This window comes from Macaca mulatta, chromosome 14, assembly GCF_049350105.2.
Source record: "Macaca mulatta isolate MMU2019108-1 chromosome 14, T2T-MMU8v2.0, whole genome shotgun sequence".
Classification (NCBI taxonomy): Eukaryota; Metazoa; Chordata; class Mammalia; order Primates; family Cercopithecidae; genus Macaca; species Macaca mulatta.
Genome location: NC_133419.1, coordinates 16970910 through 17042998, shown reverse-complemented (window position 1 = coordinate 17042998; position 72089 = coordinate 16970910). Strand labels below are relative to the sequence as shown.

At 36.0% G+C, this 72089-nt stretch overlaps 4 protein-coding genes across 4 annotated transcripts; all 4 read left to right on the top strand.

The window, feature by feature from the left end:
* Positions 1–14082: 14082 nt before the first annotated feature.
* OR5D13 (olfactory receptor family 5 subfamily D member 13) lies at positions 14083–15659 on the top strand. Its single transcript, XM_001104427.5, has one exon. It carries the CDS (start codon positions 14422–14424, stop codon positions 15358–15360), a length of 939 nt encoding a protein of 312 aa, XP_001104427.2. The 5' UTR covers positions 14083–14421; the 3' UTR covers positions 15361–15659.
* Positions 15660–19673: 4014 nt separating this feature from the next.
* Positions 19674–26261, top strand: LOC708150 (olfactory receptor 5D13-like). The gene has a single exon (XM_015114457.3). The coding sequence runs from the start codon at positions 23842–23844 to the stop codon at positions 24784–24786; it is 945 nt and encodes a 314-aa protein (XP_014969943.2). The 5' UTR covers positions 19674–23841; the 3' UTR covers positions 24787–26261.
* Positions 26262–32823: 6562 nt separating this feature from the next.
* OR5D14 (olfactory receptor family 5 subfamily D member 14) lies at positions 32824–33768 on the top strand. Its single transcript, XM_001096491.5, has one exon. The coding sequence runs from the start codon at positions 32824–32826 to the stop codon at positions 33766–33768; it is 945 nt and encodes a 314-aa protein (XP_001096491.5).
* A 7389-nt stretch (positions 33769–41157) lies between these two features.
* OR5L1 (olfactory receptor, family 5, subfamily L, member 1) lies at positions 41158–42093 on the top strand. The gene is given in 1 exon segment (NM_001194579.3): positions 41158–42093. A coding segment is annotated over 1 exon segment (936 nt).
* The last annotated feature ends 29996 nt before the right edge of the window (positions 42094–72089 follow it).

The window sequence follows — 72089 nt, the reverse complement described above, 5'->3', positions numbered from 1 at the left end:
AGAATGAGACTCTGTCTCAAAAAAACAAAACAAAACAAAAAAAAGGAAATAATAGACACTTTGTTTTAAATTTCAACTCAAGGGAAGAGTGTTCATTATTTCCACTTCTGTGGAAACGTTGTCCTAGACAATTGAGTAAGACAAGAAAAAAAGAAAAGAATATTAGTGAAGATAGAATAACACTTTCATATTTTAAGATAATACAATTGTATGAACATCCAAATCCAAAAAGATCTATCAAAACCAATTAGAATTAGTAAGGGAGTGTAAAAGATGTCTCAATGTAAGATAATTAACATTTCTTTTTCCTGGATCTGTGTTATCTGTCTACACCCTTCCACACTGTACTAATCCCAGCATGCCTCAGCTTTAGGGATGATAGTTATTTTCTGCAGTAACCACTACTGTGGTATATTAAGGTTTTGTGGGATTTTTGCCTTTTCATCAATTATTTAACAATTGTAAAAATAATTTTCTGTAATAAATGTTATGTTTTGAAATCTCTAGAAAAGATTGTGGTTTTCTCTAATGTACTCAGACTCTTGTTAATAATGCTCTGTGAACTAGACCTTCAAATATGGGTATGTAATCATATCCTTGACTGTGAAGATAGGGCTAAGCATCTTTAAAACAGAAATTGTATTCAGTAATCCATGGTGTATAGTAACATGGCTGACTAAATAATCCTTTGTGCATGATTACAGTGAAGTGCTCACTGAATCAAATGCCTGGAGGACTGAGGTGGCGGTTTCACAAAACTGTCATGGAAGTGGTGGTGATTACAAGAACTGGGATCTTCTGAATGCCTGGGAGAGCTTGCAAAAAGATAATAAAAATTCAGGGCATCCAAATGTTGGCACAATTTACTGTCAGAGAACTACAGATATTTAAGGTAGCCTTAAGACACTGGGCAAGTGTCCTAAATTTCTTAGTGAGAAACTGATGTGTCAGAGATTATGTCTTAAATAAATCCTGTAAAGATACAAATATTCTTAACATCAGAAAATAATTCTCCTGATTTTGTGCTCTGCAGAATGTTGAGATATCCTCTCCAAAGCAATGACAAGTTAGGGCAACTTGTACTGCAATTAAGCGATTTAAAACGTACTGGGTCTTTCAGTTATAGAGGCAACACATATCACATTTGAGTAAGCTGTTGCAAACCATTCAAAAGGTAACCTTCAGCTTGCCTCTCTTGCATAATTCCTTATACCAGACACTCTTATTGTCTCACCTCTATCTTTTGAATTTTACTCCCAGTAATTGTGGTAGTCAGCCACACATGGAACCCCCAATGATCCTATTCTCTGGTATTCACATCATTGTGTAGTCTCCTCCCATACTTTACCTGGCTTGGTCTACGTGATGAATAGCATATGGTAGGAATGAGAATACCTCATACCTGAGGTTCAGTTTTAATAGGCTGTATTCTCTCTCTCTCTTTTTCTCCACCTACATTAGGTCTTTCACTCAGCAGGAAGTGGCCAAATTTAAACAACCCTGTGAAGAGACCTTTGGGATGAAGAACCTGAGCTTCTGGCCAACAGTCATCAAGGAACAAGAGGTACCAGCAACCTCTTGAGTGAGGTTGGCTGCAGAAGTTTGACATTAGTTGAGCCTTGAGATTACTGTAGCTCTGGAAGCCTGGTTGTAACCTCATGGGAGACTCTAAACTCAGAGCTAAGCTGCTCCTGGATATCTGATGCATAGAAACCATGAGGTAATCAGTGCTTATTGTTTCCAACTGCTAAGTTTTGGGGACACATTTTAGCTGTCAATGAACAATTAATGCAGATGTATTAGTCTGTTCTCACACTTCTATCAAGAACTACCTTGAGACTTGGTGATTTATGAAGAAAAGAGGTTTAGTTGACACACAGTTCACAGGCTGTACAGGAGGCAGGTCTAAGGAGGCCTCAGGAAACTTTCAATCCTGGCAGAAAGGTGAAGGGGAAGCAGGAATGTCTTCTCATGGCCGGCAGGAGAGAGAGAGTGAAAGAGGAAGTGCATACACTTTAAACCACCAGATTTTCTGAGAACTCATTTACTGTCAGGAGAACAGCAAGGGGGAAGTCTGCCTCTGTGAATCACCTACCAGGTCCCTCCTCCAACACTGAGGATCACAATCGACTTGAGATTTGGGTGGGGACACAGAGTCAAACTATATCAGCGGATTTTTGGTGCCTGGGAATATATTGTTGCCAAATAAAAACCCTAGATGTTAAGGTGGCTTTGGAAATGGGCAGTCAGTTTTGAACAAAATATCATTGAAATATTAATATGTTTTGGAGATCTTTGATAAGACTACAATTTAGAGATTCCAGGTCAGTGAGAAAAATATTATTGGAAGTTGTAGAAAAGAATATTCTTGTTATGTAGGGCAGGTGTTTAGCAATGCTATTGCCTATAGTAATTTGAAAGGTACAAAATGTGCCTAACATTCTGTGTTATCTAACAAAAGATATTTTCTAAGTGAAATGTTTAAACTTCCACCTGGTTTTGCCTTGAAGATTAGAGTAAGATGAGACAGGCAAGAAACAAACTAAATTATTAATATTGAAAGATCCAGGATTTGATGGCTTTGAAATCTCTTAGCCTCCCATAATGGCAAAAGTTGACAAAATTAAGAAGTGGTTTCCAAGGATGATCAAATCTATGGCATTGCTGTGAATACATGATTTAAAGACGAAGTCTAGGATTTGACTATAAAATCTTAAAAAAAAAATAGAAAAACCTCAGAAAGATCTAAAGTGGTATCTCAGAATATATTCACACAAAAGACTCCCAAAAGAGTTTAAAAGTGCTCTACATCCTCTATCAACAACAAGGCTTTTAGGAATCTTAAGTGTGCCATCTCTGAGCCATCTCATAGAAACCCAAGGTTGGGAAAGACTTATATCTAAAATACTTAAGGATGTGTTTTTATCTCTAATATAGTGGAATTCAATAAGATTCATAGAAGCACCACAAAGTTCATTTATGTATATAAGTGTACATGTATACATACACACAAAGTGCACATACACACATATAGATACACACAAACACACACACACACAGAAAGAGAGAGAGAGAGATCACTATGTTGAACTGAAAGACACAGTGACTGAAAAAAATGGAAAAAATCAAAATTCTATTAGCAGAAAACAAGCTAAGAAACCTGCTAAGCTGCAAATATGTTCCACATTTCATAAGAAGAAAGGATGATTCAGACAGTGGCACCAAAAGTCCAGAGGTCAGAGCCAAGGAACCAAGACTAATTAAGCTAATTATTCCCAGATTTTGCAATTTAACCAAAGAAATTTCTAAATTTCCCCGGGTGGACTTCAGAATTGCAATGGATGAGTAATCCCTTCCCATCTGTGGAACAAGAGTGTTTCTTGCGATATCTCTTACCAGGACAAACGTTGTATGCTAGGTTTGTAGAGTAACCATTGCTTGTCCCCTTAGTTTCATAGGTTGAGAGAAACTGGAATTGAGAATCTCTAATTAAGAAAATACATCCATGGAGCTTCCTTTATATTTGGTCCTGATGGTGATTACATATTGTCAACGTTAACAAAATGCTGTGGTGGAATAAGGCATTTGGGCCCTTGGGAGGATTTGAGTGTTTTTTATGTGGTGAAGGGACAAGAGTCATTGCGGATCAGAAGGTGTCATGTAGCATCCAACCCCCAAAATGGCACCCAGTAATTTCTACTTTCTTGTAATGATTCATTTGTTTGAAAGGTCCCCAAGATCTGTTTTAATCAGGTATGGTAAAATATACAGAAGTTGACATGACTGTGTTAAAAGAAAAATTTTATTATATTTACAAATCCCTAGAAAGAGGAGGCATGACATGTTCCACGGGGCTATACAAGCAAGCACCAGAGTTGAGCTGGTCCAGAGGTGGAGAGAGTGAAGGGAAATATAAGCAGGAATATTTTTTGTTGTTGTTTCTGAGATGCAGTCTTGCTCTGTGCCCAGGTTGGAGTGCAATGGCACGATCTCAGCTCACTGCAACCTCCGCCTCCCAGGTTCAAGCAATTATTCTGCCTCAGCCTCCCTAGTAGCTGGGATTACAGGTGCCTGCCACCACGCCAGGCTAATTTTGTGTATTTTTAGTAGAGTTGGTGTTTCACCATGTTGGCCATGCTGGTCTCAAACTTCTGACTCCAGGTGATCCACCCACCTGGGCCTCCCAAAATGCTGGGATTACAGGCATGAGACATGGCACCCAGTGAAATGTGAGCAGGACTCTTTATTGTGGTTTACATGGAAAGGAAATGATGAACAGACTTGTGATTGGCTAGCTTGAATAATTTCAGCAGGCCCTTGTGTGTAGAGGCTTTCCCTAGGTGTCTAGTACCTGGCCCTAGGGATGATTTAGGAAGGAGGATAATGGCCCAGAGCATGAGCGCCTGATAGAGGAGGTGACCTGAACAGCGGTTCCGGATTGGTTAGTTTGCATTAGCAAGGCACACGCCAGGGTGAGTTGTTTATCGTCTCTAAGAATTGGCTGACTATGGGTGGGCCCATCCCTCTAGGGTTCACAAGGCCCAAGATGTCAAAGCATCAGAATATAGAACATAAAATACATGGCTAGTACCCTTGTGTAGTCCCCTCGTATTTTGTGTAACCAATAGCATACAGCAAAAGTGACAGTGTGTCACTAGGAGATTGGCTCATAAAGGCCTCCAACTTGTGTGTTCTCTTGAATACCTCATCTGGAATAGGCAAACAGCCATGCTTTGATCTGCCCTTTTGAGAAGCACCCATGGGAAGGAACCGAAGTTTCTGATGAATAACCCGTGAGGAACCTACCAATAATCATGGAAGTGAGTATAAAGGTAGAATCTCCAACCCTATGGAGCCGTAAGTTTACTACAGTTCTGAAGAGACCTTCAGCCCGAACCAACCACCTCAGCAGCTTCTGAATTCCTGATCTTCAGAAACTATGGAAGAAAATAAATATTAGTTAAATAACTAAAATACTGTCCAACCTCTTACTGTCCAAATCATCACTGTTTTGCCTAAGGAATTTTTCTGAAACTCAGTAGTTAGATCATCACAAAGGTAAGGCAAGTGAGATGTTTGAGGCAATGAATCCAACCAAACAGATCTCATTCAATGCATGATAAAAGTTGGTGTAAAAGATCCCAGTAAGGGCCCGGTGCCATGGCTCACGCCTGTAATCCCAACACTGGGAGGCCAAGAGGCGGGTGGATCATGAGGTCAGGAGATTGAGATCATCCTTGCTAATATGGTGAAACCCCATCTCTACTAAAATATGAAAAATAGCCTGGCTTGGTGATGTGCACCTGTAATCCCACCTATTTGGAAGGCTGAGGCAGGAGAATCGCTGGAACCCTGGAGGCAGAGGTTGCATGAGCCAAGATTGTGCCACCGCACTCCAGCCTGGGCGACAGAGCAAGACTCCGTCTCAAAAAAAAAAAAAAAAAAAAGATTCCAGATTCCAGTGTGATCTATCCTTGATGGGTGATTATTAGCTATGTTCTGTACTGTTTTCCAGACTATTCTCATGAGACTAAGCTTCGTTGTCCTGCAGTTGCAGCTGACTTCTCAGTGCTTCTTATTTGGTTGTCTTTTCTTTCCTGTTTCACCTACACAGGTACTATTATTAGTTTTACTTATTAAATAAATTACTGTATTAAATAAATTACTTATTAACTAAATTATCTGAGCATGACTGCTTGTATCTAATCTGCTTTGGGGAAAATAAAGAAAAACACACACACACAATTTTAGTTCAAAAGAAATCTTTAGCTTTGGCACGGGCTGCCTGAAATATGTCTCTGATTTGGGCATTTTAAATTGGCAGATTGGATGATACTCACAGTGTTAGATTCCACAACTGGAGGACAGTACAATGAGATTGGTAAACCAGAGCAGAGTAAAGCTCTTCCTCATTGTGTATATCTGTGTTCTTGTTCCTGTAAGTATACGATATTTTTCTCTATGGCAAAACCTGGTTCAAACTTCAATGTTGTTATTCCCCTCAATTCATCATGTTAATCATATGGCTGTACTTCCTTTAATTTGACTGTATATAATAATGTTGGATGGATGTAAAAAACTCTAGATTAGATTATTATTGAGAACATTTTCTTTCTGTCTATTCCATTGGATAGATAAATTTCTCATTTCAACTGGGATTGTTATTATACCTTATATTAGTAATACCTACAATATTCTTGTATGTTTTTGTGTTCCCTCTTGTGTTTCTACCATAACTGTAAGAAGATTATGCCCAGGTGGCCTGCTAGTCTCAGAAGAAAGAGAAACGAGGATCAGGGCTACGCTCAGTAACTCCCCAGCTGCAATGTGTAACATAGCCATGTTAGCTGATCCCCTGTTGTGTGAGCAAGAAATATATGCTCAATGCTTTATGGCATTGGGGTATTATAATTTGTGTATGTAGCAGTAACTTGATGATACAGAACTTGGCACTTTGAAGTGAGATGCTCACCTTTGTGTGTGTGCACACAAACACCAACACACACACAGAACTCTGAGATAGGTAGGCTTTGCTCTAGGCCAATTGGTGAATGGTAAGTGATTGAAAGTAAAGGGGGCTATTCAACATAAACCAATGTTTTTATAATTAAAAGTTATTTAAGCAAGTCGATGGATTGATCTTATGTATGTTGAAAATTGTGTGTGTATTCACTTTTGTCATGTTGGTAATTCAGATGCTATCTGTTTTGCTTTATGGTGTGATAGGGATATGCCGTTACTCCACCTCCATACATTGAGACGCATGTTCTTTCTCCACATATCTGTAGTGTAATACCTGCCATATTGAAGTACCTCTTAATAACTTAGTCTGTTTCTGAACATTTTATTACGTTCTACTGTGTGCTCATCTGTTCCTACAATAATATCACACTGCATTCATTACCATATGGTAAAGCTAGTCTTGATATTCTGTCAAAAAAAGCCTCAGGGATTTTTTCTTTTTTTTTTTACTCTAGAGACTTACTATTCTTGGCCTTTCACATTTTCGGAAAAATTTTAGGATGTTCTTGTCACTCTCCAAAGGAAATGACAATGATGATAATGACAATGCAGATGATGATGACAAAAATGGTAACAGATTGGTATTTTTATTGGACAGAATGAAGTTTATTTTGAGAGAATTATATATTTTTCCAGTCTTTGAACTTGATATAATTATTTTTAGGTCTGCATTAAATCCTCTTAATGTATCTTGGTACACTTATCTTTTATTATTTTGTTGTTGTTGTTGAGACAGAGTCTTGCTTTGTTGCCCAGGCTGGAGTGCAGTGGTGTGACCTTGGTTCACTACAACCTCCACCTCCCAGGCTCAAGCGATTCTCTGCCTCAGTCTTCTGAGTAGCTGGGATTACATGCACACACTATCATGCCCAGCTAATTGTTATATTTTTAGTAGACACGGGGTTTCCCCATGTTGGTCAGGCTGGTCTCGAACTCTTGACCTCACGATCTGCCCTCCTTGACCTCCCAAAATGCTGGGATTACAGGCATGAGCTACCACGCCCTGCCTGGTACACTTATCTTTAGAGTTGCTGACTTACCTGTAGGTATTGAATATTTGATGCCATCATAAGTAGTCTATCCTTAAATATTTCATTGTAGTTTGCTGTTTTCATAAAGACATACAGTTGATTTTTGTATATTCGTTTTGAATTCAGAAACGTTATAAAACTCTCATTCATTTTTCTCTTATCCATGTTATCTCTCCATTACTACGTATTATTATCTGTGTAATGCCATCTTACGAAAATGACCTTTTTAAAATTCTCTTTCTGTTGATCTATCTGTAATTGATGCTTGTTTATATGCATTATTACACAATTGTAGTGGTTAAAAGTTATAGTACAATGATTGACAAAATAAAGAAAGCTGTAAATATTGTTACAATTTAAAAAGTAATATCTTATGTTTTAATATTAAGCCTGTTTGTCCTGTAGTTACTTGAAGCTCCTTTATGAAATTAAGAAACGTACAGTTTTATTTGCTAAGGAAGTTTTTACATGCTTTGATATTAAATTTTAAAAGAAATAATTCCCATGAATGCTTATTTTATCAAATGCCTTTACTATTTTAATATATAAATGTTTGGAGGTATTTGAAGTAACATTATTTTATTATAATTATTATTATTGTCAAGGAAAATTTATCTAAAAGTTTAAGAAAAAGACATTGCTCAGACACTTCTTAGGCCTGAAGTCCCCTGGATTTGTTATTCCAGTTTACTTTGGTATTTTCCCTTTATTTTCTATCAGAGTCCTTTAGGATACTGTCAACCTTTATAGCTTACAAAAATAAAATAATTTCTCCCATTTGAAAAATTTTTTTATTATACTTTAAGTTCTGGGTTACATGTACAGAACGTGCAGTTTTGTTACACAGCCATCTGATATTTGACAAAACTGACACACACAAGCAATGGGGAAAGATTCCCTATTTAATCAATGGTGTTGGGAAAACTGGCTAGCCATATGAGAAAACTGAAACTGGACCCCTTCCTTACACCTTATACAAAAATTAACTAAGGGTGGATCAAAGACTTAAATGTAAGACCTAGGACCATAAACATCCTAGAAGAAAACCTGGGCAAGACCATTCAGGACATAGGCATGGGCAAAAACTTCATGTCTAAAACACCAAAAGCAATGGCAACAAAAGTCAAAATTGACAAATGGGATCTAATTAGACTAAAGAGCTTCTGTACAGCAAAAGAAACTATCATTAGAGTGAACAGGCAACCTACAGAATGGGAGAAAACTTTTGCAATCTCTCCATCTGATAAAGGGCTAATATCCAGAATCTACAAGGAACAGTTTTATGACTGTTTCTTAAATAGCAATTGGATTGAGACTATAGACTTTTTCTTTTTAATATCTCTCTTGCCTGGCCTCTTGGATCTTAACATGTCTTCTGGGAAAAAAAATTACCTACAGTTTAACTAGTTCATTAAAAAAAAAATTTCTCTTACTACACATATTTTGGTAGTAAAAATGACAAATTATATAACCAAATCTATTCTCTCATTGATTACATGATTGAGAAGAGTTTGGCACTTTCTTTTAAATAAATCTTTAACTTTGAACTGGCAGAAATTTATTGAAATACTTTTTTTTTTTAGCCCAAGAAGGTGACATGTCATCCATAATTAAGATCTCTATTTAAACAATTTGTTTATATAAAGCAATTTCTCATCCCTCTGTTGAAATAGCCACAGTCTGGGTTTCTGTTTTTAAAAACATGTTCAGAACTTATGAAAATAATGACTTAAAGCTGTAATGAAACCACATATTGAGGATAAAATATGTTAGTATCATATGCACAGATCATTCCTTAACCAAAACTTGCATGCAACTCTGAACAAATTTTGTAGGATTGGAATTTAGAATTGCAAGATAATAATACACATAATTAATACTTTTAAAGTTAAAACTTGTTGCACAAATGTGCTTGTGACAACATGGGCTTTCATTGTCTTATTCATTTACTTATTTTTAATTTTTATGGCTACATAGTAGTTGTACATACATATGGGGTACATGTGAAATTTTGATACAAGGATGCCATGCCTAATGATTAAATCAGGGTAATTGGGATATTCACCACATCAAGCACTGGTCATTCTTTTAAGAATATTCCAATTTCACTCTTCTAGTTATTTTGAAATATACAGTAGATTATAATTAACTATAGTTGTCCTATTGTGTTATGAACTACTGGATCTTATTCTTTCTATCTAACTGTATTTTGGTACTGATTAATCAACACCTGTTTATACACCACTCTCCCCACTACCCTTTGCAGCTTGTGATAGCTATTATTCTATTTTCTACATCCATGAGATTGACTTTTTGGCTCCTACATATGGGTGAGAGCATGAATATTTGGATTTCTGGGCCTGGCAAATTTCCCTTAACATAATGACCTTCAGTTCCATCTACACTGTTGCATGTGTTAATCCATTTTTGTTTTGCTATAAAGGAAATTCTGATGTTGGGTAATTTATAAAGGAAAGGGGGTTATTTGGCTTAACGTTGTGAAAGCTGTGCAAGAAGCGTGGCATCAGCACCTGCTTCTGGTTAGGGTCTTAGGAAGCTCACAATCATGGTGGAAGGCAAAGGGGGAGCAGATGTGTCATGGCAAGAAAGAGAGCAAGGCAGACAGGAGGGAGGTCCCAGACTCACATGAACCACCAGCTCTCACCTGAACTAGTAGATCAAGGGCACCAAGCCATCCATGAGGAATCCATCCCCATGACCCAAACACTTACCATTAGGCCTCACCTACAACATTGGAAATCACATTTCTACATGGAATTTGGAGAGGACAAAGATCCAAACTATATAACTGCAAATGACAGAATTTCATTCTCTCTATGACTGAATAATATTCCATTAGGTGTTTATACCACATTTTCTTTATCCATTCATTCGTTGATGGATACAGGTCGATTCCATATCTTGGCTATTGTGAATAATTCTACAGTAGACATACAAGTGCAGGTGTACCTTTGATTTACTGATTTCTTTTTCTTTGAATACATACCCGATAGTGGATTGCTGGATTGTGTATTAGATCTATATTTTGCTTGTCTTTACTTTTTTGGTTTTGTCTTATACACTAAGATATCTACAAAATAAAAAAGTAAAAAAAAATCTTCTGTTTCTGAGTGATATGTTTCAAAGTAATCCTTTGCTTAGATTCTAAAATTATTTTCATTGATTTAATCCCTGACTTGACTTCAACTGGAATAGCAGGTAAAGTGTGTTGGTGGTCAGTCGTAGAAGCTTCCAAGCAGATATTTAATTTTTGCTGCCCATGCCCTATTAGAAATAGCTCATAATATAAATATAAACCATAACTAGCTGCTTACATTCAGCCTATCAATTTTCCTAATTTTTTAAATACTAGTTTCACCAGAATTTCCAATCCTTTCGAATAGTTCCAATCCATCTGAATCCCTTTGTCAGATGGATACAATGCAAAAATTTTCTCCCATTCTGTAGGTTCCCTGTTCACTCTGATGATAGTTACTTTTGCTGTGCAGAAGCTCTTTAGTTTAATTAGATCCCATTTGTCAATTTTAGCTTTTGTTGCCATTGCTTTTAGTGTTTTAGTTATGAAGTCTTTGTCCATGCCTATGTTCTGAATAGTATTGCCTAGGTTTTCTTCTAGGGTTTTTATGGTTTTAGATCTAACGTTTAAGTCTTTAATCTATCTTGAGTTAATTTTTGTTTAGGGTGTAAGGAAGGGATCCAGTTTCAGCTTTCTGCATATGGCTAGCCAGTTTTCCCAACACCATTTATAAAATAGGGAATCCTTTCCCCATTTCTTGTTTCTGTCAGGTTTGTCAAACGTCAGATGGTATTCAAAGAGAATAAAATACCTAGGAATACAACTTACACGGGATGTGAACGATCTCTTCAAGGAGAACTACAAACCACTGCTCAAGGAACTAAGAGAGGATACAAGCACATCAAAAAACATTCCATGCTCATTGATAGGAAGAATCAATATTGTGAAAATGGCCATACTGTGCAAAATAATGTATAGATTCAATGCTATCCCCATCAAGTTACCATTGACTTTCTTCACATAATTGGAAAAAACTACTTTACATTTCACATGGAACCAAAATACAGTCAGCATAGCCAAGACAAGTCTAAGCAAAAGAACAAAGCTGGAGGGATCACGCTACCTGACTTCAAACTATACTACAAGGCTACAATAACAAAAACAGCATGGTACTGGTACCAAAACAGAGATATAGACCAATGGAACAGAACAGAGGCCTCAGAAATAACACCGCACATTGACTTTGAGAGTCTTAAGGAGTACTTTCCACATATCTTGTAGAGTACTCCCACAACTGGGTTTTCCTGATGATGTTCTCATATTAAGCTGGGTTTATGGGTTTCAGGGTAAGTAAATGGCAGAGGTAAAGTGTCTCTCTTATAACATCATGTCAGGGGTACATGATATTCACATCATGATACCACTGGTCATGGTAACTTTCACCCTATGCTTAAAGTAGTTTTACATGCCTGGTTTCTTCACTATGAATTTGACTGTGGAATTTGAAATGCAGTTGTATTAATACTAGCTATTCTGAATTGTTCCTTATTTTTTTCTTATTCTCAAACTTTGCTGTTGATGTTTTATTTGGTGAACATGTACAATTTCAATTATTCAAGAGTTAAAGGCAATTAATGGAATAGATGTGGTGATGTGATTATCCCTAATGATTTAGAAGAAAATACATCTATCAAGAGACTGCCAATTAATTGTGTTTGGAGGCCAACCAAGGAAACTCTAATTATTCTCTGTAGTCATGGGGACAGATAAAACCCAGAGTTTAGTAGACATTATATTATAGATTTGGCTTTTTGGGTTTTCCTTGTATTCAGATTTCTTATATACTAGAAATAAAATGCTGTTTTACTAGCACACTCATTGAAATATACTACCACTTTTGAGCCTCAAGCCTGCTGCTATCTTAAAGAATGTTGGACTGTTGAGAAGAAAAATGCCTGTGGTTCATTAATCAGAGAAGAAATTCTCAGAAAATTAATCAAGAGCTTCTGGCTTCAGGTTAGTTAATTTATCTTTTGCTATCTTTCAATTCAGGTGGAAAACATGGGGGTTCAGCTCATGTAGATTACCCTAAAACTTAAATAGGCCTCTTTAACACGGGGGTTCAGCTCATGTAGATTACCCTAAAACTTAAATAGGCCTCTTTTTATGGCTAGAGACATTTTAAATTTACCAAAAGAGCATGAAGTATTTATTAGAATTACATTTTGCATTACAGACACTGCCAGTGGTGTCACTAGGGAACAATGGAGAAAAGTCTCCAAAACCTTATGAGATATCTGTTGATTTTGAACTTCCCTATGCTTGGTTTGCCTTGATTACAAGCCTAATGCCAACCCATTGATGTTTATGAAATGCTTTTGAAATAGCTAACCCTTAAATATCAGGTCTCTTTCTGAGATTCTTTTTTGTTGTTGACCTGTTAACTATGCCGAGTATCCCAAGCAGTGGCAGTAGCCTTTATTACTCTGGTCAAATGTTGAAGGGTGAGCCATTCATTAACATTGTGTGAAGAATAATGAATGCTTAAAGTGTAATCACCCAGGCCTACTTGTTACTGGAAAGAATATGCTCATGATGAATGCTCTGTGTTGGGGGTTGCTTGTAGTACATGTTAAGGAAATGCATAGGACTGGAACTTGACACTCATTCCAGGTAAAGCTGAAAAGATGAAAAAAGAAATATACATGCGTTTCTGCTGCATCATCCTGTCTATATCTTCATTCATGCGTTTTCACTCATAACAAGTTCCATTCATTTTATGACTTTATTGTTTTCACTCTCCTGTCTTCTTAAAGTTTGTCTTTTCATGAAAGATAGATTATTTCTCATTGGCTAAGAAAATGTGTAATTTTTATTATATCATTTTCAGGGTATCATAGGACATATTTTGTATGAAAATATTGTTGACAACTACAGATGTCTCTATTTTTCTAATATATTCTGCATTTGCACATATAGAATACATATTATGTACATACATGCATACATATATATGCATATCTTAGAAGAGATTACCTAAAGCACATTGAGAAACAGATAGTGAAAATTTAATTAATTGACTTTATTTAATAAAATAATAAAAGTTCAGCAAATTGTCAAAATGTCCGTAAAAACACTCTATGAGACAACATACATTGATTAAAATTTTAATGGAAGCTATATAAACATCTTAGAAATGGGCTTCCGCAGCAGACTCTCAAGCATTAGGTGGGAGGCATAGGTTATATACATTTTATGGTTTATTTATATTCTTAAATTCCACAGTCATTTAATTCTGTGTCATGCTTAGCAAAGGTAGAAGATACTAACATTTATGTGCCACTAATGGTGGTGCCAAACCACCTACTTGATTCTCAGTGTAATTCTTAGATCCATGGGAAAGTTTCCTTTGTGTTTCTCAGTTTTTTAAAAATTTATTTTATATCATAATTTATATTTCACTTCTATGTGAATCATACTAAAAATGGCTGACTTTTCAATAATAGAATGATTACTACATATTTTCCACATAAATGGTGGTTTTTGCCCTTTAGGAGGCATCAAAATCACCTGTAGGCTTGGCTAAACCACAAATAGCGGGCCTCATCCCAGAATTTCTGTTCAGATGGTTGATGGAGCTGGAGAATTGGCAATAGTAGGAAATTCCCAGGAGGTGCTGCTACTGCTGGTTTGATGACCACATTCTGAGAATCACTGTTCTATATCACTTATCATAGAAACACATGAAGCCTATTTCCTCTCTCTCTTTCTGTTTCCTATCCAGTTCTGCTTTTCAGGAATAACTTTTTTCTTTTTATTCCAACAGGTATCATGATGGCATCTGATGAAAATCAAAGTGGCACACCCACTTTTATTCTCTTGGGTTTTTCCCAATACCCAGAAATCCAGGTTCCACTCTTTTTGGTTTTCTTGTTCGTCTACACAGTCACTGTAGTGGGGAATCTAGGCATGATAATAATCATCAAACTCAACTCAAAACTCCATACGATCATGTACTTTTTCCTTAGCCACTTGTCCTTGGTAGATTTCTGTTTTTCCACTGTAGTTACACCTAAACTGTTGGAGAACTTGGTTGTGGAAAACAGAACCATCTCTTTCTCTGGTTGCATCATGCAATTTTGTTTTGCTTGCATATTTGGAGTGACAGAAACTTTCATGTTAGCGGCAATGGCTTATGTCCATTTTGTGGCGGTTTGTAAACCCTTACTCTATGCCACTATTATGTCTCAGAAGCTCTGCGCTCTTCTGGTGGCTGGGTCCTACACATGGGGGATAGCGTGCTCCCTGACACTCACATATTTTCTTCTTGAACTGTCGTTTTGTGAATCTACCTTTATAAATAATTTTGTCTGTGACCACTCTGTAATTGTTTCTGCCTCCTACTCAGACCCCTATGTCAGCCAGATGCTATGCTTTATTATTGCCATATTCAATGAGGTGAGCAGCCTAATTATCATTCTGACATCATATATGCTTATTTTCATTACCATTATGAGGATGCCTTCTGCAAGTGGGCGTCAGAAAACCTTCTCCACCTGTGCCTCCCACTTGACGGCCATCACCATCTTCCATGGAACTATCCTTTTCCTTTACTGTGCTCCTAATCCTAAAACTTCTAGCCTGATAGTTAAAGTGGCTTCTATATTTTACACAGTGGCGATTCCAATGCTGAATCCATTGATCTATAGCCTTAGGAACAAAGATGTCAAGAACATGTTTGAAAAATTAGTTGTCACCAAATTGACTTAACACGGAATATAATATTCTTAGATACGTTATTTCTGAAAAAAATGATTTACTATCCTACAGATTACCCATCTCTTATAGTGCAATTGATTATTCAAATTATTTAATCAATAGACTATCAGTTAATATATTCATGCCAGCATAACCTTTTGAAATTAGTGAAATAGCTCTAAATGACATGAAACCAAAAAATCTAAAAACTAAAGCTTTTATATCATCTGTTGCAGTATTTGTAAATTATTTTAAAATACAAAATAGAAGGAAATATTTTAAAACCATATATGTGATAATAGGTTAATATAAAAATATATAAGAAACTCATTCACACCAATAGCAAACAAAACCCAAACACCCTGACTTTTTTAAATGGCCAAAGGACCTAAATAGACATTTTTTTTTTTTTTTTTTTTTTTTTTTTACCAAAGAAGACATGGAAATGATTAACAGGTATATGAAAATATTATCAATATCACTAATCATCCAATAAATGCAAATCAAAATTATACAAGATATCACCTCACACTTGTCACTATGGCTCATGAAGAAGTCAAAGATAACAAATGTTGGCGTGGACATGGAGAAAGGGAAAGCTTGTATACTGTTGGTGGGAATGTAAGTTGGTAATAGTCATGTGGAAAACAGTATGTAGCTTCTTTAAAAAATTAAAAATGGAGTTACCATATGATTCAACATCTTCAATACAGGGTATATTTCTAAAGGAAATGAAATCAGTACGTGAAAGACATACTTTCACTCTCATGTTCATTGCAGTATTACTCACAATATTCACAATATGTTAACAGCCTATGTGTACATCAGCAGATGAATACACAGTGGAATACTACAGTCTTTACAAGGAAGAACACCATGCCCTTTGCAACAGTGTTGAATATCCATGATATTATGCAACATACCTTTTATTTTTTATCTAGTTTACATTTGTAACTACTAAATCAGCATTTAAAAAATTTCTGTTTACATTTGAGATGATCAAAACAGCAGCAATTTGTCTTTTAAAAAGTTATGGAAATGTTTGACTGCAGTGAATCTCTATATCCTACCTGAAGTGAAAAACCATGACTGGCTCTCAAGTAAAGAATGGAAGTGAGAAGAGTGACTGACCTGGTTAAATTAGTGAAGAAAATAATTGCAGAGTTATATTCCTATCACACCAGTTCTCCAGCAATGGTTCCTAATAAAAATAAAAACTCAAAAATAACAGATAAAGAATTCAAAGCATGGATCGCAAGGAGGCTGAGTGAGATACAAGACAAGGTTAAAAATGAAAACAAAGAAAATCCTTAAGCAATCTAAGAAGTGAAGGAAGAGATAAACATCTGAAAATAAAATCAATTAGAACTTCTGAAATGGAAAAACTCACTTAAGAAATTTCAGGCCGGGCGCGGTGGCTCAAGCCTGTAATCCCAGCACTTTGGGAGGCCGAGACGGGCGGATCACGAGGTCAGGAGATCGAAACCATCCTGGCTAACACGGTGAAACCCCGTCTCTACTAAGAAATACAAAAAACTAGCCGGGCGAGGTGGCAGGCGCCTGTAGTCCCAGCTACTCGGGAGGCTGAGGCAGGAGAATGGCGTGAACCCGGGAGGCGGAGGTTGCAGTGAGCTGAGATCCGGCCACTGCACTCCAGCCTGGGCTACAGCGCGAGACCCCGTCTCAAAAAAAAAAAAAAAAAAAAAAAAAGAAATTTCAAAATACAGTTGAAATATTTATCAATAGACTGGACCAAGCAGAAGAAATAACTTTAGGGCTAGAAGGCTGGTCTTTTGAACTAATGCAGTCAGGTAAAAATAAAGAAGAAAGAATTTTAAAAAATGAACAAAGTCCTGAAAAAATATGGGATTATCAAAAGCTACAAAACCTATGAATTACTGGCATGCCTGAGAGAGAAAAAGGTAAAGCAAACAACCTAGAAAACGTGCTTCAGGAAACAAAGAACATTTCCTAATCTTGCTAGAGAGGTAGACATGCCGAATTCTCAGCAGCAACCTTGCAAGCCAGAAGAGTTTGGGAGCCTATTTTCAGCATTTTTAAAGGAGAGAAATTCCAACTAAAAATTTCATGTATCACAAAACTAGGATTCATAAGTGAAGGAGAAATAAAAACTTTTCCAGACTAGCAAGCACTAAGGAAATTTGTTACCTCTAAATTAGCTTATAAGAGATCCTTAAGGCAGTTCTAAACATTGAAATAAAAGAATAATATCTGCTACCACAAAAATATCCTTAAGTACATAGCCCACAAACCCAACAAGGCAACCATAAAATAGAAACTACAAAGCAATCAACTAGCAATTTGATGGTAGGATCCAAACTTCACTTACCAACATTAACCTTGACTGTAAACATTCCACTTATATGCCACTGAGTGACAAATTGGATAAAACAAACAAGACCCATCTGACTATCAAATTGCTGTCCTCAAGAGATCGTTTTCACATGGAACAACATAGATTCAAAGTAAAGGGTTAGAGAAAGATCTGTTATGTAAACAAAAAATAATAGAGAGCAAGGATCACTATTCTTACATAATAGAAAACAGATGTTAAACTTACAACAGTAAAAAAGGATAACGAATAACATTACATAATGATAAAGGATTCAATTCAAAAATAAGACTTAACTATAGTAAATACATATGCACCCAGTATTTGAGCACCCATATGTATAAAACATGCATTTCTAGGCCTACAACCAGCCATGCAATAATAATGGGGGATTTCAACCCCTCATTGACAGTGTTAGACAGATTATCAAGGCAGAAAACTAACAAAGAAATTCTGGATTTGTTTGACACTTGAGCAATTGGACATAATAGACATCTACAAAATACTACACCCATCAACCACAGAACATACATTTTTCTCATCTGTACACAGAACATGTCCAAGACTGGCCACATGCTTGAACATAAAGCAAGTCTCAATACTTTTTTTTAACAATGAAAAGCATGTCAACCATACCTTTGAACCACAGTGGAATAAACATATAAATCAATACCAAGAAGATCTTTCTAAAACACACAATTACATGGAAATTAAACTTGCTTCTAAATGACTTTTGGGTAAACAACTAAATTAAGGCAGAAGTAAAAAAAAAATTTCTTTGAAATAAATGAAAACAGAGACACACACGGCAAAATCTCTAGGATGCAGCAAAAGCTGTGTTAGGAGGAAAGTTTAGTGTGCTAAAGTTAGAAAGATTTCAAATTCATGACCTAACATCATACCCACAGGAACCAGAAAAAGAACAAACTAATCCCAGAGCTGGCAGAAGAAAGGAAATAACTGAAATCAGAGCAGAACTGAATGAAACTGAGACTTAAAAATACATGTAAGGAATCAAAGAAACCAAAATAGAGTTATTTGAAAGAATAAACCAGATAGATAGACTGCAAGCTAGATTAACAAAGAAAAAAGAGAAGATCCAAATAAGCACAATCAGAAACAACAAAATGACAACCAGTTTCACCAATATACAAAAGTTCTTCAAAGACTGTTATCAACACCTTTTTGAAAACAAAATAGACAATCCAGAGAAAATGGGTAGAATCCTGGAAATGCACAACCTCCCAAGATTGAATCAGGAAGAAATTGAAACCCTGAACCAACTAATACCAAGTTCTGAAATTGAACCAGTAACAAAAAACCTACCAACCAAAAAATGTCCCAAACCAGATGTATTCACAGCCAAGTTATACCAGACATACAAAAAAGAGCTGTTACCAAGTCTACTGAAACTATGCAGGAAAATGTCAGAGGGGGGGACTCCTCTTTACCCATTCTATGTAGCTAGCACCACTCTGATACTAGTGAGTGGCAAAGACATATGGAAAAAATAAAATTATAGGCCAATATTCTTGATGAACATAGATGCAAAAATCCTCAGCAAAATATTAGGAAGCCAAATACAGCAGCACATCAAAAATTAATTCAGCACTACGAAGTCGGCTTTTTTCCTGGAATGCAAGTTTGGATCAACATATGCAAATCGAAAGTATGATTCACAACATAAACAGAATTAAAAACAAAACCATATGATCATCTCAATAGATGCAGAAAAAAAATCTTTTGATAAAGTCCAACATCCCTTCGTGATAAAAACACTCAACAAACTATGTATCAAAGGAATGCGTCTTGAAATAAATAACATCCATTGATGAAAAACCCACAGCCAACATCTTACTGCACAGGCAAAAGCTGGAAGAATTGCAAGAAGACAAGACTGCTCACTCTCATCACTCCTATTCAACAGAACACTGAAAGTCCTAGCCTAAGAAAGCAAACGAGGAAAAAAAAAGGTATCAAAATAGGAAAAGAAGTCAAACTATCTCTCTTTGATGATAATATGACTCCATACCTAGAAAACCCCAAAGATTCCACCAATCCACTCCTGGAACTGGTCAACAATTTCAGTAAAGCTTCAGGATAAGAAATCAATGTACACAAATAATTAACATTTCTATATACCAATAACATTCAAATTGGGAGACAAATCCAGGATGTAGTTCAATTTACAATAGCCACAAAAAAGTACCTTGGAATACATCTGACCAAGGAGGTGAAATCTCTCTACAAGAACCACAAAAAAACTGCTGAAAGAAATCATAGATGACAGAAACAAATGGAAAAACATTCCATGTTCATAGATTGGAAGAATCAATGTAATTAAAATGGCTATAAAGCCCAAAGAAATGTACAAATTCAATGCTATTCCTATCAAACTACCAACCTCATTTTTCAGAGAATTAATTGTTCTAAAATTCATGTGGAATGATAAAGGAGCCGAAGTAACTGAAGCAATTATAAGCAAAAAGAACAAATCCAGAGTCCTTACATTATCTGACTTCAAACTATATTACATGGCTACAGTAACCAAAACAGCATGGTACTTATTAAAAAAAGCAGGCATGTAGACCAATAGAACAGAATAGAGAACCCAAAAATAAAGCTCCACACCTACAGCCTTTTGATCTTTGACAAAGTCTACAAAAATAAGCATCAAGCAAAGGACACCCTATTCAATAAATGGTACTGGAATACCTGGCTAGCCAAATGCAGATGCTTATCTTTTACCATATACAAAAATTAACTTGAGATGTGTTAAAGATTTAAATGTAAGACCCCAACCTCTAAGAATCCTGGAAGAAAACCTTCTAGCAGATACCTGGAATTCTGGAATAAAACCAAGCCATCTACAACAAAGTTTCTATGTCCTAGGATAAATAGCTTCTGTTGTGTTAGTGGTCCCAGGTGGAGACTCTGACAAAGTTTAGCCAGGTTTTCATGAGTCCAGAGAGAGCCTAAGTGGATATAATTATGGAATATTTAGGTGTAGTGTAATCAATTGATTGGTTGACCCCCAATCATTTTAGAGAGTTAAATGTGCTTCCAAAATACATATGTTATTTTAAAGAAGGTATGGGCAAAAAAGATATTTCAAGACTTGATTTTATTATTATAAGCTTGGAAAAGTAGCATGCTCATATTTGGAAGAAAGCACAAATTACTTTCCATGAAGTAAATCAATTGTTCCAAGGACAATACTGATTATTTTATGATAGATGAAAAAGCCAGAATGCACATTCTATTGTTCATACATCTCAAAAAACACAAGATATATACACAAAGACATAAAGATAAAATGTTAACAGCAGTTATTAATTGTTGCATTCTCACTGATTTATCATTTCCTTTGTGTTATATTATCGATAGCATGTTTTCTATGTGAATGTGTGTATTTTCCATCATGAAAAGTTCTAAAATAAATTAATGAAATAGGTTTGATGAGAGACATTGTCTTTAGTGGTTTATGAGAAATTACATTATTGCAAAATGCCACACAGCGAGGTATTTAACCTAATTTCTGAGTTTGTGTTTTAAAAATAAGTAGTTCAGTAAAAGTTCTCTAGGGTCTAAACCCCCAAGGTCATGAAGGCCTACATAAACCCTAGCTTTTGTTTCTAGGAAGCCGAATCAACTTCGAAACCTCCTTCTCTCTCTCTCTTTTCTCCTCCTTTCCCTGATTTTTTTCCTGGGTATTAAAAAAGAAATATATTCTCAGAATACTAATTTAAATTTATTGTGGACTCCTGTTATATTTATCAACTTCTTAATAATTTAAATGATACTCGAACTCTGAGTGGAAACTTCCTTGGAGATTAGGATCTTCAGGTGAATTGGCTTCAGGTCAGTGGTATATCTTGTGTTATCTTTCACTAATATGGGGCACCCTGAAATCCTGAAATCTTTGAAGTAGGAAACTCCCCATTAGTCTAAGTGCTAAACAAACTGAGTCTGTCTTCCCAAGGGCTTGGTTTGTTGAGTTCTGATGGTCAGATGAAACTAAAATCATATCTCTTCTTATAGAATTTATACAAACACTTTTTTGTTACTGTGAACATTTTGAAGATGTATTTGTTACTGGCTCAACTGATTTTTAAAATCTTCATTAAATTAAAGAGATTTTTGAGATTATGAACTGCTTATATTTCCAGATGTCTGTGCTTTCTCAAAATAATATTTCCAAATAGAACCAAGATTGCATACTCAAAACAAGATAATCACATATGTACCTTTAAGGTTCAAATGACCCTTATTTTATCAAAAACCTCTCCAATATCTAGAGTGGCAATGTTATTGTCACCAGAAATTTTGAGAGTGAGTATGTAACCATTGGTGATTTTTACCACATTCTCTGACTTGCTCTTAATAACATGAAAAGCTTCGACAAAACACATTTTATGCTACTCTTGAATTCAGAGATTCAATGAGTATTTAATAATATATATGTTAGTAAAGCTGCCAGATTAAAAAATAATAAAAAATTAAAACATAATGAACAAAGGATCTAGATGAATGTTAAGAGCATCTGTAACACTGAGTGATAAAGCACTAGTGAAGGAAAGAAAATAAAAGAGTAAAGGAATGTGTCAAAAATTTACCTTTATCATTTTAATAATGTTGCTACATTATTTTAGAAAACTAATGCAATTATTGTAGCATAAAGATGGGATCAACAGAAAGGTTGAAGATATGCAAAATTATATTTCCTTCAACATCCAAATATACTTTAAAACTAGAAAAATTACCATGGTGACTCATAAAAGGTGTCATTCCTATGATCCTCAGACTGGGCATCTGCCATGTAGCCATGACAATATTGTCTCCTCCAGTGCTTCACCTTTACAGACCCTTTGCCATTTTTAGTGCTAAATTTGTATGAATTGTTAAATTAGTGCTCTTGAGAGACGGGTGAATCCTTTGAGGTCGGGAGTTTGAGACCATCTTGGCCAACATGGTGAAAGCCCTCCTCTACTCAAAATACAAAAATTAGTGAGGCATGGTGGCAGGCACCTGTAGTCCCAGCTACTCAGGAGGCTGAGGCAGGAGAATCGCTTGAACCCAGGAGGCCAAGGTTGCAGTGAACAGAGATCACACCACTGCACTCCATCCTGGGTGACACAGCAAGATTCCATCTCAAAAAAAAAAAAAAAAAGAAAGAAAAAGAAAAGAAATGTGCTATTGAAAAGCACAGACCTTCAGAATGCTGGAACTGTGAAAAACACATTTTTAAGAATACTATAGGAGAGTTTTCTATCTAAGAGAAAACTACAGTAATACCTTCTTATCTGTGTTTCTTCTTTCCATGTTTCAGTTGTGGTCAACTGCCATATGAAAATATTAAATGGAAAATTCTAGAAATAAAAATTCCATAAGCTTTAAATTGTGTGCTCTTCTGAATAGCAGGATTAATTCTTACGCTATTCCATTCCATCCTGCCTGAACATGAATCGTCCCTTTGTCCAGAATTCCTGTGCTGCAGATGCTACCCTCTTTCTTAGGAGCTGTCCATTTCATCCTTTCTAACAAAGAAGAAGAAGAAAAAACGTAGATCAACTGTTGCAGCATCATCACAATGCTTGTGTTCAAATGACCCTCATTTTATTTAATCATGGCTCCAAAATGTGAAAGTAATTATGTTAGCATATTGTGGTAATTATTTTCTTTTATTATAAGTTATTATTGTTAATCTTGTACTGTGTCTAATCTTCCAATTAAACTTTTTCATGGGTATGTATATATAGGGAAGAAGCATAGCATATACGGCAGTCGGTACAATTCGTGGCTTCAGGCACTTACTGGGAGTCTTGAAATATATCCCTTGTGGCTAAGGAGGGATTACTGCACTGTACTGCAACCTCTGCCATTCAGGGTCAGCCTCAAAATCCAGCTCATCACTAACAAGCTGTCTAACCTCAAACAAGCTCCTAATTTATGCATGCTTCAGTTTCCTTCTACATAAAAAATGGGGCTACTTATTTTAAAATTCATTGCATTATTTGAAAATCTAAATTCATATGTTTTAATGTTTCAGCACAAAGTTTGACACATGGGTAAATGTTATATGTGTAAGAGATAATTATTTCTTTTATTATTATCATTTCAGATTTTCTCAGACAACAACCATGTTGTTAGCTGAAGGAAATCAGAGTTCTGGAGCCATGTTTACCCTGTTGGGCTTCTCAGAATATGCAGACCTCCAGGTTCCTCTGTTCCTGGTCTTCCTGACCATCTACACAATCACAGCGTTGGGAAACCTGGGCATGATCATGATCATCAGGATCAACCCTAAACTCCACACCCCCATGTACTTTTTCCTCAGTCACTTGTCCTTTGTCGATTTCTGTTATTCCACCACAGTTACACCCAAACTGCTGGAGAACTTGGTTGTGGAAGACAGAACCATCTCCTTCACAGGATGCATCATGCAATTCTTCCTGGCTTGTATATGTGCAGTGGCAGAAACATTCATGCTGGCAGTGATGGCCTATGATCGATACGTCGCGGTGTGTAACCCTCTGCTCTACACGGCTGTCATGTCCCAGAAGCTCTGTGCATTATTAGTGGCGGGGCCCTACACATGGGCTATAATCTCTTCTTTGACACTCACCTATTTCCTCTTGTCATTATCCTTCTGTGGGCCTAACATCATCAATAATTTTGTCTGTGAGCACTCTGTCATCGTCTCCGTCTCCTGCTCTGACCCCTACATCAGTCAAGTGCTTTGTTTTGTCACTGCAATATTCAATGAGGTGAGCAGCTTGGGAGTCATCCTCACTACCTATGTTTTCATCTTTATTGCTGTCATAAAAATGCCTTCTGCGGTTGGACGCCAAAAAGCTTTCTCTACCTGTGCTTCCCACCTGACCGCCATCACCATTTTCCATGGGACTGTCCTGTTCCTTTATTGTGTGCCCAACTCCAAAAACTCTTGGCTCACAGTCAAAGTAGGTTCTGTGTTTTATACAGTCATCATTCCCATGTTGAACCCTTTGATCTATAGCTTCAGGAACAAAGATGTGAAGGAGAGTGTTCAAAAGTTAATGAATCACTCAATACAATTGTGTTAAAGGCTTATGTTCCCAAAATGAATTCAATGTATTATATTGAGGCTCATTCCATGCTTTTAGTAAAGAATAATTTGGATTAGTTAGTTGATTCACCAGTCAGATTTTTAAATCTATTTTAAGAAGCCAGTTATGTGATCACTTCATTTTTATTCACTTCTGTTTTTAGCAAAATAGTTGTGAACCATATGGGCTATAACAAGTGCTATGGGTTAAATGTTGTCTCCCAAGTTATTTAAGTTCACCCAGAACCCCAGAAGTAATCTATTTTTGGAAATAGGATCATTGTTAATATAATAAGGCTAAGAGGATTACAGTGGGACCTAAATCCAAGAACATCCAACGAGTGTGTTCTTATAACAGACAATAAAGGACAACAGAAAGACATACAGGGAGGAAGGTCATGTGAAGGCAGAGGGAGATGGTGTTTGCTGCCACAAGCCAGGGAGCAAGGAAGGATTCTCCTCCACCGCCTTCAGAGGCGGCAGAGTCCTGCCAGCACCTTGATTCAGACTTTTGGTCTTGAGAACGATGAGAAAATCAATTTTAGTTGTTTTAAGCTGCCAAATTTTGGATAATTTTTTGTGGTAGTCTTAAGAAATTTACATAACAAGTAAATATTAGATCATAAAACCTAAATCTCTTGTTTTATCTTTTGGCATGCTAAATAAATTTTCAAACAACATTCTTCAATTCCAGTTTAGCAATGAGAATGTCAGGTTTACAGAGGAGATCTAAGAAGCTGAATAGGAGTGTGCATTTGTAAGAATAAGTAATGACAAGCTAGGACACGGTCTCTAAGTCCTACTGAATTCTTTGTTCTTTTCTCCCTCACATCCTTCTGTGCTTTTATAGACAGTAATATTAAACATGATGACTCCGAATATCAAGTAAAAATCTTGATTTTATGGGAAGTTCCTGAAAGATTACCAAGAGGGTAAAAATTTTTAATATTGTTAATCTCACAAATTTATGTGTTAAACTTGATTCTTTAAATTCTATTTACCAAGAGTCGATATCATGATAAATTTCAGACATAAGTAATATAATCTCTGTTTTGCTTTTTAAGGCAAAATGTTACCTCTGTTTACCTCTTGCTAATCATGGTTTGTGTTACATAAGTTTCCCCAGGACATGGACTGTGTCAATCTGGTATTGTTCCTTCACCTCACCTTTGAGATTAAATATTAATTGCTAACCCAGAGTTACTGTGTTCACATCAAATAAAGCTTTCAACTTCATCTTATGCTATAAAATATACCACCAAACCTTCTCTTATATATGTGAGTGAATAGACAACTATAAAACGTAAAATAAACCTTTTTTATTTTTAAGTTTTCTTAGCTGTGCACCATGGATCAGAGATAACTTTGCCATAAGTCTGAGCAATTACTAACATATTGTATCACACATTTTCCAGATAATGTGACCCACAGTTTGTTCACCCTGGGAAATAAAATTAAAACTTGCAATTTTAATTTCACCTTGGATTGGGTGGTTTTCTTGGTGTGTGTATATGGCGTTGTGCTATTAAAGGATGCAAAATATTACTATCTCTCTTTCAACACATATATGAGAAATTAAGCCTTATCAATCATTATCCTTCAGAATAAATGTGTTTATTACATACTTGCTGTTATATTGTCTTGTATACGGAGACGGGATAAATTGTCTTTGATCCTGAGTTTCTGAATAGAAGCAGCAAGAAGGCGACAAAGAACAATACAAAAAACTGAGTAAAAACTGAATGTTTATTTATGTTCTTTTAATTCATTAAAACATCTTGCTGCCTCATCAGAATTTCCACCATATCAAGGGGAATCAAAGTTAGCAATTTTCAAACCTTCATACACATGCAAACCACCTGGGAGGGTTGTTTGTAAAATGTCCATTTTGGTACAGAGAATTCTACATTTCTAGCAAACTTTCAAGTGATCCTGTGGTACTGGCCCTTAGGTCCTCTCTGGATATCAAGGATCTAAGCAAACATATATCTATGTCAAATTTTTGGTAATTTTTTGTGGTAACCTTAAGAAATTTATATAATATTCATCATCAAATATATACATTGTTAAACATAAAACATATACGTTGTTAGACATTTATATATATATGTCTAAACAACACTCCTGTCTAATTGTGTGTAGAGTCACTAGAGGCCATTTAAAATAAATTTTTGTTTTCTCCTTTTTTCTATTGGCAATAACATGATTTTAGTGATAAATTTTAATAATTATGAAAACATAACAGGACTTTTTAAAACTGAAACATTTAAATTAGAGAAAAAGTTTTCATGATTCTTGTATGCATCTTAACATACATACTCTCCCTTTTAAATAAGTTCTTTGCATTGTTTAAATCTTTGCAGACAAAGCTTTTCAAGAGCAAGTCAGTGGAAACTAGTACAGCAGGAGTTGAGATAGCCCTGTGCATGATACACTCACCATGTCCCAGAAGCTTTGCTCCATCCATCCAGCAGGATGTTAGACCAGGGCATATAATCTGTTCCCTGTCACCCATTCTCTGAGTGTATTGCTTATTGTGGGCACAATGTAGTTAACATATTTTAAAATAAATATTCTGTTGCCATTTCAGATTGATCAGTTCATCCGGATAGTGGATTTTTTGTTTGTTTTGTTTAGTCAATTTTGATGAATTAAGGAATCTCAGAGTCCTCACTCCTTAGCTGTCATTTTCAACTTGTCTAAAAGACACTTTCTACCAGTACACATCAGCCTTCTCCAACCGTTTCCCACATTTCCACCATCCTTCCTTTCTCTCATGCACCAACTCCAAAAGCTCACAGGTAGTTGAGAAAGCACACTCTACGTTATGCCATGTTAATCCCCAGGCTGAACTCACAGATTTGTAGCACGAGGTACAAAACTGTGAATGAATCTCTGCAGAAGTTAATAGACTTCAAAATATTTTCGCATTGGAAGTAATTTTAGTAACTGTATTTCTATGAAGGTATGTATGTTTCCATTCAAATATCACCATCTCACAGAATCCATCCTTGGCAACCTAATATAATGTGATGGTCACCCCTATCCCCTTAATTTGATTAATGTTCTTTCATAGCTGTAGGTGATATTTTAAATTCATGTAAGAATTTATTTGTTTGGTATTTGTTTCTCCCAGTAGGAGACAAGCTCCAAGATGGCTGAAATTTCTGTTTTATTTTTTCTTCTATCTCCAATACTTAGAAAAGTAACTTAGAAATTCAGCCTTCAATATACTGGATGAATTACAGGGGGAAAGAAACAAAAAGTTCAGACTAAATTAATAATATTTAGCATGATGTCTTATTTACCTAGGTAAGACTTCTGGTGATGTCTCCTCAATGAATATGGCTCCCATCTCCTATTCTAAAAACCAAAGAACAGGTGTAACGTAATCAAAGATGATCATGGTTCTTTATATGAATGATTGTGCTGCTAATTATTATACTGTGGAAACCTTTCTTTTTCTAATTGTAAGTATTTACTTTAAGCTGGATACTCTATAACTTTTTGACTATTTTACATTTGTCAGCACCACAAAAACAGTGCTCCCATTATCTACAATATGTCTCATAACTAGGCTTGGGATTAATTTTTAAATATTGTTAGGTTCAATTTAGAGATCTTTTCCTTCAAGCTTAATTTAGATTACAGAAAACATGAAAAGTTTCTTCAATATTGTAATTAATATTTCAGAAATTTTGGTTCATTTAATTAACCTCGTCACAGAAATCCAAACATGTATTGTTCTGGATTTAATTATTAATAATATCTCTGGATTAGACGGATTCTGGTTTATCATGATGGAAGACAGTTGTTTGCAGCTTGTATTAAGTTTCAGAATACTTGTGGATAATTTTGTATACATCTGCAAAATTGTTTTTGGACATTGGCCTAGTAATAATTTGTGTTTATTGGAAATATTAAAATAATACATTGCTAACAACATTCTTAAAGTATAATACTTCAATTTTTTGGGGTTCAGTAATAATTTTATAAAATTTACAACAAAAGGGATCTAAGAAATGTAAAAACGTTGCAAAACACTGGTGAAAATATCTCTGTAAGCAATGAATTCTTGCTTTCTATATTAATGATTCCATTAAGAATTCTTAGAAGATTTGGCTTCTCTCAAGGCTATAAAGGAAAATATATTTTGATATTAGAGTAGGCTAACATTTTGAAGATATAGAAAGCAAAATAAATGGGACTACATTAAAATTAAAATGTACTCCACTAGCACATGGAAAAAAGAAATCTGAGAATGAGAGAAAAATTTTGAAATATATTTAATTGACAAAAGATTAATATCCGTAATATAAAGATATCTATAAAAACAAATTCAAAAAATAAAGTAAATGTAATGGTGCTAAAATTGGAAAAAGAACAAACCATTTTCAGTTTATCCTTGTATATCATAAAATAATATTTTCTGGGTAACCTATGACATGAAAAATTATGCCAAATAACTGCTCTGAAGAAACTCAAGCACGTTCACATCAGAATAGATGTTCCAAAAATATTTAGTTTCATATTGCTTATAACAAAAAATGGAAACAGCCTAAATAGACTTAAAATAAATAAGATGTGTTATGATCATTCAATCTGATTCCACTAGTACAGAAATCACTCTTAATGGTTCCGTTACACAAGATTCCACTACACACAGAGGGACTTACTGTGAATTTTGTGTCCTATTTGTTTTAATTCACGCATACACTTATATATACAGAACACATCTTTGACCAAATATTTTCTGATGAAAGCATACTCACATCAGTGGACATATTGGGTAAGAAAATGGTATTTGCTTGTCCAAATTTTGGAAAATTATACCTTACCTTTTTATATTTTGGTAATGATAAGAAATAATTCCAGGAAAGAAGCAGGTATTATACCATTTATATGTAATGAAATTTAGAATTAGAAGTTTATTTACATAATGTTTGCATTCTGACTTATGTCTATTTCTGTCTCTTTACATGCATATGTATAAAAACATATATTTGCATATGTATAAACATACATATACATGCATGTATAGATGACCATGTACATATGCATGTATATATATTTGGTTGCCCACTGTGATTGACACATCTGAAATCAGCTACAGGCTCAGCTCTGAGCATGTGGGTGTAGTTTTACAGGAATAATGGATATTGCAACTAACTTTGTAAGCAAATCAATCCATGGAAATTGTAACTGGGAACGTACTTAAATTGCTTTTTGCCAAGGAAAATACACTTTAGCACTTAATGGCTGAAGGCAGTTTATTTCTCACCATTCTCTGGATTTAATGGGTGGTTCTTCTTCCAGTCTCACTGGGGCTCACTCACATTGCTGAACTTACCTGGGGACTGGGATGGATCTAACGCTTCCAAGATGACATCACTTACTTATTAGGTGACGTGGTACTGGCCTTTGGCTGTGGCGCCTCAGTATTTTCCCAAAGAGTTTCTCAACTGCTTATAGGTTACAATGGTTTTATTATGTGGTGTTCTCAGAGCAGCATTTGAAGAAAATGAAAGAAACTGCAAGACCTTTTGATGCCTCAACTCAGAATGCTCACATCACTCCTGCAATATTTTCTTGGTCAAACAAGTCACAATTCCAACCTAATGAATCAATCACCGTGTTCTCTAGTGGAAGCATGACACACTTGGGAGATAAGACTCTAAACCCTTAGAGCTCATGACTCCACTTATGGGAAGCAAAGATTTAGCGTGATGGGTAGAAGAACTATTTGTATTTGTATTTGTATTTTGGACCCAAAAGTTCTGGATCTCACAAATTTTTGGAGAAAGAGCAATGTATGTTGGTTGTAGATTTCAAACACATAATATATTCAGGAAGCTATTACCCCATTCTTCTAAGGTATTGCCAAAGAACATGCCCCATAACTAAGTTTCAAAGGTGTTCCTCATGTTCCAAGCACCCTTTTTGAATTTGTAAATACTAGAACATTTTTCTTTAACTGTTGCTTTTCAGGGCCACTCTAGGGTAGGATTATAGTGCTGCAGTTATTGATTTTTGTGTGGGCCAGCATATCATGGGGAATCATCTGAAAATGAGGCTCCTATGCTTCCTTCCACATTCAAGTTGCCATAGGGAATGCCCCATGAGACACAAATTCAGGCTGAACAAGAAGTAATATGGCAAGGGTATGGGCCATGGACATCTGTACCACTTGATTATGAAATTTACTTGTGTTTTCAGGTATAGGAGTGCTATTGGCTGCTGTGTATGTATATGCAGGATATATACAGGATAGACTATATGCCATTCACAAATGACAGCTGCACACCTCATGGTACTTGGTCGCTATTGTCAATCATTCAGTCTCTAATAGCAGTCCATCAAAAAGTCAGAAACTGACTCTCAAATGAATAGTACTCAACTGCAGAGTAAGATATTGCTTTTCTTTAAACTCCTAAAGATCTGACATGCAATTCACTATAAAGGCCTATCTAAAGTTCTGAACAACCCTACCTGATAAATATATTTCAAGGATAATAATATATACTGTGTCACACAGGACAATAGCACAACAGTTTGCTTGCTTACTGAGTTTGTTGTAAGTTTTCTCTTGTTTTGGGATCCACTCCAAATGGACAACTTTTGGGTCATTCTGTAAGTAAGTTGAGTAACTTGGTCAAAATCCAAGAGGCACACTGAATTTTGGAACAGATGAGGTAGTATTTAAAGTTTTATTGTAATTTTAATTATGTGCAAGCAAAGCCTGATAGTTAACTTCATGCTGCATTTTTTTTTTCTGCGTAACTTCAAGGAAATTCCAGTCACTAAATGTGACACAAGAGACTTGGCATTTGGCTTAATTGCCTGTTTTGATGCTCGTAAAGAGTAAGTTGTTAGTGATTCTCCAGAGTTTGAGTCCCTAGGGCTATAAAGTTAGATGAAAGAGTCTTGGTGCCTCAAGTATGCTCAGTCTGAAGAGATAGGAGGGTGGCAGCCTGTTTCTTTGTATGTAGCAGGTAAGTTTATCCAGGTTTTCTATGAAACTGAAAATAGGGTCTTCCTGATAGGTAACTGGTGCCTTTGACTTTTTAAATGTCAAATCACTGTGTAATTCAATTCTGAGCCCAATAATATTTAAAAATGAGGTCAACACTGATGGAAATATTTAGCCTCATATCCATTGACAATTATCTCATGATGAATGGTGTAAACTTGCTACTTGGAAATGGATTTTATCCATATTTCCTTTATATTCATCTTAAATTAGTATATAAAGTTTTATAAGATTGAAAACTAGTCAGGCTTAAGGGAACTTTTGCCTGATAAATCTTGAGACTCTTATAAGATACTTGTTAAGAGTAAGATACTTATGCAATACTTGAGCTATAGCAGATGCAGACCCTTAAGTCATAAACCCCGATAAAATGCCCATTCCACCAAGAGCTCAAAAGTAGGCCATTGTCCTTATCAACTCCTCAGCAACTAAGATATTCAATGAAAAAAGTAGCCTTTATAGAAGAAAAGTTGGTAAAAAGTGGAATTAGTGTGCTCTTTTTCTAGATTTCTACAACATTTTCCTTTATCCTTAGAATAGAAACATATTCTAAATATTTTAATCAATTTGTCTGTATAAACAAATACAGTAGCAATGTATGCTGTTGTTTGAGGTAAAGATTTTACATTTTTCCACAGAATCTTTATTAGTTTATATATTTATGTGTAAACATTTTCTGTAAGTTATGTGCATGTCATGCTACTAGCTAATGTGTGGATGTGTATACTACTGTATACATATACACACACATACATTCTTATATATATTCATATATATAAGAAAGTGTAATAAAAATGGAAAGACATTCCAAAGACTTGGCTTGGTTTGTTATAGACATAGCAGCTGCCTGCATGAGGCATGCTCTTCTTGGACAAAACTAGGACCAATAACTGTTTCTTCTTATTTTTTTCTTTTGATCAAAGAAAGTCATGACATAATTATCATTCACCCCATATTTTGCTTTGACAGGAACAACTCTCTTCAACCCTTCCACTAAAAGGAATTATGATGATGGTTTTAAGGAATCTGAGCATGGAGACCACCTTTGCCCTCTTAGGTTTCACAGATTACCCAAAGCTTCAGATTCCTCTCTTCCTTGTGTTTCTGCTGATATATGTTATCACCGTGGTAGGAAACCTTGGGATGATCGTAATCATCAAGATTAACCCCAAACTTCATACTCCTATGTACTTTTTCCTTAGTCACCTCTCTTTTGTTGATTTTTGTTACTCTTCCATTGTCACTCCCAAGCTGCTTGAGACCTTGGTAATGGCAGATAAAAGCATCTTCTTCTTTAACTGCATGATGCAGTACTTCCTGTCCTGCACTGCTGTGGCGACAGAGTCTTTCTTGCTGGCAGTGATGGCCTATGACCGCTTTGTGGCCATCTGCAATCCTCTCCTTTATACAGTGGCCATGTCACAGAGGCTCTCTGCCCTGCTGGTGGCTGGGTCATATCTCTGGGGCATGTTTGGTCCCTTGGTACTCCTTTGTTATGCTCTCCGGCTAAACTTCTCTGGACCTAATGTAATCAACCACTTTTTTTGTGAGTATACTGCTCTCATTGCTGTCTCTAGCTCTGATATACTCATCCCCCACCTCCTGCTTTTCGGCTTCGCCACCTTCAATGAGGTGTGTACGCTACTGATCATCCTCACTTCCTATGTTTTCATTTTTGTGACTGTACTAAAAATCCATTCTGCTAGTGGGCGCCACAAAGCCTTCTCCACCTGTGCCTCCCACCTGACTGCTATCACCATCTTCCACGGGACCATCCTTTCCCTTTACTGTGTACCCAACTCCAAAAACTCTCAGCAAACAGTCAAAGTGGCCTCTGTATTTTACACAGTTGTCAATCCCATGCTGAACCCTCTGATCTACAGCCTAAGGAATAAAGATGTGAAGGATGCTTTCTGGAAATTAATACACACACAAGTTCCATTTCACTGAACTAGTCTCAAAAGTTGTTTTCAATCCAAACGAACAACCCAAACAGAGACTAAAATGTTTCTAAAGCCTAGAGCATACATTTGTATGAGATTTTTATGGAATCGTGAAATGTGAATTGATATAGCATTCCCAGTATTATCAGGTTCAAAAATCTCTGCAAGTTGTATCTAGTCCAGTTTATACAAAATGAATGAAAATAAACATTTTATCTGAAAACACTGAGAAACCATATTTCAAAATTATTTCTAACCTTTAGATGAATGACTAAATAAACACAAATATTTGGTAATAAATACTCTACAAATTCAAGCAACATTCTCCAAATTTTCTCTAAAAAGAAACCCTTTCCCTGTAAACAAAAGTAGGGCTTCTTGAAGAAATGGCTAATTTGAAGTCTTGGGTGGAAAACAGTCAAGATGAGCCTGGGGCAGTTTAATGCTCCAGAAAGCTAGAATACTATCAGCAGCTAATCAGATTGTCTCAAAGAGGCATAGGAAGCAATTTGAAGTGGCTGATGCTGGTTTATGGTCAGAAAAATAATTTTAAACATAAAAATGACTATCAATTACAATTGATTTAAAGTCCTCATATATGCTTACATCTAGACACTAAGAAAGAAAAAAACTAAATAAACTATCGTTTAATATCAATGGTTATTAGGGTACCAATTCATGACTCTGAAAATAATTAATTAAATAATATATATATTTATTCTATTTTTCCTATACGAATTGTATTTCAACATCACCTACCAATTAATGAGGTGAATTTCAGAAGAAATAAAAGCATAAACAAGGACGAAATTAGACAATCACAGTTGTAGAACTCCACATTTTAAAAATGAATAAAGGTAATGATTTCAACGGACATAACAACTATTAGGCAAAAAGTTGTGGGTAATTTTAAGATGAAGTAATTAAGCTGACACAACCTGAATTCAGAGAACAGAATGTTCTTCACTAAAAGTTGGAAAGTTATCATCAACCAGTTACCATGTGCTTCTCAATGGACTGCAATGTACAGTAGTCAGAATCATCTATGAAGAACTTTCGCTTTTTTTTTTTTGAGACAAAGTCTTGCTCTGTTGCCAGGCTGGAGTGCAGTGGCACAATCTTGGCTCACTGCAACTTCCACCTCCCGGGTTCAAGAGATTCTCCAGCCTCAGCCTCCCAAGTAGCTGGGACTACAGGTGTGTACCACCACATCTGGCTACTTTTTGTATTTTTAGTAGAGTGTAATCAACCACTTCTTTTGTGAGTATACTGCTCTCATCGCTGTGTCTAGCTCTGATATACTCATCCCCCATCTGCTGCTTTTCGGCTTCGCCACCTTCAATGAGGTGCGTACGCTACCGATCCTCTTCACTTCCTGTGTGTTCGTTTTTGTGACTGTACTAAAAATCCATTCTGCTAGTGGGTGCCACAAAGCCTTCTCCACCTGCGCCTCCCACCTGACCACTATCACCATCTTCCATGTTGGCCAGGATGGTCTCCATCTCCTGACCTCGTTATCTGCCCGCCTTGACCTCCCAAAGTGCTGGCATTACAGATGTGAGCCACCAAGCCCAGCCAGAATTTTTGTTTCATTAAAAAAACTGAAAGAATGAACCTAAGCTAATAAATATTATTGATCTCAGCATTAAAAAGAATTAGTACAGAAATAAATAAAATGACACAAAATGAAGCACTAAGCAAAATACAGAGAGTGCTGAATTCTTATTTTCCGTTGCAAAAAAATTACCTGACATACACGTACACACACACACACACACACACACACACACACACACACACACACACACAGGCTCTCACACAAAGACTGGTTATATAACAGAATAAACTGGCTGTAACAACCACATCTTGACTCTTGATCCAAACTAACCGGAAAAATACGTCGTTGAGACAATTGGGGTAATTTAAACACGGATTGGGCATTTAATAATATTAAAAATATAATGATGATTTTGTTAGGTGCAGTTTTGGCATGAGTGTTTGGTTCAAATATTAAAAACAATCGAGGAATCAAAAACTACCTATCAGGTATTATGTTTTCTAGCTGGGCGACAAAATAACCTGTATGCCAAATTCCTGTGACACCAATTTGTCTTTAAACAAACTTGCACCTGTACCCCTGAATGTAAAGTAAACGTTAAAAAATCAAAACACTCTAATCAGAAGTTGATTGTTTGGCCTCTGGCCTCCATTTTACTTTAGAATCACCATGCTCTGGAGGTACTGACGGTTCACCAGAGAGGAACCTGTGGCATCATTGGACAAAAATACTGCTTCAAGGTGTTCAAACCAGAAGTACAGAGGTCCACTAGATTTTCTGCTTGGTCAGGGACAGAGCTGGTTATCAAGTGGGATGTCAGTGGGTGGAGCAGCAGGACTTACAGTGGGAGCTGATTTCAATTTTTGCTCTAGGTCTGCTGTTTGTTCTTTAACTTTATTAAGATGAATTTTAAGACTAGTTGTATACTTTTCTGAGTTCTTCATTCTATCTGATCTTTCCATAAGTACTAACAGCCAAATTGTTTAAAATGAGAGTTCCCTAATCTTTTTAATATAGAAGTTTTTCTAATTCAAATATTTGCCTTTTTCCCATTGATAATTAGGATCTTTACTGGTGTGTATAGTCCAATGGTGACTTAATACAACAAGCCTTTTTATGGAAAGACCAGGAAATAACTTCCTAGGTTTAGAATAAACGTTTACTAGGGATGCAAGGGGTGTTTCTGGAGCGAGTGCAGAAAGTGCAGCCTCCATGATCCAAAAATTCACTCTCAGATCTCTAGTCACTCACTGAATGTGAGACACCTTCAGTATAGGCCTGATAATCTGTGACACTGGGCAGGCAACACTGAGATGGGAGTTTCCCAGCACAAATCCAGGGAACAAGGTTGAGATGAGAAAAACTGTGAGAGGTTGGCATGTTTGGACAAAGAAAGTGCTGCTTAAAATCATGTGCCTCCATTCCTCAGTCTTTTCAGATTGACCTGTACCTGTGTGTGCTACCTTATGGTTCCTCTCCTTAGGACAAATGACACAAAAAGGCAAAGACAAACGAAGACAATTTCTGAGATGAAAAGGATCAAGTAGAATTCAAGAGTATTCACAAGAACACCATTTATCCAATTCAAGACTATCCTGGCTAACATGGTGGAGACACAGCCAAACCATATCAATATGTATATATTATGCATATATTCATAATCAATAGCCAATGGCTTTTTTTTTGAGACAGAATTTCTCTTGCCACCCAGGCTGGAGTGCAGTGGTGCAAGCACAGCACATTGAAGCCTGGAACTCCTGTGCTCAAGTGATCTTCTCATCTCATCCTCCCAAGTAGCTGGGACTACAGATGCATGCTATCAAACCCGGTTAACTTTTTTAAAAAAATTTTTTGGTAGGGAAAGGGTTTCACCATGTTTCCCAGGCTTGTCTTGAACTCCTAAGATCAAGCAATCTGCTCACCTTCGTTTCCCAATGTTCTGGGATTGCAGTCACTAGTCATCACGCTTGGCCAAGGTTATACTGGCTAGAATACATGTCAACTGCCTTTCTTTTCCATGAAAAGAAATTTACAGACACAAAACAGAAACAAGTCATACAATGGGTTTGAAGTGCTTTGATTAAAGGCAACTTCAGGCCTCATGGATAGCAGCATTTCAAGTTTAGGCCTTGCATATTGGCTTTTATTTTTCTCATCAGAGTGATTCACATGGAAAGATGTGAATGGATTAGTGAAATCACTTGCTTTTAAAGAGTGAGAGAAAAGTGGTTGTGAGAATGCTGGGTACAAAAGGAGACCCAGTAGGGTCCTCCAATTCAGAGAATTCCCAGATCAATTTTGGAAAACACAGATAGATTGTAACTCATTATATCCATGGAATTATTCAAATGTTTGCTTTCTCTAGGGTCACACAGACTGTGACTTGAACACTTTGTTCAGGTTGACCTTCCTATATCTAGTCAGGAAGGAGGCAGAACTTGAGGAGGTCCATGAGAAATTCCCATTTAATGACCAACCAGCATGGAAGAAGGAGTCACTCACACCAGTACCATTCTGGAACTCTGCTCTTCCTTACAGATGCACAGATGGCACGAACAAAAAGTCACGCTTGGCTACTCTTTACCAAGGAATCTGTGTGTGACTGTGGGCAAGTTACAAATGCTGTACCTCCATAACCTTATTTTTAAAGGGGAAATAACAACAGTACTGATGTCAATCATTTTCATGAAGAAAAAAATGTGTTCATAGTTATATATAGAATAGTACCTGACACAGGGGAAGTACTTAGTAAATGTAACCAATTATTATTCTTAGTAAAAGAGATTCATTATCCCCACCCCTTTCTGGTATTTGGAGGATCTCTGGTGTGGTTTCAGACTCTGTGTTCTGTAGGACGGAGTTTTTGAGTATAATAAGATAGACGAAGTTTATAAGACCTATTCATATATTTCATAATGGCAATGTGAGTACTGACTCTCAGAGGCAATGCTTGGATGTGGCATACAGTGTTCTGCAATTCATCACAAACTCTGAATGTAATTGCGTTAGATTACAATAATATGAACCAAGTTGGATTTTTTCTCACCCCTTTTATATTCCATAATGATCAATAATTGTTGGAGTCCCAAGATACGATGGTTTCCTTGATATCTTGTCGATATCCCACAGAGATCAGTGATCGTTTTGGGAAGTTTATGAAATGTGGGCCCCAGGGACACACCCACACACAAACACACACACAAATATAAAGCACAGCATTTTCCATCATAGCGTCTTCAGAAATAGGGGAAGCGATGTCTGTCCAATAGGTTGGTTGGTTGAACTACATTGTGTAGTTTTTAGAATGAACATAAATTTTATTTTCTGGGAGCTGGAACCCTGACTTTTGTTCCTCATCGAGGTAATTTATTATAGTCATACATTGCTGAAGGAGGAAGTCTAAAGGAAGGAAATAGTATTATACAATTTTTAAAATCTGTATTTTATCCCTCTCTTAATCAGATAATGTTTTTTTAAATGCCATGGTTTGAGCACTGCTTGATGACAATATTTTTCTCATTGTGTATTAAGGGACAATTTGGTGGGAAGTGGAAACTATTTCATCTGCAATAGCAAATATAACAGCTATTAGTGTGAGATGAAAAGCAGTCTGAACAAATTGGGATGAACGTTTGTTTTCTCTTTCCTTCCCTCTTTCCCTTCTATCACACTAACTCTGTCCATACAACCTAGTAAACACTGCATAGAGATTATCTCCAAAGTCACCTTGATGCTGAAGGTGGCAGCAAGAGGCAACAGGAACAGGACTGTTCATGGAGGGACATGGAGGGTCATGGACATGAGAACAACCTCTGAAGCAGAAAGAAGAGGAATTATTTTGTCTTTGTGAAAAGCATGTCGAAATGTCTCTCTGTGGCAGGGTTCTCAACTAAGGCATCATTGACATGTTGGTCCAGATAATGTTTTGTTTTGTGTGCTGTGGGCAGGGGCCTTCATGTGCTTTGTAGAGGGCATTGGAGAGTGTTCAACAGCATCCCCACTACATGTCAATAGCACTCCTTTCCTGTTGTAACAACCAAAAATGTCCCCAGACATTGACAAATATGTCATTGGGATCAAAGTCACTTTTGACAAAGAATCACTGCTCTGTGTGCAATTAACAGCTTGATTTTTTTTTTCTTTAGATTTGAAAGCAGGATAGCCGGGTGAGGTGGCGGGCACCTGTAGTCCCAGCTGCTCGGGAGGCTGAGGCAGGAGAATGGCGTAAACCCGGGAGGCGGAGCTTGCAGTGAGCTGAGATCCGGCCACTGCGCTCCAGCCTGGGCGACAGAGCAAGACTCCGTCTCAAAAAAAAAAAAAGAAAAAGAAAAAGGAAAAAAAAAAAAAGAAAGCAGGAAAGGACTTTCAAAAGTGTGTATTAGTTTGGACTCAGGGAAGGATACACAACTCACCTCTCCTGGTCATTTTAAGAGAGAAAACCATATCATCAAAACAATTTTTAAAATTGTCAACCTGGCATTTAGTAATATGCACGCTGTATATCTTTGAAATCAGCTGAAGAATGGGAAAAATGTCTGGCTGTGTTGGTCTCTAGTCCAGATTTTTTTCTTCCAGGAGTGCTTGATTGGTGCCTCTACAATGATGTATGAATCTATCAAGGGTCAGGAAGAGAAAGAATGATAGGATTCTCACCCTCACTTTACGTTTGCTGTGTGTCAAAGGTCTGAAAAGTATGTGTCCCTAATTTAAAAAATTCCAACCTTTTTCCCCATTTCACTCCATAATAATGATACTTTGGGAGAAGTAAGACAAGTTAATAGATTTTTTAAAATAAATATTTATGTTCATGGATGTTGCAAGGATTAAGTATACGATTGTGTGTGTGGAATAAATATATATATTTATATTATACATTATCATAATATATAATATTTTTTCTCTACATTCTGGCTATTTTTAACTATTTTATCCCTTTTCACAGTCATTTATTGATATCATTAAAATGATTTAAAGTTATCCTTTATATAACTGCATGCTTTTATATTGTACACACTACAATTGTGATCATCTTCTCTTATTTGATATTTTATTTCTAAGTTTTAATATTACAAATAATACTGCAAAGCAGCAGTGGGAAGTTTTCCTAGTAATTTCCTGTGCACATCTTTGATCAGGTCTTCAAATAGATTGAAAGCAGTAAATTTATTTAAGACATAATTTTTTAAGACTGAGGAGTCATAGTTACAGTAAGTTGTCCTCAAGAGCACCAATTCCCTAAACCATGGCTGACACTGAAAAGTATAATTAACCAAATCACCATGCTAATTTTACAGAGAAAATACTAATACAGATTATAAAATGAGTTTCTTCATCTAAAATATATCAGTAAAATACAAATGCTTGACTGTTAACATCTTAAATAAGTGTATTTCTCATCATTGTAACAAAAAATTCAGGGAGAAGTGCCATAGATTCTAAATATTATTTTTTACCATCCCAATATTTGGAGTTGGCTAAGAAAATGGGATTTGAATTTGAAAGAGTAAGGAGGGTAATTAAATAGTAAGTTGACCTCATTCCCAATGATTCAGTGCAAAGCTGTCAATTGTGAAAGACTAATTAAAAGAACAATATAAATTCATACAAATGCTAATATTTTTGTTTGATCTTTGAACTCAACTAAGTTTATGCATTTGTGTTACACAATGTTGGACTTTTAAAAATTTCACAAAAAGTTTTATTCTTTGCTGATAAGATTAACTATTCAACTTTTTCTGATGTCTTTTTACAGGATACAGCCAAAACTAAAATTTAGACTATATAATGAAGAATAATTTTTAAGTTTCTTTTTCTTCCAATCTCATATAAGTTGGAGACATGGGCAAGGAAAACTGCACCGCTCTGGCTGAGTTCATTCTCCTCGGACTATCAGATGTCCCTGAGTTGAGAGTCGGCCTCTTCCTGCTGTTCCTTCTCATTTATGGAGTCACTTTGTTAGCCAACCTGGGCATGATTGCACTGATTCAGGTCCGCTCTCAGCTCCACACCCCCATGTACTTTTTCCTCAGCCACTTGTCCTTCGTAGATTTCTGCTACTTCTCAATAATTGTGCCAAAGATGTTGGCTAATATCTTCAGCAAGGACAAAACCATCTCCTTCCTGGGGTGCATGGTGCAATTCTACTTGTTTTGCACTTGTGGGGTCACTGAGGTCTTCCTGCTGGCTGTGATGGCCTATGACCGCTTTGTGGCCATCTGTAACCCCTTGCTGTACACGGTCACCATGTCTCAGAAGCTGCGTGTGGAGCTGGCATCTTGCTGCTACTTCTGTGGGACGGTGTGTTCTCTGATTCACTTGTGCTTAGCTCTGAGGATCCCCTTCTATAGATCTAATGTGATAAACCACTTCTTCTGTGATCTGCCTCCTCTCTTAAGTCTTGCTTGCTCTGATATCACTCTGAATGAGGCACTGCTGTTCCTGGTGACCATTTTGAATGAGAGCGTTACCATCGTGATCATCCTGACCTCCTATCTGCTAATTCTTACCACCATCCTGAAGATGCGCTCTGCAGAGGGCCGGCATAAAGCTTTCTCCACCTGTGCTTCCCACCTCACCGCCATCACTGTCTTCCATGGAACAATCCTTTCCATTTATTGCAGGCCCAGTTCAGGCAACAGTGGAAATGCTAACAAAGTTGCCACTGTGTTCTACACTATCGTGATTCCTATGCTGAACCCTCTGATCTATAGCGTGAGAAATAAAGATGTGAAAGAAGCTCTCAGAAAAGTGATGAGTTCCAAAATTCACTCCTAGGGAAGATTTTATTAGCACAATTCAGGATTCCCAAGTAGTGGCAGGTGGGGGTTCATGGGAGGGGCACAGTGTTGGAGTAGAGAGAAGAAGGAGCTCAGTAGTTATGAGTGAGCCTTTTTTGATTCACTTATCTTTGTTTCTCTTACATTTAAGGTAATAGGATCGAACATATTTTAAAATTTGCAGCCAACTTTTGTAAAAATAAATTTGAGATGTTTTAAATGGATATGAGCCACAGCATTATTAAGATACAAACACTTAATTTTCTGTAAAACCTTCACAAATCTAATGAAGAACTCAGAGGAGTTACATTTTATTTCAGTATCCATTATGGAAACTATGATTCTTTTACAAATAAAATTTCCATTATTTATAATGACGATTACACCATCGTCAAAGTTTGTACAGAATGAGAATTCCATATATCTATGAATATATATGTAGTTGTCATTGTTTGATTTTTTATGTTTCTTGTTTATTTTGTTTTATTCTTCATTATTTTGTTTCTGCTGTTGCAGTGTCCAATGTCATTGAAATTTTGGGTACTATGTCATTTGATAGATGATAAAAATAATAATTTCACAGGACTCTAGGGGCATTGCATTAAAGAACCTGGAATCACATAAAATGAGCTTAGAATAATCTCTGGAACATAATTATTAGTTTTCTCTCTCTCTATTATACACACACACACACATATGCACGCGTGCACACACACACACATATATACATATAAAATAAATATGTACAGGTAATAATTTAGAACCATTATTATGAATCACAGCATTTCTGAATTAACCCGCTTCTCTTAATTTATCTTTACTGTTTATCTTCATACTAACTCTAAAATCTATTGATGAAGAGATGCTTACTGACATGACTTTTAACCTCTGTTCATGTTCTTTTCATTTTTTTTTTTTTTGCTGAACTTTTATTTTATTCTTTCCATATGTACCTAAACCACATTTCTTAATTCCCTATTAAATTATATGCATCATTGATGATTTCTTTGTGACTCCATTACAACTTATGTCAATTTCTTCATTGTATTTACTTGTTTAAATTAAACTTCTCTCTTTATGTCCCTAACAATATTAGAAAAGCAATAGGTTTGAGTTTTTCAAAACTGAGATTGGTGTTTTGACCCTGGCTTTTTAATTTGTCAAGTAATTTACCTTCTTCAGTCCTTGGTTTCCTTCGTTTTAACATGGGATAATGCTTTTAACCTCACGGAATTTTATTGAGATTAAAATTTCACAATATATGTGTACTTACTGACATCAGGAAGCAACTCAGTGTGTATCTAAATGAAGTCATTGAGTCTTGGGGTTTATTTAACTTTTTATCTATTTCATCATCAGTGGCATATGAGAAGTTTTTAAAAAATCTTTTATTGTTATGAAATGCATGGATGAGTAGATATTGGTGAAGCTATGATAAGCATATTGGGATTACTATGCAGATTTAGAGCACTTAGAGAGCTTTCAAGAACTGTGAGTTGGTCCACATTGTCATGAGTGTTCTAGCAGTCAGGGTCTACTTAGGGGAACAAATGCTCTGCCGGATCTAATTCACGAAATGTTAGCAATTAGAGGCCCAAAAGAGCACACAGGTGATGCTCTATTATTTAAAGATTGTTGAGTTTAGGAAGCAGCTATTGCTCTTAATATTGGAGGGCAATAGGGAAGAAACATTGTCCCCAGAACGTCAGAACTTCGTGGAAGCAGCTCAGTCACCCGGTGTTAATCCCTTGAGGAAGAGGCATAATGTTCAGTGTGTCAGGGCCGCTGAGGCTGGGTTAGGACTCAGATTTCCAGTTTCCTGTGACACGCTCAGACAAGGTCCAAAGAAGGCTGTGCTAGATGGCTGCTCCTGCCTCTGGACAGGTTATCATGGAAAGCTGGAATCCACCAACTATCCATTGTGGCTAAATTCACATTAAGAGGAACTGGAAAATCAAGAAGAGATTTTCTTCTTCTCTCTTTTCCATTTGTTTCCCATCTTCCCTTCTCCCCCTCCTACCCTTATTCCCTTACTTCCTCTGGTGGAATCTAAAAGGAAGGCAGCTAGAAAGGACATCTGGGGAATGCAGTTTGCAAGCCCCAGCAGCAAAAGCACAGTGTAAGGACTATGAGAGTGGACATGAAAATGAGACTAGGTTCAACAAACACAGCTTCTGAAGGACTTGCAGTTTCCAATGCACAGAGTACAAGGAAAACCCTCTTCTTTTATTACCTAGAGTGTGTACATCTTTCTGTATCTGAACACTTCAGTAAATATCAAGATTCTCAGTTTTCATCTCTTTATATTAATTATAAATGCAATTGATTCTTGGTAAAATAGGTAAAACAAATGCAACAGAAGGCGGTGGTCACCCTTTAAGATCTAGGGAACAAATTTCCAAGGTGCCAAATCACATGCTGAATCTCATAATTTTTCTCACAATTTCTGTATAGTAAGGAGACCTATATTTTTCTTGGCTATTTTTGTTAATGGTAACTAAGATGAGACTCTACTGGGCAGCTTGTTTCAAAGGGAATGACAGTCACCAACAGTAAGCTCTCTTAGTAGTTGGTGACTTTCGTGGCCTGATAGAATGGAAAGAGTAATTCAGAATGAGGGAAGGGGTACAAGTGACTGAACCACAGGTTGCAGATCTGGCATTTAAGTTTCTTTCTCTATTCCACGTTTTGTATCCAGTGAAATGATATGTTCAAATTGAATAAATCACCCCAAAAATGGTGTAAAGAAACATTATCTCTATAATGTATTTTGGCTATAATATGGATATAATATAATATAATATCCAAATGCCAAGTTATATAAGATAGTAGATTTATCTCTGTCTCAACCTGAAAATTAGGGCGAGAAGAGAAAGAAAGGGAGGGATTTGTAAAATCTAAGCATCTAATTTTCAATGATGTTTTCAACTATTTTCTGTGAAGTTTCTGTTCAATCATTTTCTCTTTTTTCCACTGTGTGTTGTTTTCCATAATGATTTATAAGATATTCCAGATTTAAAAGTATTAGCTTCTAAGGATAAAATTTACAAAAAAACCATAATTTGGTAATGTAATTTAATTTTATATAGCAATACAACTTTTTAATAAGTAGTTTACATTTTCATGTTTTTATACTCATATTTTGGGCAACTTAAGAATAAATGCAGTAAAAATAAATCCTAAATATATCCCAAAATACATCCATTATATATTTTGTCTCAAGTTTATATGATCTGAGTTTTAAATTTATTGGTTTTTATTTGTTTTGTACATGTTTGTTGAATGAATGGATGCTTACAAAATAAATGTCCAGCTTCCATTGCCAAACTATATAGCAATGTTCACAACATCATTTATTGAGAGTGCTTTTTTTGGCTATAGGTATTTAATATGTCATTAACATATATATATTCCTCAAAAAATTACATTTTTAGCATTGAAATGCTAAGAATATTAAGCCTTTTATCCAGGCCCTGAGTAATATTTCACAGTCTATACCTCAACTTCTGTAATAAGGAGTATGGCCATATTGTTTTATAATTCAATTCAATTTTCAAAATTCAATATTTTATCTGACAGACTCATTAACACTGTGCAAGACAGTAATGTATAACACCTCTCTTCTATTAGTAACTGTCATATTAATACATATAATTATATTATGTCTCTAGTTGTATACAGTAATTATTGGTGGGGGGAGGTCATTTTTAAACACCACTTTTAATGGAACAAATTACAGAGTTCCTTACAAATATGTTGGCATAACAGTTCATGTTTTTCAACAGCCACACTCCAAGGAATCAACCATATAAGCAATTATTTATTGCAAACTGAAAATCTCCTCAACAGAAAAGTCAATAACAAGCAAAAAGTTGAAGGGGTGGCCGGCCCCTCCACACCTGTGGGCGTTTCTCGTTAGGTGGGACGAGAGACTTGAGTAAAGAAATGAGACACAGAGACAAAGTATAGAGAAAGAAAAAGTGGGCCCAGGGGACCAACGCTCAGCATACAGAGGACCCACGCCGGCACCGGTCTCTGAGTTCCCTCAGTATTTATTGATCATTATCTTTACCATCTTAGAAAAAGGGAAGTGACAGGATAATAGGATCATTGTAGGGAGAAGGTCAGCAGTAAGACATATGAATAAAGATCTCTGTGACATGAATAAGTTTAAGGAAAAGTGCTGTGCCTTGATATGCATATGTAAACATCTCCATAAACCTTTTTAGTGCATAAAGAGCAGCATTGCACTAGCAAGTCCCACCTTTTGCCCTAAGGCGGTTTTCTCCTTTCTCAGTAAACAGAACATACAATCGGGTTTTACACCGAGATGTTCCATTGCCCAGGGACAGGCAGGAGACAGATGCTTTTCTCTATCTCAACCGCCAAAAGGCCTTCTTTCCTCTTATACTAGTCCTCCTCAGCACAGACCCTTCACAGGTGTCAGGCTAGGGGACGATCAGGTCTTTCCCTTCCCACGAAGCCATATTTCAGACTACCACATGGGGAGAAACCTTGGACAATACCTAGCTTTCCTAGGCTGAGGTCCCTGCGACCTTTGTCAGTGTACGTGTCCCTGGGTACTTGAGATTAAGGGAATGGTGATGACTTTTCACAAGCAAACTGCCTTCAGGCACTTGTTTAACAAAGCACATCCTGCACAGCCCAAAATCCTTTAAACCTTGAGTCACCATAATACATGTCTCTTGCAAGGACAAGGTTGGGAGTAGGGTCACAGATTAACAGCATCTCGAATACAGAACAAAATGGAGTCTCTTATGTCTACTTCTTTCTACATAGTCACAGTAACAGGCTGATCTTTCTTTTCCCCACAAAAGTGATGCTAAAATTTAAAAATCAATTAAACATGTGAATAAGCAGCCTTCTTAAGAACACTGGAAATAAATTGCAGGGGTAAACTAACCTATATTCTAAAATTTGTTTTGATCTACCAACTTTCATTCTTTTGGAACCACTTTTTTATTGTTATTACAGGCAATCTAAGCAGAACCATCTTCGGAAATGTGGGAATTAGAGCTAGTTCTGGATATTTTTGGCCTACAGCAAAACATGTTTTATGCTGCTAATGTTAAAAACATAAATGTTAACTTTGAAAAGAAGTTTGTTTCTTTGTTTTTAATATTAGATCATTAAAGAGTAATATTAATATTTAGGTGGGGAACATATACAACAAACCAACAGACAGGTAACAGCACTACCCATTCTATAGCAGATTTTGCCTACGTCACTATCCATGATTTAAGGCAAATCTATCTAAACTCTTTGGCCACAATTTAATCAATAGCATTTATTTTAAAAGATGGCAATAGATTGGAATTACTTTTACATTAGGCCTTCACATAGCTATAATTACCCTAATTATATAGATGATTACACATTTTCCAAGACACAGAAATGCTATCTCTGAAATATTTCTCAACATGCTTCCTTCTTCTCTATGGCCATTACTGTGGGGAAAAGAGAGATCAGACTGCTATTGTGTCTGTGTAAGAAGAAGTAGACATAAAAGACTCCGTTTTGTTCTGTAATAGAGAAATTCTTCTGCCTTGAGATGCTGTTAATCTGTAACCCTAGCCCCAACCATGTGCTGGCAGAGAGATGTGCTGTGTTGACTCAAGGTTTAATGGATTTAGGGCTATGCAGGATGTGCTTTGTTAAACAAGTGCTTGAAGACAGTATGCTTGTTAAACGTCATCACCATTCTCTAATCTCAAATACCCAGGGACACAATACACTGCGGAAGGCCGCAGGGACCTCTGCCTAGGAAAGCCAGGTATTGTCCAAAGTTTCTCCCCATATGATAGTCTGAGATACGGCCTCTTGGGAAGGGAAAGACCTGACTGTCCCCCAGCGTGACACCCATAAAGGGTCTGTGCTGAGGAGGATTACTAAAAGAGGAAGGCGTCTTTGCAGTTGAGATAAAAGGAAGGCATCTCTCTCCTGCTTATCCCTGGGCAATGGAATGTCTTGGTGTAAAACCCTATTGTGCGTTCTATTTACTGAGATAGGAGAAAACACGACTTAGGGCTGGAGGTGAGACATGCTGGTGGCAGTACTGCTCTTTAATGCACAAAGATGTTTATGTATGTGCACATCAAAGCACAGCACATTTTCTTAACCTTGTTTATGACACAGAGGCATTTGTTCACATGTTTTCTTGCTGACCGTCTCCCCACTATTACCTTATTGTCTTGCCACATCTCCTTCTCCGAGATGGTAAAGATAATGATCAATAAATTCTGAGGCAACTCAGAGACTGGTGCCAGCGCGGGTCCTTCCTATGCTGAGCGCAAGTCCCCTGGGCCCACTTCTCTTTCTCTATACTTTGTCTCTGTGTTTCTTTCTTTTCTCAAGTCTCTCGCTCCACCTAACGAGAAACACCCACAGGTGTGGAGGGGCTGGCCCCCTTCAATTACCATTTCATAGTTCACACACTATAAGATTTACCATCATTAGACATTTCCACAAGAAATAAACTTTTGTTAATTAAACTACAACACAGTGATTTCTTTACTTTTAGCTGTAAGATATATCCAGTCACAGAGATTTTTATCATAGATAAAATGACTTATATGTTATCTTCTAGAATTTTTATAGTATCAGGTCTTAGATTTTTAAGTCTTGATGCATCTTGAGTTGACTTTTTGTAAGGTGAGAGATAAGAATCCAGTTTCATTCTCCTGTATGTGGCTTGCCAATTATCGCAACACCATTTGTTGAATAGGGTGCCCTTTTCCCACTTTATGTTTTTGTTTGCTTTGTTGAAGATCAGTTGGCTGTAACTATTTGGCTAATTGTGGTATATTTATATTTATATTGTGTATATATATATGATATATATATATATGATGGATTATGACTCAGTCATACAAAGGAATGAATTAATGACATTCGTAGTAACCCAGAAGGGATTGGAGATTATTATTCTAAGTGAAGTAACTCAGGATTGGAAAAATCAAACATTGTATGTTCTCACTCATAAGTGGGAATTAAGCTACAAGGACGCAAAGGCATAAGAATGATATAATGGACTTTGGGGACTTGGGGGAAAGGGGTGGGAAGAGAGTGAAGGATAAAAGGTTACAAATTTGGTTTGGTGTATGCTCCTTGGGTGATGGGTGCACCAAAATCTCACAAATCATCAGTAAAGAACTTATATAACCAAATGCCAGCTGTTCCCCCAAAATGTATGGAAATAAAAAATTCTAAAAAAGAAAAAAAGAAATGACTTAGAATAGATTAAATATGGTATGGATTCAAATGCAAATGCTCTTTGCTAGAATTCTGTCAGGAAAAAGAACAACAATAGAATTCATATTAGCATACATTATAAATGGAATTGTTTTGGTACAGTCAAGACTTTTCAATTCACGACTATTAGATCCTCATACTTAAGGTGTGAGAATCATACCATAAGGTAAGGCCTCAGGTAGGTCCTAATAGTACAGAGTAAAAATCAGGAGGCTAGAACATAATACTTGTGATTTATTTCTGGCTGTAGCAACTAACATATAGTCTTTAACAGTGGACATATCCTTACTCCTAACATGAAGAGTATCAGAGAACAAATATTCCAGATGAAGAAAATAAAGCTAAGGGTTCTCTTTATATATACTTATACTTATATACATGCATGCTTGAGTGAACATAGAAATATCTGAGGAGGATACAGAGGTGAAAGATAAATTATTTGTTATCTCCAGGAATCCACACCCTAGTTAGAGAGAAAGCCACGCAAATGTATATGAAGATAACTACATCACACTGCGGCCTGAGCAACAATGAAATACAGGCTGTTCACAGAAATTGTGAGTACCCCAAAATACTGAACTTGGTCGGGAGGAGTCAGAAAATGTCTCATGGAAGTTTTCACAGCTCAGCAGTGTTTTGTTGTATGGATAAAATAAAGTAATTTAGCAATGGACTAGTTTGTGGGGAGCTGAAAGCCTGAGGGTCATGAAAAACTCTGCATTCCACTGGAGGCTATATGATCAAACAGCAAACTGTTTATTATGAATGCAGGATGTGGGCAAATTCACATCTATGCCTGCCACCAGAAGGTGTGCTGAGGGCAGTCACTCCCTGGCACCGTGCTCCTTGAGGTTATCTACTGGAGTATCTGGAGCCTACTGTTCATGGAAAGCAGTCATGCAGGGCTGCACTAAATCAAACTGCTGACTGACATCCATCCCCTTCTCCTATCTCCTTTACTCAATAAATACAAAAGGCTCTAGAAGCTCAAGGCCCTTATTCACTAGAAGCCAGGAGCTCCCTGACCCCTTCTTCTAAACATACTCTTTTGTCTTTGTCTTTATTCTCACGTTCGTCCTCCTTTGTTCAGTCTACTAGGGTCTGTGGCACCAGTTGACGAAACATTGCATAAATATGCAAATATGTAGAACAGGACATATGATACATTGATATTGATAATCATGTTTATGGACACTAAAATTTGTATAGAAAAATGAAGAAGAATAAGTCTATTAAAGAAGGATTTGGAAGTCAATTTTAGGAACTTGGATATGCACATATAATTAACTGCAAATCACTAAGATATACTCACTGAGGAATTATCCTATTGTAGGGCTGATATAACAAGCTATTTTATTTTGCTAGACTTTAATTTGCACAACTCATGATGTTTGGTGAGATTTGCATGTTTTACATGATGATTTGATTACATGTTAATTATCCAAATTGCTGCAGTTAATAATGATTTTAATTGTAGGTTTTGAAAATTACGTTTAAAAACATAAGCACAATTATTTTATAACTATTAAGGATGTAATGGTAACTTTCCTTTGTTTAGTTTAGTTTGCACATAATTTATGTATATATTTTGGAATAAGTCATATATTCACATGGTCCACTTTCTTTTTTATTATATCAGCCTTGCAAAAACTCCCCAGTATAGACATTCAAGAGATATTTTATGAAGATTTAAACAAATATACAAATACAAGTAGATTTATTTGTAAAGAGTTACGTTAGTGGCAGTGTGACAGGCATATATAAGAGGATAAATTTATAGACATAAAGACCAATTTGGAGGCTATTGAACAGTACAAGTGTTAAATAATACAGTAACCTAAAGAAATATCAGTGGTGATGAAGAAGACAATCAATAATTCCATGGAAGTGTGGGATTTGAAGAGATTTAAGAGTCTGGATGACTTGATGAAAATTGTATGATAAATCAGAACCAAAGAGGAGATAAATAGCAGATATTACTGGTATTATAATTACTATTATTATATTTGTTTACAGGATATGTGGGATGTTTGCAACAACATCAGATACCTTAATATATTGGTTGTAGTTAGATGTAATTTCTTATGGAGACACTGAGAAACAAATTTCAAACATTTGCAGTCCTGTCCTCTCTATATATGAAAATATGCTCTGCATCTAATATCCTTGGCAATAATTAACTAAGTAGATTAGAGATCTGAAGGAAGAATCTCCCTGCATCTCTTGTGTGGTTAGTGTAACAGAGAGAACAACTAAGATTTGCAAAGACCAGGGACATGGTAGATAAATAAGAAATAATTATTGAGTAAATAAAAAGAAAACTACTGCTATACTTGGTCATTTTACAAAAAAAAAAAAAAAAAAAAAAAAAAAAAAGGACATGATGGAAATAATCTTGGAACATAAGAAGATGATATTTAAACTTTTAAGTTAACTTTCATAAAAATATTGCTAAAGCTGTGGTTGTTTCCATGAAACCTGAATTACGTCAGAAAAGAGTCTTTAATTTTAATGACTTGTTTTGAGTCTCCTGGGGATTAAGGCAACTAATGTTTTCTAGGTCATGACGCTACTGGGAGAGGTAGTAGAAATAACAGTCCTGGCATCTCCCCCAGAAGCTCTCCAGAGGCGGTGGCTGCCTTTTCCACCAACAGGTTTGTTCTCGGGTCTGAGAAAACATGGATATTCTTTTCCATGTAAAGTATCTAGAAGACACCTTCAATTTTTCAGTTTTTTTCTAGGGAAATTAATTTGGGGGAAATTTAAAATCACAGAAGATATTATGTATCTGGATACCTGGGGAACAGAAAGTACCCCTTTCCTACAGAGCTTTGTGTAGAGGCCTTGTCTTAGCTGATGTCTCTGATAGCAGTGTCTTGAACAACTATTTCCTGGGAATCACAGAATAAAAGAGCGTGGAGAGTATTCAGGTATATATATCTCTTTGCTTCTGTAAATTTTTAGAAGAGCTGGGTAAGAGAGATAGGTGTTTACATAAAATTGAATTTTTAAAGGAATAAAATGAACCTTCTGGAGAAACATAATGAAAGCAACTTAATCTAAATATTTCAGAGCATGGAGAAAACAACACTGGCTCACAAAGGCAAAAAGAAAAAGAAAAGGAAGATATTATAAGGAAGAAGATTTTGGACACCACGTTGCCCAGATTTAAAGATAATACAATTGTTTAATCCATATAATAGTGTAATTTGGGAGATAAGAAACCATAATATTTAAATTGCACCTTAGTCTTAAGTTGAATTCAATGGAAGATACGTTGCAATCTGTTAGAATCAAGGAAGCAAGGCAGTATAGAGAATTATGCATTCCCTACCCGTCTCCTGATGGGAACATTTGGCAATGTCTAGAAACATTTTTGATATTCACATCTGGGTGAGAGGGTGGAGAAGTGAGACTTTCATCTAGTCAATGGAAGACAGAGATGCTGCCATACATGGTATAATGCACAGTGTAGCTTCCCAAAACAAAGAATAATCCAGCACGGTGTCAGTACTGCTGAAGTTTAGAAACCTTGACGTAAGGCAATGAGAATGAATTTTATAATAATGAGAAATGGCTAGAAAGTACTATCTTTTTACTGGTGCTTTAAATTCTTGGATAAATGAACATATAGCACTATGGAGAGTTCTTGCTGTTGCATGGGACCCTGTTAGTGCTGGAACATTTAGAACCTATTTGTTGGTTTGCAGAATCAGAGATGGCCTTACCAAAAATGAAAGTTCACATAAGTCTTAATTATAAAGGAATATGATTGAGAGATTTGGGTGTGAGTGGCTTACAGTACTAAAATGAGGAAAGTGTCAGGTAAACCAGGGTGTATTTCTTGCTATAAGATGCTGAGTTGTTTTGGATATAGGGTTGCAAGATTCAGCAGACAAAAACGCAGGATGCTGAATTAAATTTCGAATTCAGATGAGCAAAAATAGTTTTTACTATGATTATGTTCCATGCAATATTTAGGCCATACATATAGCAAATGATTTTTTTATCTACTTGAGATTCAAATTTGACTGGAGATCTAAATTTTATATGATAACCCCATCCCTAGGCCTCAATTTGAGAAACCCCATGATTCTCTCTGTATTAAAAACTCTTTTCTCATGAATGTCTTTAGAGTGGGGTGACACCTTAGGAATCTCATCTATATTATTGACAGGTAAGAGAAGGACAGAATGAGTGTCCTAGCTGATGTTAAGGGAAAGGAGAGGGAACCTAGAAAAAGAAAATGTCTTCATCAATGTTTTGTATTGTAAAAACAAAAACTTTTTTACAATAGAATGGCCATGACTTTTAGATCAAGGAGGCTATTCTTGGCTCAGCTTATTGAAGCCAGACAAGACTGATTTACCTTGACTACAAAGTAATAACTGTTTTTGTCTATAAAATATTTCATCTACAAAATAATTGTCTTTGTCTACAAAATAATATAATTTTATTTATTTATTTATTTTGAGATGGAATCTCGCTCTGTCACCCAGGCTGAAGTTCAGTGGTGTGATCTCAGCTCACTGCAACTTCCACCTCCCGACTTCAAGCAGTTCTGCCTGCTTGAGTAGCTGAGATTACAGGTGCCCGCCACCACACCCAGCTAATTTTTTTACTTTTCAGTAGAGACAGGGTTTTACCATGTTTGCCAGACTGGTCTCGAACTCCTGACCTCAGGTGATCCGTCCGCCTCGGCTTCCCAAAGTGCCATGATTACAGGCGTCTACCACTGCGACCGGTCATGTAATATGATTTAGTTCATAAGACATTGTGGAAAGTAAATCAAAATGTAAACAATATAGCTGGCATATTACATATGTGTAATAAAGGCTAATGATGCTATCCTTTCTTTCCTGGTGATTGATAGGCTGTGTTAATTGAACAAGAAATTTGGTACTATAAATTTAGTGAAAAAAATGGTATTCAGAAAAAGATAGACCCACTTTCTAGGACTTCGAAATCCAGTAGTGTTGGTAAATATCCTAAAAGGATTGGTGGAGAGAGTTACTTCAAATCCATTTGGAGATGCAGGAAAGATTGTTTCAGAATTGCATGCTATTTTAATTTGGCCTTGAAGGATAAATAGGTTTTTGAGAGAAACAAAAGAGAAAGACAGAAGTTTTAATCAGGAGTAAACAGCATGGATAATGTTGAGGAGGTGATTATGTATTATTAAGTCAACGTTCCAATAAATGTTTTTGAGCTACAATTTTATGTCATATACATGCAAGGTATATTGTTAGGTACACGAAGAAATGCACATTTGAATATAATGTTACTACATTCTAATCTATTTCAAAACAGAATTCCAGTGTAGAGAATGAAATAATTTTTATCTTATTTTTATTTATTTATTTTTTAGACAGGGTCTCTCTCTTGTGTCCAGACTGGAGAGCAGTGGCGTGATCTTGACTCACTGCCGCCTCAAACTCCTGGACTCAAGCGATCTGCAAACTCCTGGATGCCAACTCCTGGGCTGCCTCAAACTCCTGGGCTCAGGCTCCCAAAATGCTGGGATTACAGACATGAGCCACTATGCCTGGCCAAGAATGAAAGGATTTCTGTGAAGTTTAGAAATATTAATTTTCTTCTTGAATTATTGAGAATGAACACAGAGATGATATGTTCATTTTCAATGATTATGCTTCTTTTCCATCACCTACCAGTTACCGTCATTATTCATAGAGCAGCTTGAATAAGGGCATGTTGCAATTCTCTTCATCAGGGCTCTTTAGGCAGCCTTCTTAAAACAGTTGTGTGGGGTTGTTCTAAGTATTGATAGTTTATTGCATGCTTGGACTTGAATGTTGTTTTAAATTAACCATCATTTTTAATTACAATCTAAACAAAGAATGAAAGATCAAGACAATTGTGTTTAATGAGGCTCGATAGCTCCCTGATAATTGTAATTATTTTAAGAGGTCCTCACACACACAAGTATCTAATGTAGAAATTTCATAACACAATCTTTATCTTTTTTTCATCTTTTCTTTAGTAATTTTTACTTGAATTACTAATAATCCAGTCTTCCTGTGTTCTATACGCTATGTGTCTCAATGAAATTCCAAATTAAGTCTGGAAAACATTGAGACAATAAATTATGGCTATTTGGGGAAAGGTAAAATGAAAACCAGGCAATGTGTTGTATTGGTTCAATGAAATAATTTGCGACAGTTATATGATTATAAACTTATCATGATGAACTGAAATCACCTCTTATCACAGTTTATATTTGAATATGTAACGCTAGCCAACACTGTTTTACATATTCACAAGTGAACTGTCTTCCACTACGCGTTGTCACTTTCTTGATCTTTGACACCTGGAACAATGGTGGAAAGTACCAGAAAAGCATCAGAAAAGCTACATTAATCTTGACTGAAATCAATGAGGAATACTCCATTTTGAAAGAGTAAATTATTGTGTTTCTTCCTTAGCAAAGAATAATTACATTTTTGTAAAGTAAGAGACACAATCTTCTAAATTTTTATTCTGCAGAAATGATATATATTGTTTAAGTGCTCAGATCAATGATTAAATTAGTGGTAGACATAAGACAATCATTTGGAGATTAAACCATACAAGCATGAACACTTTTTGTAAATACTGATCTCATATTCTTCTTTCTACAAATTTAAATTTCACAGTATATTTCGTAGCTCCTGTACCTGCTATGTAGAACATAATTTACTTCAGCTTACTTCAGTTTACATTCCCACCAGCTTTCCTTTTTTTCTATAGCTCTGCCAACATCTGTTATCCCGACTGGTGTGAATTCATAGCTCACTGTGGTTTTGATTTCATTTCTCTGATGATTAGTGATTATCAGCATTTTTTCATATGATCATTGGCTGCTTGTATGTCTTCTTTTGAGAAGTGTCTGTTTAAGTCTTTTGTCCACCTTTTAATTTGGTTGTCTTTTGAATGTTGATTTGTTTAAGTTCCTTATGGATTCTGGATATTAGATTTTTGTCAGCTGCACAGTTTGTGAATATTTTCTTTTATTCTGTAGACTGTTTACTCTATTGATAGTTCCGCTTGTTGTGCAGAAGTTCTTTAGTTTAATTAGTCCTACTTGTCAATTTTTGCTATTGTTCTAATTGCTTTTGGTGACTTAGCAAAGGCTGATGTCTAGAAGTATATTTCCTAGGTTTTCTTCTAGGATTTTTATAGTTTAAGGTCTTAAATTTAAGCCCTTAGTCTATATTGAGTTAATTTTTGTAGATGGTGACAGGAAGTGGTCCAGTTTCATTCTCTGGCATATGGCTAGCCAGTTATTTCAGCACTATTTAGTGAACTGGGAGTTCCTATACCATTGCTTATTTTTGTTGACTTTGTCAAAAATCAGATGGTTGTAAGTGAGTGGCTTTATTTCTGGGTTCTCTCTTCTGTTCTTTTAGTCTGTGTATCTATTTTTGTAGCAGTACCATATTGTTTTGGTTACTGTAGTCTTTTGGCACAGTTTGAAGTTGGGGTAATGTTATGACTCTGGATTTTTTATTTTGCTTATGAATTTTAGAATAGATATTTTCTAATTTTGTGGAAGAAAAATGATGTTAGTAGTTTAAAAGGAATTGTGTTGAATCTGTAAATTGCTTTGGGTGGTGTGGCCATTTTGATGTTATTGATTCTTCCAATTGATAAGCATAGAATGTTTTCCAGTTTGTTGTGTCATCTCTAATCTTTCAGCAGTGTTTTGTAGTTCTCCCTGTAGAGATTTTCACCTCCTTTGTTGGATGTATTTCTAGGTACTTCACTGCCTAGTATTACACTCTTGATTTGGCTCTCAGCTTGAATGTTGCTGGTGCATGTAACCACTACTAATTTTTGTATATTGATTTTGTATTCTGAAACTTTATTGAAGTAGTTTATCACTTCTAGAAGACTTTAGCAGAGTCTTTAGGGTTTTCTAGGTACAGAATCCTACTGTTACCCAAGAGAGATAATTTGACTTTTTAATTTCCTATATAAATATTTTATTTATTTCTCCTACCCAATTGCTATGGCGAGGACTTCCACTACGATGCTGAATGAGAATGGTGAGGGTTTGCACCCTTTTCTAATTCAAGTTCTCAAGGGTAATACTTCTAGGTTTCACCCAGTGAGTATGATGTTGGCTGTGAATTTTTCACAGATGACTCATTATTTTGAGGTATGCTCCTCCAATGCCTAACAACTTGAGAGTTTTTATTAAGAAGAGATAATGAATTTTATAAAAAACATTTTTCTTGTCCATTGAGATTATGATATTTAGTCACAGTAAAATGAAGATCAGAAAGGAATTGTGTTGTTGTTGTTGTTGTTCTTTCTTGAGATGGAGACTGGCACTGTCACCCATGCTGGAATGCAGTGGCGTGATCTCAGCTCACTGCAACCTCCGCTTCCCAAGCTCACTCAATTCTCCTGCCTCAGCCTCCAGAGTAGCTGGAATTACAGGTGCACAACACCACACCTGGTTAATTTTTTGCATTTTTAGTAGAAACGGGGTTTCACTATGCTGGCCAGACTGGTCTCGAACACCTGACCTCCTGATCTGCTCTCCTTGGCCTCCCAAAGTGATGGGATTACAGGCATGAGCCACCACACCCGGCCCATTTGATGTTTTGTTTTTTTTTTTTTAATATCACTCACATATGTCAAAATTCTCATGAATCCTTATCATCAGTTATTTAAATAATTGACTATATATAATTATGTCACTTTTATTTGTTGGTGAAAGCAAACTTGGTAAAATCTCCTTATATCCAAGTGGAATTGATATTCAGTCATTAGAGATTCACTTACTCAGTTTCTGAGAAGTTTATTTGCTAGGGGTTGGGGAAGAACCTGAAGATAGGTTCTTTCTGAGGTACATGAGCAAAGGGAAGACTTAAAGCTTAGGTAAATTAGGCATCCAGAATCTTTGACAAATAAGTCTCCTACTGAAATATAAGGTTACATTAGAGGAATTTGTAACTTGTGGTGCGTTAATATAACCATAATATCAGCAGAACCTAAGCCCGGCTCAACTCTACACATTTAATGTGATTTACTCAGTATTTATTATTCTACAAATAATATCAATCTTTAACAAAAATTACGTGGGAGAACATATACGTAGGGGAGAACAACTCACTGTAAGAAAACAAATAAACAGAACTAGATTCAGATATAGCCTAGACGTTAGAAATATTATACAGGCAATATAGAATAACTATGATTTTTAGGGGCTCTATTGGAAAAGATAGATCACATGCATAAATAGTGAAATTCAACAAAGTCATGGAAAGTATAAAACGGAATCAGTAAAACAGCTAGAAATTACAGTAAGAAAGTAATAGTTATAAAGAGTTATTTAAGGGGTATGAGAGTAGTCTCAACATAGCTGAGTGATATATTAGTGAAATTAAATATCAATCAGTATAAAATGTTCAAAATTATACACAAAGAGGAAAAAAAGAACACATCTAAAATCTGTGTAACAATATCAAATAATCAAAATAACTGTAATTGGTAACTCTGACTTTTTTTTTCAAGATAAAGTGAAGCCAAAGAGAATATTTGTAAATATAACGACTAATAATTTTCTGAAGTTAACAAAAGACACCAAGCCATAGATTCAAGATCTTAGAACTAAGCAGAATTCACACACATCACATCACATCACATCACATCACATCACATCACATCACATCACATCACATCATCACATCACATCACACTCAGTGTGAAGGGAAAAAAGTAAAAGAGAAAATATAAAAGGAAGAGCCATTACACATCAAGTGGGACTTTGCAACATCAGCATTATTAATAATTTTTTTACTGGAAAATGGTTGATGTTGGGCACTATGCTGAGAGCGGTAGGATGGTTACCTGCATCCTGACCTCTATGCACTAGATGTGAGGAGTATCTCCTTCCAGGTGTGACATCAAAATATCTCTACCTTTGCCAAATGAACCATTTTGGTGGTGGAGACACAAATTCAATTCTACTGTAGAACAACTGATCTAAAGGAAGAAATCTGTTGTAATGTTGTAAGCATTACATTCCAATGTTGTAAGCGTTACACCAGATTTCCTGGCAGTAACTACAAAAATTATTATAGGAAAAAAAGATGAGAAACTGAAATGTTGTTGGGAAAACAACAAAACTGTCAACCTGGAATCATATACACAATGGAAATCTCTTTCTAAAATTAATAAAAAAATTTAATCTAACAAAAACTGACATAATTCGTTGATAGCAGGTATGTGCTACCAGGAATGTTAAAATAACATATCCAAGAAGCAAAATGATATCAGATAGAAATTCAAAGTTATGCAAATAAATACAGAGTATGAGAAATTATGTCAATGATCAAAATTTATGTTATTTTAAATTGCTCTAAAATATATCAGTCTTACAAAAATACACCAGTGAAATAGCATTTATAGAGTCTGTAAAAGTAAAGTCTACAACAATAGCATCATGGATAAAGAGGACTAAGATGTTTACTCTTTTAGGGTCTATGGAAGATCAATAATTTATTACTAAATATATTATAAATTGCTGCAAAAGTATCACAATTTTTAAAAGTCTTAAAATAAGAAGCCAATAGAGCATACAAAATAAATGGAATCGTAAAAAATAATCCAACTCAAAAAGAGGTGAATGGAAGAAACAAGAAATACTTGAAGCAAGTAAAGATGCAGTATCAAGATGGTAAACTTAATTCAGCAGAATCAGTAGTAACATCAATTCTACCCATATGTACATTAACCAAGAGTACTCTAGACACAAAAATTGCAAGATGAAGTTTGTCAGATTGAACAGAAAAGCAAACAAAACTCTGTGATATCAAAAATATCTTTTCTATTAAAGGCATAATAACTTAAATATAAAAGACTCACAAAATTTTATGCAGTAATAATTGAAAGAGCTCTGGAGAAGCTATATTAATACAACACAAAATAGACTTTAAAAGAAAAACTATCAGTCACTAATACCACCTTAATTTTTCTGTAGGGATCCAACCTCTCCTGTTCTTGGTGGGTCTCTGTCTTGGCATCCATTGTATTTGGGAAGGATTCATGGTCAGTCATCAAGAGACCTGCTGATTTGTTTCTGGATAAGCACCAGTGAGCCAGTGCCTCAGCTGTGAGATTTTGTTAGAATTTTTGGAAAAGAGCTTCTTTCTGCTGAGGCTAATCCTCTGGGCAGGTAGAAACTGCGCAAAATATCTCATAGCTCTCTTTACTAAAAAGAGAGAATCTGCTTGAGAGTGTAGTCATCAAAAAGAAAAGGATAGTAGAGAGCTGGAGAATGGCAAATGTTTTGAACACTTGGATTCTCTCTCAACTAATCTATGCCCAGATTTTTAAGTTATGTAAGCAATAAATTCCCACTTTTGCTTAAGCCACTTAAAAAAGTTAATCTGCCACATCCAACCAAAGATGACAAATATACCTACTTATAAATATTCTTTTAAAATAAATATTCTCTTTATTAATTGCATAATGTTCTAGTTCCTTGTAGTGAATTTCAAGACCATTTAGCCATATATATGTGTATGTATGTATAGATAGATACATGTATATACACACATATATAGGTGTGTGTGTATATAATGATATAGCTGTAGATATATACATACACAATTTTAAACGAACACACACATATATATACACACACACATAGTTTTAAATTAACTTGTTTTATATGTCTTTTAGCTGTACTTATCTCTCTCCATTAGAAAACACATTCTCAATCTCATTTTCAATTCTCCAATCATGCCATGGACTTTCCAATTTCCACTAAATTGTTTATGTTGTTTTCCCTTCTGTTTCTCATCCACTATTCTGTACTTGACATAATTCTCAATGCCCAGTTCAAGTTGTTCTCCTCTTCTCCGTTTTGTACCTGGTACCTAGAACAATACCTGGAAGAAAATACTCATAGAATGAATTTATTTGTTCAATGAAGGTCTTTTGATGTTTTCTGACCTTGTGTGGCCAGCATTTCATTTGAAGGCAGATACATCTCTATCATAGTACATATCGGAGTTATTAAACTCATTTATAATTTTCTTTCTCAATCACTAGATACATCTTTGCTTCTTTTCAATTTATTGTACCATCAGTTTGCATAGAATATTATAGTAGTTGTTTGATAACTTGCTTTGAGCTGGTTAAATCAAATTGGATAATAAATATAATCAAATTTTTCATATAGTAACCTACCATTTCAAAAGCCAAAATATGTTTCTTTGAGGCATTCTCATGATGTAGAAAAACATCTTACATCATTTCATTTTGTGTTTAATCAGTTCCCCAGTGGAACTGTATAATTGCTCACATATCTTATCCCACTAGAGATTTGAATATCAGAGTTGGAGTTCTTGGGACATGATGTGAGACTAAAAAGCTAATCTCGAAAGCCTCAGAGCAAAATATCAAAAGCCTTGTTTCTCCTAAGGAAACACAGCCTTCTTAAGAAAGGCACAGAGGTCTTCTCTGGACACAGAATGCTTGCCCCAAATGGATTATACCGAATGTTACAATGGATCATTTTTTCATAATCTTTCAGCGTCAAATTTAATTTTTCTAGTGGAAAATGAACTGGAGCTCAAAAAACAGTGAAGTCAGAAGGTGAATGGGGAATAAAAAGTTAGTTACCTGGTAAGTATTTCTAACATAATCCTAGGGATATTAGAGCCAAAGAGATTTTGTGTTCACCTCCTTAGAGTTTCTTATTTTACACACAGGAAACTGATGTTTTGAGAGTAAATATGTCTAGAATAACACAGGTTTTAAATCTTCAAGGTGTTTTCAACAAATATGAGACCAACAAGCAAAAGCATATTTAGCACACAACATTCATAATACAACCATCAACATTATTGGACTTTGATTAGGAATCGAACATAAGCACAGTTTTCATTACATATTATTTATTTTTAAAATTTAAATACCGATTAAGGCTGACTCAATTTTATATAATGTTAGTTATTCAATATTATGGCAATGCATTGATACCAAGTTATCAATGCATTAGTAACAGGCCCGAAGTGGGAAAGGGAATTAGTTAAGAAATAAAAAGTTAAAAAGACCATGAATTAATACAGATTACCTACATAATAGTATGCCATTTTGCTGAGCTCTTTCAGAAACTTCCATTCCCACCTGCCTATTCCATAGAAGAGCACCTGGTTTGGCTCATTGTTTGAATCTTCTTAATCTTTGGATCCCTGTAGTCATGTTTTGCTTCCATTTTTCCATTTAGCATTAATATTTAATTTTGAATTCTTTAAGTTTCTTTCAGTCTTGAAGTCTATAACATTTTTGAAAAATTATTGTAAGTTGTATTATTTATATAAATTTACTTCTTTGTTGAATTTAATTCTGTAAATTTAATTCTGTGATCAGAAATGAAAGTTTGGGGTAGAAAAACATTTTCATCAAAGAGGGCTTTTCTCCAATGGTCTACATTCTCAGTTTATTTAAGCATTATCCCTAAAAATAAGTCTCTTTACTTGATGGCTGTTTTTTTTTTTTTTTTTTTTTTTTTTTTTTTTTTTTTTTTTTTGAGGAGGGAGGTTGTTTTTGTTTTCTTGTTTTGTTTTGAGATAAAGTCTTGTTTGTTGCCCAGACTGGAATGTAGTGATGCCTACTTTTTAACTGTGAGTCTTCAGAAGTACCAAAATAGAGGATTGCACAACACAGAGGCACTTTGATTGAACATTCATTCACTAGCCACAGGACACAATTGTGTCTTTCCCTTTGCCTTCTCAGCAGTGGCCATTGCTCTGCTTCTTGGTCAATTCAGAGTCTCTTCTCTCACATATGTAGACAGGAATAGATGAGCTTCCACTCTTTCAGAGCTGATATTTTCTAAGATGGAAACCACACATATTTCAGTAAAGGAGAAATCCAAAGAGTTGACTGGTAGCTCAATGACGCTTTCTTTCTCCTATTAAGTCCCCTTTTTAAAGCATAAGAGGGAATCCTGATTGATCAAAAAATAATAAATATTAGTTTTTAGTGAAGCACAAACTTGTCCCAATGTTGGAATAATTGTAGTTAATATTTATTGAACATTTGCTATGTGAAAAGCACTCTTTAAAATACCTTACTATATTAGGTATTTAATCATCATTTAATATTAGCTCTTTTAATCATGGACATGACCCTGTAGGCAAGTTCTACCATAATATGCAATTTGCATGTCAGAAAATGAAGACCAGGGGATTATTGAAAATTTACCTAAAGTCACACAAATTTAAATGGTAGAGCCAGGATTTAAACCCAGGCCATCCGACTCCAGGGACCTTGCTTTTACTCACCACATCCTACTACCTCTGTTTCTGTGTTATAATATGTAAATTTTTCTGTTGTAGTACATACATCAAACCCATTTTAACTAATGTTTAAACAAATACCCCGATATTAAATTTAGCCTATTGATTTTTTTTAGGAGATGATATCATAAACTTAATCTTCTTTTTCAACTCTGCCATCTCTCCCTCATTTAAATCTCTGGGAGGCAAGATTTATTAGAGAGTGCACTAGCCCAGTGACACAGGAATTCTAATCCTTAGCCCTGGGTCTTTCAGTGTAAAGCTATGTAAACCCGGGTTCATTAAATGTCTTGCAATTATCAATTCCTTTCTTATGAAATAGAGAAACAATGAATCCTTAACATATTTTAAAGATCTTTGAGAGTTAAATTATAATTAAAGGAACTTTGAGAATTACAAATTCAAATTGTTAATGCCAGGTGTACCACACTTACCCAGACCTCATCTAATTTAGCTGGCTGGAAACAGAAGGTAGAAAAATAAACATTGAGTAATAATCCAGAATCCAAGGTTCTTATATTTACATTTCATTATCTGTACCCAGAGAATAACTTCTCAAATAGTAATTTTCTGCTTATTAACTATAAATATACATAAAATTTTAATATGGATATTTAGTTATATCAAAAACTTGCCACAAATTGGGCAGGAAAAGACAGGAGATTTAAGATTTTAGTTCTCTTGTGAGATTGGGTTCTGGGATGGAGAATATGAAATAAAATTGAGAATACATGTCAAATCTGACATTTTTACATGCAAGTCTGTAGGAAACAGATAATAATTTAAGGGTTTAAGCAAGAAGGCAGCATGACCGAAATATATTTTGTACAGATAACTGTACAGTGGCATTCATATAGATTTTGTAGCGTGTTTGGATGTAGGTTGGGGGAGAGACTAGAGGAATGAGGCCAATTAAGAGGTTCAAATGGGGGAAAAGGAGTGATGTTAAATAATGCAATGTCAGTCATAATAAAGCAGAGATATTGCACAGTTTCCACATTTTCCAAAGTGAATCAGTGGATCTTGGTTATGTTTTAGCTAGGGGGAGGCTTCTTCCTTGGACCAGGAGTGTAGGTGGTAAAGATGTACGCAAAGATAGTGATCACAGATTAGGCATAAGTTGTAGGAGGTGATATCAATTAAACTTTACTTTAGACATGCTGAAATGTACGTGTGCCTATTTGGAAGCCAACTTTGAGATGGACAGATGATTTTGGATTGGATATATGAAAACGATCACTGTATAGATTGTATTTTTAAGAAAATGCATAGAATTAACTACAGAGAGTATGCATGGTGAGGAGGAAAGTCCTAAGAAATTGCTACTGCACGTGAAGGAGGCTGAATAGGGGCATGTTGAGATTAGGAGAGAAATCAAGATAGGTGTATAGAAGCCACAAGAGGTAGACATTTTAAGAAGAAAGGAAAGATCAAGAAGAAAGGGGAGAAGAAAATTTTAAGAAGGAGAGGTCTACCACATGATATGGAGAAATAAAGTGTGTTACATGTTGAAAAATCTTTGGGTCTGAAAGCTAGAATGTTATTTTTGATTATGATAAAATAATTAAGTAAAATTGTGGAACATGCTCATTTTATATTTGTATAAGTCATATTTTTAAACTCTGTATGCTTATTTTTATATATACATATATAATTATGCTTTAATATTTCATATTACACAACTGTCTCCCTAATATAATAGTTATTTCAAATATTCACTATTCTAAGGCCTCATTCTACCACTTTCTTCTCATTGCTAAAAAATAGTTTATATTTTACAGAGAAAAATAAAGAATAGAAAATAAATACACACTCACTCACAAAGTTACAGTATAAACATGGAATTCATCAGTTACTCCCTTTCTTCCTTTCATCTGTAGGGAGAATGTGCCCCTCCTCTCTGAGGTTAATCCCTTCAACTGTGTTTTGTCAATTAAAGTCCCTATACTATTACTAAAAGTCATAAACATCTAGCATATCATGATATTTATGTCAATTGTATCTGTAAAAATATTACCTGAAATCTACTTCCCTTTAGTTTCCCTTGTTTCATTGCAATGTTTCTTTATAGGCGTCTACACTGGTTTACACATTCTCACTTCAGTCTACAACATTAGGATTTTTGTCTCAAAAAATCTAATCAAACACCTTTTTATCATAATCAGAAAGAACATTAACTAGATTGATATAATTGGTAATAAAAAGAATTCCAAAAGCCATGGTATCAACTGGAGGGAAATCAGTTGTCTCTTCACTAGACAAAATCTGCATGTGTGTGCACAAGTATTTGCCTTGCTGTTACTTATCTATTAATAAAATTCAGAGTTGCAAACTAGAGCAAGGACAGTCAAAGCTGAGATAACTCAGAGGGTTACATAGGTAAGCATATTCAAGTTTTAATACTTTTTCACTACGAAGAACCTGGAAATAGTCCTTGCTATCATTAATGTACATGCCGGGATGAATATGGTGTATGGTGTATTTGGAAACATGAAGATTTATGTAGTTTTACTCCTTCCATAGGTTGGATTCCAGATTCTCTCTCTCTCTCTCTCTCACACACACACACACACACACACACTTCTGGATTGATCCAGAATTGCTCTCTTGCTACGTTATAACAATGAATGAACAAGATGGTGAGGATATTGAGGCTATGGAAGGAAATGCATCTGACACTTATGATTGATGAGAAAGGTACTATCATTGTCATATTATAGTTGATGAAACTGAAACTAAGTGAGGTGATTTGTCTAAGGTTTTACAGCTACTGAATAACAGAGCTACTCAGCAACAGAGCTAGGACTCAGTCACTGAAATAACGAATTCAGAATCTTTGCTCTTTTGATCACTGGTCGTTAAACAACCCTAAGGATTTCGTTTACTCCTCAGAGAGGATGCCACACCTCCAGGTGAGAAATATAGAGCTTCTGTTCCTCTACTCACAAGGCTTCATCTGGAACAGCAACAAGTATGTGGTAGAAATAAACAAAGACAATAGAGACAGGCATAGCGGCCATTTATTTAGGGTTTGCCAGGGCAAGATGGTTAGCCACTATCTCTGAACATTAGTGGTAGATGAAAGAGTTGAAGAAATTAAGAGTGAAGGCTGAGTTTAGAGTTTAGCAACTGGCTTGACAGCAGTGCAATTTAACGTGGAAAGCAATAGCATTAAGGAATAGAGGAGGTAACTTATTGGTTTAATTAAAAAATAATTGAAAACTGATGCATTACACTACATTACCTATAGATATGCCTAGTTGTATCAGGATGCCTAAGTGGTTTTAGAATCACTGTTTTACTGATTTTGACCTTTTTGTTTTCTTTTTTTTTTTAATTTTGCAAGTGTCCAGGTTATTATTAACATTTGTTTTGTCACTGTGACAGCTCCAGAAATCCAGAAGCACTGCAGATAATGGAGCCAGAGAATGGCACTGTGAAGACTGAGTTCTTTCTTCTGGGATTCAGCGACCATTTGGAACTTCAGAGTCTCCTTTTTGCAGTATTTTTTACCATCTACTCTGTTACTCTGATGGGGAACCTTGGAATGATTTTATTAATCACAATCAGTTCCCACTTGCACACTCCTATGTACTTTTTCCTCTGCATGTTGTCCTTCATAGATGCATGCTACTCTTCCGTCATTGCCCCCAAATTACTTGTGAACTTGGTTTCTGAAAAGAAGGCCATTTCTTACAATGGCTGTGTTGCACAGTTATATTTTTTCTGCTCTTTGGTTGACACAGAATCTTTCCTCTTGGCTGCCATGGCTTATGACCGGTACATAGCAATCTGCAACCCACTGCTCTATACGGTGATTATGTCCAAGAAGGTTTGTTGCCAGCTTGCAATTGGGGCATTTTTGGGGGGCACTATGAGCTCGATTATTCATACCACGAACACTTTCCATCTGTCATTCTGCTCCAGAGACATTAACCATTTCTTCTGTGATATCTCCCCACTCTTCTCTCTGTCCTGCACTGACACTTACATGCATGACATAATTCTGGTGGTCTTTGCCAGTTTTGTGGAAGCAATCTGTCTTCTAACAGTTCTCCTTTCTTATGTCTTCATTATGGCAGCTATTCTTAGAACAGGTTCTGTGGAGGGAAGAAGAAAAGGGTTCTCCACTTGTGCTTCCCACCTGACTGTGGTCACTATTTATCATGGTACCTTGATCTTCATTTATTTGCGCCCCAGCACTGGCCATTCACTGGATATTGACAAAGTGACCTCTGTGTTCTATACTTTGATTATACCTATGTTGAACCCTCTAATTTACAGTCTAAGGAACAAAGATGTCAAAAATGCTTTTAGAAAAGTGATTGGCCGAAAATTGCTTTCTTAAGATGAACCTGGGCCTGACACCATTTCAACAATACCTCCTCCTCTTTGACTTGGTTCTAACGGTTGGAAAAGTCAGTTTAATATGAATGTTTTCCATATCTGTGGGTAATGAATCCTCAACCACGGAATAGGGCAAAAGCCTAACCTTAGAGGCCCTCTCATATCACTTATATTACGTCTATTATTTTAAAGCCGAAATTTCAAATATTTGTTTCAGTGGAAGATTTACCTTACACTTAATTTCCTATACCTCATATTCTTACTCCCTTTCTCTTTCCACCACAAGCTTTTGAGACAGCCATGTGGGAAGAGCTCCCTGCCAAAACTCTAATGGGCCTAGGTACAGGGAGAAGTGTGCACTGAGCTAGAGCCACAGAAGTTCAAGGTGTTTGCGGTGGGGAGGAGCCTGGCCCCTCCTCTTCCTGGGTGGAATCTGGAATTTAATCTGTGAAGCGGAAAGCCTGCACTAGCATGAACTCTAGCCTTGCATAGAGTCCCTGTTCCCTCTTTTTCCCCTTTTTGCACAGTAAATCCCATTATGAGCACCCTTCAAATAATCTGCAAGCCTAATTTTTCGTGGCCGTGTCATAAGGACCCAGCTGTTAGCTGAACTAAGGAAAAAGTCCCGCAATATTCTTGGTGCACATCGTGGGGGCTTGATAAGCAGTGAGTGAAATGGAGACTCAAACCTCTCACCGTCCTTTCTAAGGCTTTTCCTTGGACTTCTGAAAGAAGGGGAAACTGTGCCGCCACCCGCATCGCTCCTGGGGGTCAGGAAATTTGACCTCCAGGCTCCAGGTCCTTTTCCTTCCTTTTTCTGGAGGACCTGCAACGGTGGCTCCCTGCTTTCCTCCCCGCTCTCCCCTCCCCGCTCTCCACTCCCTGCTCTCCCCTCCCTGCTGGGGGCTGGGATGCATGGGCCAAGGGCCCTGCACTGCTGTTTCCCCTACGCACTGGGGTTCAATTCCACTGGACAGCAATTAAGCTTAAGCTTCTCTGCCTGGTGAAGGAACATCTGGCAAGAGAATAAGAGGTTTTTTACCCGGGCATTTTTATCCACCCATTAGCAGTTAACTTTGAAATTTTCTTTTTCTTTTTTCTTTTAGAAGACGTTTTGCTAGGCTAGGAATGATAAGGATCCCTGTGTTTATTCTCTGTAAGGTTTGGTTGTGAAAAAGGATCTTGTGGGGACTGGTTTTCTTCTGCCTGTCTGTGTTTGTGTTGTGTTATGATGTCTGTAAAAAGAGCTCTAATTAATTTGGCCTAAAAGAAGACACGTACTTGGATCTAGTATTTTTTAAAGGGAAGATAAAAGCTGTGGTACCTTTCAGTTCATGTGACTTTAATCTTTGAGAAATAAAAACAGCCTTAAAGATTATTGGTAAAATGCAGGTGTCATTAAAATATAAACAGGTGGGCTAAAATATGCAGGTCAGATGCAAGCTTTGATAAGTGTTTTGAGGTTATAAACTGCTTTTGGGGTTTTGAGAGCTATTGAACTTGCCAGCTGCACATTGGTAAGGTCTGGGGACAGATGGAACTAACCAAGCCCTTAATAATGCTGGGAATCAAAACTTGACTGCCCTTAGCACACAATTAAAACAACTTACCAGGTTTTACATTAAAATTAAAAATTGCTAGGAGTTACCATTATAACATGTCATTGAGACTATGGGAAATAAATTTACATACAAGGTGTGTAAGAATGGTAAAATGTGTTTTTTAGTAAAAGGTTATAAAAAGCATGGAAATGTAAATTTTTGTCTAGGGTTAAAGGATTGCTTTAAATTGGGTAAGATAAAGCTGAAGGTTCAAACAAGTGGTGGAAGGATTATGGAAATTAACCTTGCAGAGGAGGTTCTCTGTGTGAACATATCAACCTAAATTCAAAAGGGCATTACATGGTTTTTCTGTAAATTAAGCATTGAAATAAAATCACAACAAGGTATTCTTAAGGCAAGAAGATATTCTTAAGGTTCTCTGTGTGAACATCTTAACTAAATTCAAAAGGGTACTACATGGTTTTTCTGTAAATTAAGTATTGAAATAAAAGCACAACAAGGTATTCCTAAGGCACTAACTACTCTTTAGCAAAATTCGTAAAGGTGTATGAAAGGTTTTTGCTTCTTTAAAAGTTCTGAGTCATCATTTTGGCAAAATAAATAATGTATGGTAATCTGGAATTCTATTTCATAACATCAAGTGTTTTAAACCTCAAATGTGTAACAGCCTTCCCAAAATCAAACTTCGGTTTCAAAATTGTCTTTCCTGACACTTGGTTTTTCAGATACTTCAGAGGTCCCCTGGAGTGTTCAGAAAAGAGAGGTAAACAGGGTTATTTCACATGTTTAGGTACATGGGATTGTCAAAATGATGTTCAGTCTCCTTTAGGTTTTATTTTTGTGAATAATGCCAATATATGTTCCAAAATTGTATGAGATTTCCAAAATTCTAATGCCTGAGTATATGCTGTCAATCATAATTAAGGTTGCTAAGTTATTGTAAACCAGAGGTATAACCAAACTTCTTTGTCAATCATGTTTCTAACTGTAACTACTCTGGACATTTTTTTATTCACAGACTATTGTTGTCTTATTTTAATCCTTTTTAAAAGATGGTTTATAATAAGTTGTAGAACTCTGACAAGTTCTCATGCTTTCAAATATAAGTTTCTGATAACTGTGGAGATTGTGATATTGGATTAATAGAAAATGTACAGGGTTCATGAAGAGCTGAAATGTTCGTGAATATCAAGCAAAACAAGAGTTAACTAAATGGACTGAACTCAGAAAACTGAAACAATCTTTTAATTTTTGCTTGGAACATTGCTGATTCATGTTTTGTTTTTCAGAATCAAGGAAACTTATTTTGAAGTACTTATGACTTTTAATAACTGAGTAAGGTGTGTGTATATATATATCCTGTGATCAAGATTTGGAGCATGTTTGTTTCTCTCTACCTGGTTTCTCTAGAATTTGGAAACTATCTGTGAGTATTCTTAATTTACGGCAATATAGTTACATCAGTGCAATAATAATCCATTTTTCTTTGGAAAGAGGACACAGTTGGAGAAACTGGTTATTTTACCAAGGCTTTCACTGGAAGGGTATGCTTCCGTTTAAGGAGTCAATCTTGACTTGCAGAGCTGGTAAAAGCCTCATTTGAGACTGACCCCATGCCCCCATTTACACAGTCCCTGTACAGTGTCCCTGACCTATGGTCAGTAGAGAATGTAACTTTCTAACAAGCCTAGGAGCTATAATTTTTTCTTGGAACTTTAAGAGAAGAGGATCACCCAACTCACAAGTATTTGAGGATACAAACTCATGGCTGAGCTTGGCTTTAAAAGGTCTTACCTGAGATTCCTTGTGGAACAGAGTTCATCACAGCCAATCCAAAAGGACTATGTAGAAATAATCATTCTTGCTGTGCTTTATGCAAATTATCAGACCAAGTACAAGACTAAAGTCTATTTTGCAAACAACTCAGTATTACTGTAATTTGTGTTTTTAACAAAAAAGGAGGACTGTATAGAGAGAGAAACTATGTTCCAAAACTTATCATACATTTGTCTTTAAATTCCAAACTTATTAGTTGTTTTTAAGTTTTTGGCTACATTTCAGACAAATCCTGCTTTTTCCTGTGAACCAACCAGCAATCTCCGATTGCCAGAAAGAATAAAAGACTTGGGTAATGTAAAAATATGAATCAACATTCTAATTCTGAACAAGTATCCTACAAATCCTGCCAGGTGATGGGAATAAATGAGACGCTCATCACTTGGAGGTTTTCTTTTGGGAAAGTAAGACCAAGGGAGCTAAGCAAAACCAAGCACCATGCCCCCAAACCCTAGCAAGCATAACTTTAGCCACCAGTTAATTGGGTGTGTCACAAGGCATCCTTTTCTCTCCCTTGTTGGAAGAGGGCTCAGTCCCACAGTTTGACCTTAGCATTTGGCATATGATAAGGAGTTCATGCAACCCCGCTGAGACACATCTTTGTCCCAAACTCAATTCCAAGCTTTGGGTCAAAGCCCTAGGAAGGAAAACTGGAT

Bases quoted from the DNA above. Each gene is read 5' to 3' on its own strand.
- OR5D13 (XM_001104427.5), top strand. From the start codon at position 14,422: ATGATGGCATCTGATGAAAATCAAAGTGGCACACCCACTTTTATTCTC.
- LOC708150 (XM_015114457.3), top strand. From the start codon at position 23,842: ATGTTGTTAGCTGAAGGAAATCAGAGTTCTGGAGCCATGTTTACCCTG.
- OR5D14 (XM_001096491.5), top strand. From the start codon at position 32,824: ATGATGATGGTTTTAAGGAATCTGAGCATGGAGACCACCTTTGCCCTC.